At 34.4% G+C, this 72089-nt stretch overlaps 2 protein-coding genes across 5 annotated transcripts; one reads left to right on the top strand and one right to left on the bottom strand.

Moving 5' to 3' along the window:
• Positions 1–6427: 6427 nt before the first annotated feature.
• LOC131065576 (oxoglutarate-dependent flavonoid 7-O-demethylase 1) lies at positions 6428–13283 on the bottom strand. 2 transcript variants are annotated; one of them, XM_058000136.2, is made up of 4 exons: positions 12655–13281; positions 12101–12342; positions 10994–11318; positions 6428–7163 (listed from the first exon to the last, which is right to left on the bottom strand). In XM_058000136.2, the coding sequence occupies exons 1-4, from the start codon at positions 12910–12912 to the stop codon at positions 7158–7160; spliced, it is 831 nt and encodes a 276-aa protein (XP_057856119.2). In that variant the 5' UTR covers positions 12913–13281; the 3' UTR covers positions 6428–7157. The 2 variants fall into 2 exon arrangements, with proteins under 2 accessions (XP_057856119.2, XP_057856118.2); XM_058000135.2 differs by lacking the exon at positions 6428–7163 and adding an exon at positions 8144–8440 and having other exon boundaries at positions 12655–13283.
• An 11100-nt stretch (positions 13284–24383) lies between these two features.
• LOC131065574 (uncharacterized) lies at positions 24384–53928 on the top strand. Of its 3 annotated transcripts, none has more exons than XM_058000134.2 (11): positions 24384–24580; positions 24686–24776; positions 37750–37983; positions 38472–38580; positions 38790–38871; positions 42307–42392; positions 42578–42681; positions 42860–42990; positions 43143–43236; positions 53342–53397; positions 53542–53928. In XM_058000134.2, exons 3-11 carry the CDS (start codon positions 37939–37941, stop codon positions 53657–53659), a joined length of 825 nt encoding a protein of 274 aa, XP_057856117.2. In that variant the 5' UTR covers positions 24384–24580; positions 24686–24776; positions 37750–37938; the 3' UTR covers positions 53660–53928. The 3 variants fall into 3 exon arrangements, with proteins under 3 accessions (XP_057856117.2, XP_057856116.2, XP_057856115.2); XM_058000133.2 differs by having other exon boundaries at positions 24686–24796; XM_058000132.2 differs by lacking the exon at positions 24686–24776.
• Positions 53929–72089: the final 18161 nt, after the last annotated feature.

Genomic DNA, 72089 nt, shown 5'->3' with positions numbered 1-72089 from the left:
TGAAATAAGATATAGAATACATTGAATGTTTTATGTAAAACTTGAAACCTGAAGCTACTGAGGAAGAGCTAGATGGAATTTTTGCTAAGGCAAAGTCATCTTTTAGGTCGAAGAAAAGGTTAACAATAATGTTAATTGGTGAGACCCAATCAGTCCATGAGGAGACTGAACAAATTTTGAAGAAGGTACTGGGTCTGAATCTGAATGAAGAGGAAGAAGTTAAGGAAGATGAAGTGGAAATGTTTGAGGCTAACGATCTTCCTGAAGGAGTCAAGATAACTGATTTTGAGCCTGGTGAAATAGTGATGGGAGATCAATCGATGAACACACAAATTGAACCTGTGATTATCCCTGATGATGATGATACCGGTAACAATGATGATGTTGATTCTATTGACAATGTAGATGTATAGGATGTTGATGTTCAAATGTCTGAGAAACATGAACAGGAATAGGGACATGAAGAAATGAAAGATGAAGTAGAAAAGAAGGATGAGGAGCCACTGGTAGTAACTCAAACTATTGATACATAGCCCCCACCGGTACAGGAAACTGAAAAGGATAAGGAAAGTGAAAAGAAAGAGGAAGTAATAGAAGATAGGCTTGGAGATGCAGAGAAGAAAACATAAGAAAAAGAAAAGGAAAAGGAAGAGGAGAAAACTAAAGACAAAGAGGAAACAAAGTAGAAGAAGTTGGAGAAGACTGAACCTAAAGTGACACCTTTGTCACTTGATTCTAAAAATAAAATTGTTGATGAAGATGATGATGATGCTATAATAATCAAAGGACCCCTAGACATGGACAATTTGATCTCAAATGAGTTGAAGGAGATTGGAACGACCATGCAGTCCTGGACCAAGAAGAAGAGGATGAAAGAACAACAAAAGGAGGCATAAACAATAAAGAATGTTGTGGAGATTTTGTCTAGTCTCCTACCAGAGACTGATACTGATAATTTTGTTACTCCTATTGACAAGCTTGGTCAACTTGTTAATGATGCTGGAGAACAAATGAAATCTTTTAAGGATGCAACTTATATTAGTGTTGAGAAGGATTACAAGAAGAAGAGAACATAACACTTAATGATTGAAATTGATAAAGGGAGCGTTGCTCTTACTCTCAATAAGGACTATTTGAAAGGACTTGAAATCCAAGGTAAAATCCTCTCAACTGTTTTCAAATTTTCATTGTTTTGTGTTGATTTGAAGAAGAAGAAGGAGGAAGCTAAGAAAGAACTTGAAGTTCTTAGTGAGTCATTCAAGCCCCTCAATGACTCTTCTATCAAATTTGGAAAATGGGTTGTTGAACTTCATCATAAGCTGAAAGCTTATGAAAATGAATAGGTTAAGAGGATTAGATCACTGCAAGAATTACAGATACATCTGATATCGAGGGTGGAAATTTTGCAGAGAGCTTATAAAGAAACTGAAGCCATCCTTGCAACACCAAAGATGAGTACCATAGATGCCATGGAGGAATTTGTTAGGCAAATAAAGACACATGTGGAGATAAGCGACACTATTTTGGAGACCTAGCATAATGATCTGACATAGTTGAAATCACATTTTAGTGATGCTTTTTCTAAAATTGCATTGTAAAAATATTTTGAACTCCTACATCTATATATATGCTATGCAATTTTGATGTAATATGTATTTATCTTTCATGTTTTTACTTCTTTATTTGGCATTGTTGTCAAAGGGGGAGTAATAGTTGAAGAGTCAGTCAAAATTTTGTATGTAAAAGTAAAGGGAGAATTAGTAGAGAGTCAAATTTTTGTAATAGAATGCAATTGCTAAGGGGGAGTATATGTCATGAAGTCAATTTTTGTTTTGCACACTTAGTTGACAATTTTTTTTTCTAAGTGTTGCCATCAATGCCAAAGGGGGAGAATGTTGGCATTTGACTGAACCAATAAAGGATTGATTGGTGAATATGATGAAGAGATTGAGATTCATGTTTGATGACTAAGTCTTGGGTTGTCATTGACGGTAATAATGTTTTTGTAGTCATCTAAGTCTTGGAAGCTAACTGATAAGGTATAACCGGTACACAAGGCAGTTTACCAGTGAACCGGCAAATAGGTTCTTAACCGGTAAACAAAGACAGAGTTGCATTCATGCAACTCGTACAGGCGATTGGTGAAGAGTTGAATGATGTGGTTTTACAGGAGTGATGGAGATAGGTATTTGGATCTATGTTCATGACCGCATTGGCAGATTCAACCAAACAAGTAAGATTTAATGTACAGAGCAAACATTTTGATAAACACTTAATTGGTAGTGATAAAGTCACTTAAATCAGTAAACCGACATAGGTTTTGTTTTATTTTTAGTTTTTTATGTCAGTGGCCAACATAAGTTCGGCGTGCAATGTTAGTTTGTCTAGATTCATTGAACCTAGGAAATTTTCCAAGGTTGTTAGCTAACTAAGTTGATGTCTATAAAAATATGATGAGTTATGAGATATATATGTGTATGTTGATGAGATCAAAGATGAATATTGAGATTCTGATTGTACGGTGATTAGTGAAGCTCTGTATTGATGTGTTGTTGAATTTTTGAGGATATGAAGAGGATCTTATCAGACACAGAGGTGTTATATGAAGATCATTTGAACTGTTGTTATCCTAACAGTTACAGTAGCAAAATCCCTTAACTGGGTAGGTCCTAACAGACCTTACATTGTAAATCACTTAACCGGGTAGCTCCATATCAGAGTCATAAATCCTCTTGCGAGGTTGATCCTAACAGGGCTCATCATTTAAATCCCTTAACCGGGTGACTCCTAACCGGGTTTGCTCCTAACAGAGCATATTTGTAAGACCTTAACCAGTCAAGATTTCTATTCTGCAAATAGTGAATCTTGTGGGTGTTAACTCCCACCGTGGTTTTTCCCTTTTGGGTTTCCACATATATATCTCTTATGTTATTTGGAAATTGTTTTATTGGGTATTAGCTTATGTGGTGATATTCCTCTTATGCTTGTTAAGTTTTAAGTTGTTTAAGTTGGTGATCAAATTCATATTGTTTTTGTTTGCATTGATTCACCCACCCCCCCCCCCCCCTCTCAGTGCCTTATAAGTTTATCAGTGTTATGCCAAGTGATCAAAGATTAGTAGCACCAACCTCGCTATGAAGGAAAGTCGATACCAAAAGATAAGTAGAACCAATCTTTCTATGAAGGAAAGCCACTATTGATAGAGATGAGTAGAACCAACCTTGCTACAAAGGAAAGCCACTACTAATGGAGATAAAAAGATTCTATATATGACCAACCTTGATATGGAGGGAGATCACTATAGATAAGATCAATTTTGATAAGAGCCACAAAGGGAAAAGATAGATACTCGCCACATTGGGTGACGAAAAGATAGTCACCGTAGTGGGCGAGAGATAGACATGCACCTCTGTTGGTGAAAAAGATATATGATAAGAATGCGTAAATAAATGGAATGTGTAAGAGAATAGGATAGAGGTAAACCTCGCTATCACTTTTTGTGCAAAGAAGAAAAAGGTGCATCAATAGATGGAGAATCGATGTCACCCGATTGATGAAGTTGTTGTATCTTGTCCATCAAGGCCTTACATCCACTTGTGGAATGGCCAAGAACTTGATGGTATGCACATAAAGAATATTTTATTTTATTAGCCTTATGAAACTTCTTATGTGTAGGAGGAGGAAGAGTAATCAAGCGGGCTTTAAGAAGCCACAACAAAATAAGCTCTTGGTCAGATAGGGGATGAGGAGTAGGAAGCAACCCTTTCTCTTGGGGAGGAGAAGCAGGAAACAATGAATAGAAGATAATAAATAGAAATAGAAATGAATATAGATGAAGTAAATAAAACACAAGAAAATCATCGTGTGCTCGAATTCTTTTAATAAATATGCACACATGAAGAAGAGGAAAAATATTGGGGGTTGTGTTTAGAGGCCTGCCTCAGTGTTTCCACCTCCACGAACAACCTAGATAGATAGATATATCAAAAGATAAATAGCAAGAATGATAAAATGGTCAAATAGGTAGGGTATGCGATAAATCCCAAGATGCTCAAAGATGAGATAGATAAAATGATAGAAAGATATTACCAAAGAGGCTTGAGAAAGTCAAGAGAGTTGCAAAAGATTATTGTGAGAGCTTAGGAGTGTTGTAGCAGAGTCTGTTGTAGCAAGTGAGAGAGAGAAAGAGAAAGTTGTGAGAGCCAAGAGGACTAGAGAGATTATATCCAGAGTCTAGAGAGGTTGAATGAATAGAAAGAGATGGATTTAAAATGAGAGAAAAGGAGGGAAAGAAGAGGATTGTCGAGCCATTTCCACTGACCAAGATAGGTGACAAGTGTTGAAATGCACATAATTGACATTTGAACATTAAGATGTCATGGGATGAATGCGCAACGTGTGAATGTTCGCGTGTTGCGCTAGTGTCTAGACAAATCATGCTCGAAGATGAAAAGTGGAAAGAGAAACATGCGGCTAACATGAAACAGAAGGTGAAGGATAGTTGCTGAAAGGCATCTTGAGAATCCTAAGAGGGAAAAGGCTAATGCAAGGGTTGAAATGAGCCTACCCAAATACTAGGGAAATGGACACTAAAGTGGTTGCAAAAGTGTAGGTGGAATTACAAAGAGGTATGCAATTTTCAACTCTACACTAATAAATTTAATTCTAAAATAAGCACTAATTGTAAATCATGAGTCATAGTCACATCATCTACAAATAATCAATGAACAAATATACTCATAACAAATATCCATCTAATCATGTTAACATAAATATGCAATCTAACCATAAATATATTAATAAACATTATTTTTGTGGGAAACTAAATTTGTTTATTGTGGGTCAACAAAATAGGTATTGGAATCATGTAAGCCTTTTCGTTTTAAAATAATAAAAAAAAGATTATGAACTTTTATAGATATAGAACCCCTTTTTTTTCAACTATTATGGGATATGACTACAATTATCTAACTAGAGTCTTATAAAATTGGGAGTCACACACTAATTTTCATTGAAGATAAATAATTTGAGCATTAATCTTGTAAGTCTTCCCTGTTTTAAAATTTATTAAAAAAAAATTATTATTTAGTTTTATAAAAAAATCATAAATTAAATTATGCTGAGGAGGTCTCTCATCTAGATATTATAAATCTACTTTTCTCTTTATATATATTCCCCTTTAGATTTAATTTTATACACATATGTAAGTATATACATAGATATACATACATATGTAAGTACACACACATATACACACATGCATTCATATGCACATATGCATGTGTATATATAGATATGTATATATGCATATGTCTAGGAATATTTTTGTATACAAACATCCATTTATATGCACAATCTCTTAGACTTTTGAATTTTCCAAATCTTTCCTATGAAAATTAATTAATTGAAGCAATTTATCCTCAATAAGAAAATATCATTTGTAGATACATATACATATATACATATCATACATATATATAAATATGCATATCATGTGCACATATCCATATAGATATATATCTACATACCTAAATTATATGTGTATGTGCATGTGCGTGGACACCTAATTATCCTTTAGATTATTGAGTTATCATATTTATGCTAAGATAATTTGATCCTTTATATTACTAAGATCTATGCCAAGATATGTAATTGAAGTGATTTATCCTCAATAAAAAAGTGTGCACATACATATAACCTAAAAGAATATATTCCTTAACTTGAAATTTAAATTCAATTGTCCATAAAATAAATACCATTCAGTCAAAGAAGTTTTCACAATTTTTTGAAATTTGGAAGAGCCATTTCTAGATCAGATAGCTGGTAGCTTTTGCATCAATGTTTCAGATCACACTCCATAATCTTGATGATGGATCACAAAGTGTGATCCCAAATGTTGATGCAAAAACTACCACACAATCTGATTTGGAAACAACTCTTCCAAACCATTCAATCAATTTTTTATTTTAAAATTTTTGCCATATTTATTTAGTTGGTCAAATATAAAATACCCAATTCTTCTATTAATTTAATAATTAGATTGGTTGAATGTGGATATTTGATGCAATGCTTATCTTTGTTGGTACACAAAGGAGCTTTCTTGGACATAGAGATTGGCTTCTTTCCTATTTGTCATATGACAAGGAAATCAATGATACATTTAGAAAATTATTTGCATGCATTTAGAGGAAATACACATGGACCATGGTTAAAATGATAGAAATTTAATACGATTTGTGATAGCACAATAAATTTCCTACTATACCTAATTCCTTTTAGACTGCAGGTTTCAAACAACCCCTTATAAACTATAGTGCATCGAGTAAATTATTTAATGTGACCATATGATGCAGTCAACATCGAGGGGTCTTATCAAACTACTCATTCTTGCAACCTTTACATATCATCCCACCAACAATAACACAAATGAAATAAAGTTTGAAACATATATTCATTATAAAATTCTTTGAAATCAATTACATATGTGGAGGATCTCAACAAGGAACATAGTTCAAAACATTTACAAGAATTCTAGGTAGTTCATGCCTTCAAATCTTCAAACCCTCTTGTCTTGAACTTTCTTGGCTACAATCCTCTTTGGAAATATCATTTTTCCCTTCATGTTATAGCTATCACAATTATCTTGAACACCTCCAACACACCTAAAAATTCCTCTTTCTCTTTTTTTATTTGTCTCCTCTTGGCAAGCTAATTGCCTATACACTCTTCTTTATACAATTTTCTAGAGCAACCTAGAATTTCTTTCTCCAACCTTGATGCTTTTGATTGCTACCTCTTAACATGATTAAATGCTGCATTTTATAGTGGTTTTAACCTTTGCGAGGAACCCAAAAGAAGAATCCAAATCCGCTTTGTCGTTTCCTTCAACTTGACTTTTCAAATTCCTTCAAAAACATTAAATAAAGTGGACTTTTTTCTTCCAAAATGTGACATTAATGTTGTTGCACCAAACTGAATTAAATCATGAATCAAGTCGTGCTCCATTGGAATTTGAAGAGTCATTAAATATTTTTTCAAAAATCACTAGCTTTTCCTTCCATTTAGGCACCTAGTCACCTTTTATTTTTGAAATGGAATCCAAGTCTTGATAAATGGAGGATTTATCATTGCAACACTTGAAAAGATACTCTTGAGGCTCAAACCTACACAAAATAATGCAAAACATGAACACAAAAAAGAATATATATTTTTTGGCAATGTAGGATTGCCCGTAGAATTGGATGCTCCTACATCACTTTTAGAAAACATTAGAAAAGCACAAATGTTACTTTAGATGACCCAAATAGAATAATAAAAATGAAAAATAAATAAGAATAATTTAACTAATTTCAAAAGTACTTGATGGAAATTGTTTGGAAGGTATGATGCATACATAGGGTGCTTATAATTATCCATTATGAACATTGGTTTAGTTACGACCACAATTTTTTTCTAAGTATTGGTCTATTTAGATCGATGATAAACATTGAAAAGATTGGGCTTTTAAAAAAAAGTCAAAATGAGAATCAACAAAACAAGTGGTGAAAGATTTTAAAATTTCCTATTGATCATGCACCAACCAAAGGTGGGTATGAATAACAAAAATCTAACATGAAGAAGAATAAAGGTTTAAGTCGACGAGATAATATAAAGAACTTTGTATTTTTTTCTATTTTGGCTTGTAACCAAGATAATATGTAGTTTATATGTGTGTGTGACCTCAATGTTTTGAGATAACTATCCACATACATTATTTTTTATTATCAATATAATTTGGGCACAATCTTTGTGACTACACCTTACCTATCAAAAACTATTTAATTCAATTGTATGACATAATAAACTCAATTGCATAGTATAATTAATATACTCATTCTAATGCAAAATCTACTATGAAACACACTAAAATCATTTTCACTTGATTAATTCAAATAATAACAATATAGGTGAAGAAAACTACATTGTATTTCCATTACAAATAAGAGATGAATTTACAAATGATCTACCTCTAAGATTCTTATAAAAAGTTCATATAAATTTCTTTGCATTATACACATAATTTAATAAACATGTTATTCATGTTCAATTATTTATATGTTCATTTTGTGTTTTTCAATACAACTTTATTGTAAAATAACTTAGCAAACACAAAGAAAGGTTTTTAGTTGGATAAATTGGAACCTGATCATGTTTAGGATTGGATTTTACAAAATTGTAGAGCTGACTTGTGCTCTAATTTGTTTTGAAAAAAATTATCATCAAAATCACCACGTTTAAATGTTGTGTACAAAGGAGGATGTGTATCATCCAATAGGTCCGGATGGGGACCTACTTGTACTTCTTTGGTGGGAAATTCAAATACAGCAATTGATATTCGATCTGTCTTATTGTTTGGCAAGGCAAGATGTTCAATGCTCTTGTATCGTCCATTGCTCATTACCTATCCACAAATTATAATAAAGAATTTCATTGCACATTATTCATTAAATATATCACGTGACTTAAAAGAGATAAATAGATGAAGCACATTTATTTCTAAACTGCTAGTTATATAATGATGACATGAGGGTTAATAAAATCTTAAATCAAGACAACTAAAGAAAACTATGATATTATATTATAAATTTGTAACATTCCTGAAAATAAAAGTCTACACAATTTAAACATATTATATTGATTAATGAATACCTATAGATAATATGATGTCAATAATTCATTATACATATATACATGCACAAAGAAAGTTTCTCTCTCTCTTCCAATTTATTACCATTTTATACATACAAAGTTACTATTTTATAATATAATGTATTACTTCTTTTCCAAAAAAAATTCGTTTGGAGTCTAAAGACCAAAAAAAAAAGAGTATATAGAGAAGGATGACATTAGAAATCTAGGTTTAAATCTTAAGGCAGGGAAAGAGCTTACATACTTTATTTTCTATAAACCAATTTTGTCTAGAGGAAATTAGAATTAGGGATCAGAATTAGCAAGATAGGTTCTCAATATGTTTTGAATAACATTATAAATTAATATTAGAAAAAGAAATCAGAGGGAATGCAAAAATTGCTAGTTTTAAGAGTGTAACTCAATGTTTCATTCACCGCTGATAATTGAATCCATAATCTAATAATGTATTGAAGACATTTAAATCGAATTATTAGGATAATGTTCCCATGTTTGAGTTTGGATATTCATTTTATAACTTATAAAACTAGTATTCCAATTATTGGGATAAGGTAATGGGTAGGTTGTCTAATTAGTGTCTATGTATCTTGAGTGAATTGCCATGTACTAGAATGATAAACTTAAAAAGAGTGTCATTTGATCTTATTGTTTTAACAATATCTTCCATCTATTACTTTAATGATATCACTTCCTAGACTACTTGCATTAAGGAAATGTTCTAAATTGGCCCATTAAATACTCAAAGAGTTGGATGTAAGAAATATCATCTTTTGAAAAATAGAATTAAACATTTTAATTCATGATATATTCAAACAAAGAAATAATTTACCTCAAATTATTAAAAATAAATGATATACCTTTGTTCTAATCTCATTTGATATATAGAACATTGAGAAAAATAGAATACTTCACAATCTTATTCTATCATGATTAACATTAATTTAGTAAGCTATAGAATCAAACCCTCAATTTCCTTAAGCAAACAATCCCCCCTCTTAAACCCGGGAGGGAGTTGAACCTGAGACCTATGGGGAGCAAACCCACAACCCAAGCCAACTCACCTACCCATGTGGGACAAACAAACATGGACCTTATTTATATAACTATATGATTACAAAATCACGATTTCAATCCTTATGGTTGATTATTGTTCTCTAAGCTTTACTTGGGTTTGAGGCAAGTATGCATGTTTGAGGAGAATTTTCAAATATTAAAGTACACATGGAAAAAATAATCAAGAGATCTAGGATGCAAAGTGGAAGGTGTGTTAACCTCTGGGATCTATTGGAGTTTAGTGCAAGAATTCAAGTTTGATGGAAATTTTTAAATATTAAAGGAAATGTGACAAAAATATATAGGATGTACATAGGAAAATGTATATATCCCTAAGATCTACTAGGAATTGATCTATGTTTGGAAGTTTGAGACCATTTAAAAAAAATTAAAGGAGATATGACAAAAAAATCAACTAAGAGATTTTTTTTTTTATGCAAAGAGACGATGTGGGGTTTCATTTTCTAGAGACCCTTCTTATCATTAAATCATCACAATGGGGAAACAACTATGACAAACAAAATAGTGGAATTCATTAGATAATTTGAAAAACATAAACAACAATAAGAGAAGAGTACCAAGCATGCACTAAAGTGGTGAAGGTATTCCTAGTTCTTGAATTGGATCATGAAAAAATAGGATACAACATGATGATGCTTGAAAATAAGAGACTTGTGTAGATTTTAAAGAGTGCAAATGTATTTTGAAGAAATTTATAAATGGGCACAAGAAAAGTGGAAAAATCACAAAAGGGATGTAATCGATCAAGCCTGCTATCTCATTGTGATTTTTTCAAATGAAATTATCTTCCAAAGAGGTATAAGGTTATTTCAAGGTATGAGTCTATTCTTAAAATATTGGTACTTGAGTTTTAAACCAATAAAGAAGTTGCAATACAGAATTACAATTTGAAACTAATTATATGCATTAATTTATAAATTATAGATAGATAAAAAAAGCATGTCTTATATTCTTGAATCAAATTGTTACATATATTACTTACCATTTTTCATAATATTTAATTTAACACTATAAAAAAAATGATTATAAATAAATTCACATCATAGTTAAATCTAATCAAGCTAAAAAAAAAAAAAACTTTTAACAAAATTGACAACTATTTCAGATATTTCTAATGAATCTGTAAAAACACATAGTTCCAAGCATTCATACTTTTTACATTTTATCCTAAGTTTAGTTTGAATAGATTTCAATTTGAAGTCAAGATTGAGATTAAGATGGAGATAAATACCTCTACCATATCTCCAATATTGACGACAAGAGCTCCAGAGATGGGTTCAACAGGAATCCATTCACCATCTTTTCGTATGTGCAATCCTACTTGCTCATCATCCTGTAGCAATATGGTGATGTTTGATGGGTCTGAGTGAGGACCTATTCCAAATACAAGATCTGGCCTTGAACACCTCGGATAGTAGTTCATTCGAGCTCCTTGTATCCACTTTCCCTCTGGATTAATAAAACTGTTAATCTTGAGACCCAGGGTCTCTGCTATCAGACTCAAGAGCTTATTTGAGAGTTTCTGAATTTCCATGCCAAAGTCATTCATGGTTTCTCTGGACCAAAAAAAAAAAACAATTTAGATTTGAGGATTTTGCAGTTAATTAAATATGTTTCATTGATTTTTTGGTTAGTTGACTTAATTTAATCAGTACCCCCTTCAATAAACTATTGTGAGTCTATAAACTTTTTAACATGACCAATAAAATTGTAACATATTTTCTGATACTTCATAAATTAAAAGAAAACTGAACCACTAGACCTCATAACCTTATGCTTTATCATAAAAAACTCTTACCTATCATACCAGACCCCAACCCTGACCTAACTTATTTAAATTCATTTCACAGTGTGTTTTATGACCAATTACAATCTCAATATGATTTCGTTTGGATTAAGTGACAGAAGTTTGAGTCAATCTACAGTGACCCATTACTCACTTAATCCAAAATTAATTGATGTCGGTCAAATAAGTACTTGACTGTGAAAAGGGGCTCTAAACCAAAGCATTGTTTCAATTGCAGTTACAGCCCAAAAACAGAGGACTATTATCAGCCAGTAGATCACAGCTCGCACACTGAAAGGTATTGTCAAGGAGGAAGCTAGAGCCAAAACATTATCTAGTATAATTCTAAACAGCTTTTTTGCGTGTTTGTGGATTTGTTTCTTGGTAATGTTATATGAGGATGAGGTCTTAGTTTGTGATCTTATTGATTCATAGCGTTATGGCCACGTTAAAAAGTTTATCTGATAAAAAATGATTTTCATTTTACAATTGAATCTATCTTTAAGAAGAAAAAAATGAACTTGCCTATGGCCAAGGAAAGTTCAGACATACCTGAAATTTGTTGGCCTTCTTGGCCAGAAATTCATGTTTCTAACATCTTCAGGGAGAGTGACCAAATATAACATGTCTGACCAGTCTAATTTCTGTTCATCTGAAATTACAAAGGCCTGGCCATAGCCTTCACGCTCTTGAATTCCACACTTGAGCTTTTCCTCCAGTGGAAGTTGGAAGAAATCCCTCACAACTTGTTTCATTTGGTCCAGCACTGAGACAGGAACCCCATGATTCACCACCTGCCAAAACAACAAGTTTGAAGTCTGCCCTTAATATGAAATAAAAAAGATGCCATGGTTAAAGAAGATACAGATGTCAGTTATTGTTATAAAGATAGCTCCTTTAGATGTAGCTAACCTAAATATTGCATAGAGAGTTTACCATGGCACAAAAGACTTTTCTGCTAATAGCAGTCATAAACAAATAAACCCTAAGAAGCTGTTGAAAATACCCTCTACAACCAAAAATAAATAAAAATCTAATTAAAGTGGTTCATCTAAGAATCCTCTGGTCCATTTGGTATGGGTTTATACTTGCAACTATATAATCACCTGAAAGAAACCCCATTCTTGGCAGGCAAGTGAAAGCTTCTCCATCACCTGTTGTCTGGACTCTTTGTGCTCAGACAGAAGTGACAAATCAATTATGGGAATAGAACTGCTCAAGTTATCACTAACAGTAATGGAATGGAGCCTCTCTTCCTCCCTTCTATACCTTTGAGGCACTGAATCAGGATCCCTGGCTGCTAATTCTTGGACTACTGGAATTGAAATGGTTTTGCTGTTGGGTAGCTTCATAGAATTATACATTTTGGGAAAAATACTGGCCAGTTAGGATTGTAAAAAAAGGTGCAGTTGTGCTGACAATATGATGTATCAGTCTAAATCTTTTTTCTAGGTTGGGTAGGGGTTCATCTTGTGGGGATGATCACACTGGTGAGATCATGTTTGTTTGTTGTTGCTTCTGTATTTGATTGTGTGAGTGTTTTTTGTATCAATATTTCTGATCACATTCTATGATGCATTATCAAGATGATAATGATAAGCATAAAGAACCTATTCATCCTATAAAAATCTTATCTTCCCAATAAAAATCTTCCAATTTACTGCTGAAAAAGGAAAGGAAAATAGCCATAGTGATCAAATCCTCCAAATAAAAAAAATAAAAAAAAAGCCAATGCAGTTGCTATTGAATCATTGAATGGGTTTGATGGAGAAAACCATTGAAATTCTGCTATAGTAATCAAAGCCATCCTACAGTCGACTAGGATGGTGAAATCTTGTCGGTTCTCAGCATGATTGGTGTTAACTTATTTCAATGGACGAAAGGTATCACGATTCTAAAATATAGAATCTGGCAAATAGACTGGTTGAAAATTAAAAAAGAAAAACTATGATAGCCGAGCCTGTCTTACATGAGATTTGACTTACTATTTTATGTTATTGACAGTGAAATTATAGCATATAGTTTTGAGTGGGGTACCTAAATGGATAAGATCAAGTTAAATGAAGTTGACATGCAATTTTTAAGCCTGACATGTTCTAATAAAGAAACCATTCATGTGAAGCTATTATATTAAACTATTAGTATCATATTCTGATAAAAAATAGAAGGCATCTTTTATAAATTTTCAATTTGAACTATCTTTTAGTTGAGATTTATATATTTATGTTAACTTTTATTTAGGTTTATTTTTTCATTATACTTTTCTCATCATATTCATATCTCGCATAATGTTTTACATTTTTGCTCTCTCATCAACCATTTCTCTCACTTGTGTCATTCTTACTAAGCTACTAATCCGTCTTGTGCTAGATGAATATTTCTATTTCCACATCTCCATCCATGTACATGTACATCCTTCATTATGTCTTCCCCTCTATGACTCATTCCTAATCCAATACCTAAATTCTTCATTCTATTCACACTTATGTTTGCACCCATCTTATTGGACTTTAACCTTCTCTTCTCACTCTTCCCTCCTCTACTCTAGATGCATTAATGCATAAGATAGATAAAGTAGAGAAAATAGTGGATGTAAGCCCTGATGAACGCGATTGTGATTAATTAACATTATAATCTAAGATTGTAATACATCCTTTGTCCATGGATTTTTCAACAATAAGATGTGCATTTGAGATGTTAAGGGATTTATTAAGCCAATCCCCAATTTTTTTTTTAAATAGCTTTACATATTTCATGGATCTATGTGCACATGTGAAAATAGCTTAGAAATGCAAGCTATTAGAAATAAATATTTTCATGTATGGATCATCAATCTATATTAACCCCCAAACTATAACCTCAAAATTCGTCACACTTCAACAAGATCAAGTAATCATGTGGAGAATAGTAAGTATAATGAAAAATCATAATACATTCCACTAGAATTTAATTACAAGTATAATGATTACATGCATAGATAATTTACAATAAGTAACAAGTATCAATGATCAATATAGGCTTAGTAAAAAGAAACCATCAATACATACACTAAATAATATTCAACTATATAGGAAACATACATAAGTTCCTCACATATACAATATTGGTCCAATGATCAAAATCCAAATATACAATTAATCAATAACCATTGAACTCAAACTTCATCCAATGCTCTAGTCTACAAGTTGGAGGTGATGTAAACCCACACATTGAAAGAAACCTATCCTTCGTAATTAGATTGGCTTAAAGTGGATAAAAAATAACCCATAAGTCATGAAATAAGGGTAACATATATAACTTATAAAAAAGTAGTTCATTGTTTGATTTAAGTTTGAAGTTCAACAATACGTTGCTTCAAATCTCTCTGTCTTATGCTTTTTCACCCTTACCACAACTGCAAGTATAAAGGACAATGTTTCTACTATCTCATAGTCTATGATAAATTGTCCTAAATTGGTAATTATAATTTGATAATCTTTTGGCTCTAACACTTTAACATCCTTTTCCACCATAGGAATGACTAATTTAGCAAATTTTTTTTGATTGAATACAATGTTTTAGCATTTAGACCTTGAGGCATCTCTTTTGATTGAATACAATATTTTAGCATTCTCCATTGCCTTAGGCACATCAGCTTTACTTAACACATCTTGTAAATCAATCGTGGAAGTTCTTACTATAGATTTCTTCTTTCAAATATTAACATGAAACCATTGTAGTATTAGAGATGATGAATCAATTATTCTCTATTCACTTTGTGTTTGCTAAAAGTCAATATTTTCTTGAAGAACTTGCTACATCACTAGTTGTTGTGTTATCTATGATTAGTAGTAGATAGTGCTTTATCAATATCTTGTAGCTAATCATTTGTGGGAGCTACTTGCAATTGTACTTGGTTAATTGTATCCATTGTTGCTTAGTTAGTTGCTTCTTGTAATAATGACTTCTCAATTAGTTTATCAACTTGTACACTTTATCACCATTTCTATTTCCTTTCTCTAAATATTTAATTCTAGTGCAATTATTACTATGGATGGAGGATTTTGTTGGACTTCTTATACCATATTATCTTCCTTTTGTGGTTCTTTATGAATATCCATTTTTGGCATATCTTCATGTGCTTGTTCACTTGGCTCATTTATATCCACTTATGTAGGAGTTTCTTCATCTCTCAAGGTCTAAAAGTTAGAGAAATTTTTCATAGACACATTTATTTGGATCTTCTCTAATAATTAATCTAACTCCTTATTGACTTGTTTCTTAATATTATAACAAGACAAAATAATTGTATCATCTTTATTTAGTTCATCAATCATTGTTTGTGCATTAAACAATGGCATGAAAACATTAATTAAAGTATCATTATCTTGATCCTTTTGTTCAATATTCAATACCTCTAGTTTATTTTTATTGATTAGAGGTTGGATACTTACCTCTCCCTAAAATGCTCTTTGTGCCTTCATTTACTTCATCATATGATGTGCTATATACTGAAGGTGGTAGAATGACCAGGGCATGTTTTATTAGTGAACAAACAAGAGTAACTATGTCTCCTTGGGCTTGTCCCCATACTTCTTGAATAGTTGTTGGGGGCTGATGGAAAAAATGAAGCTCATTATACCTATACAAAATGAATAGAAATAGATGGAGATGAACAAGTGGGTGCCATTCATAAATCCAATAGCCCACTTTGGGATAACCTGCTCCTAGAGCTTCTTTTTCATATTAAGGGGTGCCACCTCTTTTTCAACTCTTTCATGTGTTGTAATTATTTATGTCATTTTTCTTTTGTAAAGTATTTCTTTAGATTCAACATCTTTCTCCATTTTATTTTTCTTTGGAGTTTGCAATGGTTCTTGTCTTTTATTGGAGCACCTACCTTTGATGGAATTGAAGCTCCCTCACTAGTATTTTTTCCCTTTGCCTTCCTTTTAGAAATCTCTTTACTGTATGTAAGAGTAACACCTTGGGATTTTAATTGCTCTATTTTTAGACTTTATCCATGTCATGATAACATTGAGTGTATTTTTGTACATGTCTTCAAAAGATTAGACCTCAATTTCTCTCAAATTTGGTAGGGGAATCAGATCACTGAATATATTTTTATTATTGTAAGCTTCACTTAATGATACACTATAATTAGATGCATAATTTGGTACTAAATGGATGCCAAATTTTATCATCTAATATGTCATTAATCTACAATAGTTCATTTTTCTTACCTCACAATCATTACAATGCATCTAAAAATATTCTAAATGAGGTATGTTCTTTAGTTATGATCAAACTAACATCTCTATTTGACAATTAGGATTAAAAAAATTCCTTACTAAAAAAGGATACATATGTTGTGTAATTGAAGTTCTATGTCAAATTCTCTAGCACGTGGTAAAGAGGAACATGTATAAAATATGACTATTATAGGGAACTAAACACTAGCTTCATGTTTTGACTCCAAACACCTTCGGGGTTCACACCATTTTTTGGTTAACTCTAGCAATACAGACTTCGGCTAATTGCTAAGATTAAAAAATATCTCATGGACACTGACCCATCAGAGTATATCATGCCTTCTATGCTGGACTTCGCCAAGACACTGAATAGGGGAAAGGACCCAGTAGTTGAGCATGTTCCAGTTGTTGTGAGGGTTGTTGATACCTTTTGTTCCAAAAATTGAACAAATAAAACCTATTGTTTGAAACAAAAAATATCAATTTTTGTTAGGAAATGTACCAACAGTTGTTAGGAAATGTACCAATAGTTGTTAAGAAATGTACTAATATTGTAAAAAGTAACCAATCAGGTGATGCCACATCGGCTGCACAACTATTGGGGCCTCTTTTGCACGCCTATTGGTCTCACTTTTTTTTGGGGCTGTTTTGGACACCTTGGCAAAAAGCATGTTGATGTGGCATCATATTTGATGATGTGGCCCTGAAACCTTAGTTATAAGCAGGGGACTTGCCAAGTAAGCTGCTGTAAAAAAATCGGAGTGATTCGAAATTTCCAAGTAGAATTTTGAGAAGCGTGAAGTTAGGGTGCACGACTACTGGGTCCTTTCCCCTAGTTTTATCGAAAATGATCTCTATAGAAACCAAATGCCATCCACGTAGTCATGCTCGCAGGATTGGTCAATGCATGCAGAGCACGCATATCCTCTCCCAAGCTCAACAAACCAACTACCAAGCATGTGCATACACAACACATACAAACCTAAAACTGGAACTCCAAAAACTCCATGACATATCACATTGATTCAACATGTTTCTGACATCACAATGCCATTACCAAAAACTCCATGACATATCACACTGATTCAACATGTTTTTGACATCACAATGCCCTTAAGCCAATAGTTTCGTGTATTCGAGCAGTAGTCGGGGGTTTGTAGATTTGGGAGTGTTTTGGTGATGATAGGGGTTTTCTTGTCTTCCCTCCCACTGTAGGATTGGCTTTTTTTTGTTCATGCTAGCCAGTAATTTGGATTGCTTCTTTCTGGATGTTGGGGTGATAGGTGTAATCGGATGTATGGGATTTTAGAAATCTCTGTTTTGTATGGGCAGATTTGTAAAAATCATGATATAGCAATGCACTGATATATTTAATATTAATAAAAACTATCTCTATTACCGACCAAAAGAAAAGAACACTAATATGAGCTCAGTGGAGTGATAGCAACTCTCCAAGAGGCAACAATTGTAGGTGATCATTCGGCACCCCATAGCTCTGCACTCACCTTTTCATTTTTCTTCTTAGTATTGTAATATTGTATTCCAACATTGATTATAGTTAAAACTTAAACATCTGTGAAATAACGACAAATATAATAATTAATCTTTGATTTCATTCATAGACCTCACATTGTATCTTCATTTATGAATGGGCATCAACATTATGAATCAAACGCTACTCAAAATAGGGGTTAGAACTTGTATGTTTCTTAATTGTTGTTTTTGTTTGTATAATCAGGTTATTATTCTAAAATTTCATTGTGCACGATAATTGTTTAATGAATGTGACTTTTGTCCAACCCTTCAACAAGTATTTTCCCAATTCGAAACTCTTAAATCAAAGGTATGCAAACTATTTGACCAAACAATAATGGAAAAGAAATACAAGAATTTGAGTGTAAACTGATTGGGTTATTACATTTTTTTATAAATTTTGATCAAAGACAAACAAGAAAACATGAAGGGAATGCCCTAGATGATGATGAAATCTAAATAATGTGATTTAATATAAATTCTATAATTTAATGCTTGGATAATTTACATTATGAGTTTCCCTTAAATTCTAAAACTTAAATATAGAGGTGGATAAGAATGAATCAAGGTTGCCCTTTTAAATGCAACTCCAAGAGTAGAGGGGGAAGGATGGATCAATGGAGACATGGAGAGTTAGAGAGATAGAGAGGGTGTGAGTAGGTAGAAAAAGAGAGAGGTAAGGTTAATCTTAGACTTGTAAGAGTAGTCTTTTAAGTCCGTGGATTGAATTTAGAGGGAAATGTGTTATCTCGGGAATTAACTTTGTGAAATCAATGACCTAACAAATTAATGACTAGGATCAAAAGATATTTTTAGTTTTAATCTTGAAGCTAATTTTTAACCAATTTCCTTCTATATAAAAAAACACAAGACTTAATTAGGTACTCCAGCTAACTATGTTATGATCTCATCCATTCAAATATATTTTTAGCAAGAAAGATAAGGTCATGATCTGTTGAGGAGTAATCCCAAATTACCAAGCTAATTTTGGGATTCTTTTGTTTCCTTGCCTAGATTATGGATTATGGACAAGGAAATCAAATGTTTCTCACATTAAGTTAAGCAAAAATATGAATCTTATATAGCAAGGTCTTTGTCTATGATGATAATAATTTATGCAATGAAGGAATCTCTAACTTATCCAATCATAACACTTAGTATGTGAAGCTAGTTTCTAGGACTAATCCATAATCAATGCAATTTTGGGTAAAATCATGATACCTTCTTCATTATAACATAGACGTGTCAACCTCAAAATAAGCATCAAATTTAGGGTATTCTTAAGTATATGAATAAACAAAACTCATCTCTATAAGGTAAAAGTAGAAAGGAACTTAGTCAAACAAATTCATTATAAGATCTATAAATAAGACATTAGAATCTAATACAATCATCCATCGAAATGTAGACACCTAAAAGTTGCATAATCAATTAAGTGAATTTTATTCATTTAATTACTCTTAAAATTCTTCTAATTAATTAAATTAAGATTTAATTAATATACCCTTCTTCTATCTAAGCCATTTAATTAAAATTCCCCTTCTAGCCCATTTAATTAAATAGTGTTCCCCCCAAATTGAATAAATCTAATTTATTCAATTTCCTATTTTACAACCAAATTGAATAAATCTAATTTATTCAATTTCCTATTTTACAACCAAATTGAAATAAATTAACATTATTTTAATTAAATCCTATTATTCCTCGCCCACTTGCATTTTCCTACATCTCCCACTTTCATCCTAATCCCTTTCCTAAATTCTTCTAGATTATTCTAAACCTAATCAATCAGCCTAAACCCATCCATCATTCATTTTCCCTAAATTTGAGGATGTCACTTCTCAAATTTGGAAGAAAGTCTTCCAAATGCATTAAAACCTTTATCCATTAACTTGTTGAATGCCCCCAAATTTGGAAGGACTCTTACAAATTTGTCCCCAAAGTCTTCAAACCATTAATCGTTAACTAACCCTTAGTGGCATGATTAGAGACTTTTTGCCTAACTTAACCTCCATCTAACCCAAGGGTCTCATCAAGCATTTATTGCTTTGACCATGGTTATCCCTTTAACCTTTGCACAAGAGTTTATCCTTTGGGTAAAAGCTTTATCCAATGGATAACCTTAACCTAACCTTAACCTAACCTTAACCCTTACCCCCTAAGGTAACCATGAGGTCTTCTCAAGCATTTAATGCTTCTTACATCTCCTCTCAACCAACCTCATGTTGCCAATTGTCACCATTTCATTGGTGAAAATTGTGAACATGGATTGAGCAACTTTCAAACTCAACCCTTGATTAACTATTTCAATCTTGACCATCCATTGCCATATTTTTGCTATAAATAGAGCTCTCATTCCTCCATTTTCATATATGCAAGCTCTTAGTATTACACTTATGCTCAATTTTTAGCACATCTAGTCTCTCTTTGCAATAAGAATTAATCTAATAATCATTTTAGACTACTTCTTTCATCAATAGCTCAATCATATAACTAGCATATCATGTTAAGATAGTATCACTACTAATCTTGTCATCTTATAATCTAGTTCATTACATTTGTAGGATCATACATAGGTAGGTTGCATTCTCATGTTAAAATCAATCAAAAGCATCCCTCGTTCTTGCATTTGTCATCCCTAAACCACTTTGCTCAGTGATCTGAGAGCAGAGGCATTGGTTCAAGGGACCTTGTGAGATAGATTCTACCACGGAACTAACCTTGGGAAGCTGAGTCATCCTTCATGACTCCATAGCTTGCACCAAGAAGTCCTATGGGTGTGTGGACAAGTCTCTTTGGGCTTCACTTTTCGCATTTTAAGTTCTATTGACCCGGTTTTCCTGCATACAATCTATAAATAAGACATTAGAATCTAATACAATCATCCATCGAAATTGATTGAATTAATACACAAGGTTAGTAAGCTTTCTAGAAGTTTATTTTTTATTTATTGACTATACTCAATATGTTATAGTTTGCTTTAGAATTTATTAATTCTTATTTAGATGTGTATTTGATAATACAAGAGTAAAAATACAAGGTGAAATCAATGAACCATCTCTCTAAAATTTAGAAACTACTTTTTTCTTTAAAGGCCAACAAAAATTACATCACGGGTTATTTTATGAAAGAATGTAAATATATTCCATTCTTTTATATAAAACATTTTAGTCTACCTGCATGATTCAATTGTCTTACTTGACATGCATTCTTACTAAAAAAAATCAATCAAAATATTTCCTAGATAGTTAATCTAATATGTTGCAACTCAAATTTCTTACGCTCACAATCACTATGTAGTATTAGATTTATATATGCATACAAAATAATAATTATAACTAACATCAAGCCTTAGATGTCACCATGTTTTTATCAAAATGTGAATAACTCTACTTAAGGCCCAACAAAGTATTATGTTTCCTTTTTCTCACCTAGCAACCTTCAAAATAAGATATATAGCGTCATAGTGATGATGAGATTTGTGATCCTTGGGGTCCTTGTCATTTAGGATTTTTACAACTCTAGTTGACTAAAGCATTCTATGCCAACCTTGTTCTCATTATCTTACTCTTTTTTTTTTTAACACAAAATCAACTCATAACTAATAAATTTTTTGTGTTCCCTATTGAACTCACTTGTCACACAAGCATACACATTCCTATGACATTTGATTTTAAATACTAAATCTATATTTAGTTCTATCCACATTCCTATGACATTCGATTTTAAATACTAAATCTATATTTAGTTCTATCGAGGAGGATTGCATTTAGTACATTATGCTTCATGTCAAGTGATCAAGGGAACAACTTTTTAAACACGAACACTATCCAATTACAAAGGAATAACAATAATTCTATGTATATAGAAATGAGTATCAAATACCCACTAGATTTCTATTAGAGCAATCTTAATCTACAATGAGGGTGACCAATGAGCTCCACTTTCCAAATTGTTTAGTGTCTATATAGCTCATGGTTGATTGAAAGCAATTCCCACCTATGTCACCTCTTGCCTTATCCTACCGATGTAGGACCCTAGCTTTGTGTGCCTTATTTTGCAACTTGATTGAGATGCGTTACTAATATTATACCTTTTGATGATGTTTTGTATTGAAACATATCTCTCAAAATTTCTTAGTCTATGGTAGAGAGTGAGTGTGAGAGAGGATTAGATATGTAGAGATAGAGAGGTAAGATTGCTTTAAATGGATCTTTGTAATACTAGTATATTTAAGTCCATTTTAATACAAATTCTCACTTGTTGAAGAACAAGATTGTAATCTATAATGCCAACATGAGATCTTTCCTTGTCAAGAAGGGCCATCATTAAATTTTTTGTAGGGTTTTTTAGTTTTTATAGATTTTAGGATGTAAAGTTTATAAGGTAGATATTTGGCGTGGTTATTGATCATTGATTTCAACTAGAAATTCAACTTTGCATTCATTGCTCTATATTGTTATCATGTGTGGTATATTTTAATATAATAAAATTTTCAATTTATGTTAAAACCTACATTTAAATTAAATCCAAAATGCCAAATTCATACATTAAATCCTAATTGCATGTTGAACACTAAATTTGTATCAAACCCAAAATTTTATTAATAAACCATCAACCTACGTAAAAATAGTTTCATTTACATGAAAAATTTAGTAAAAATGGTTTCATTTACCCTAAACCCTAAAAATAGAAAAAATACACTAAAATTTTGAAAAACATTCTTGGAGGTTTTTAGGAATTGATTGTTTGGTGAGAGGGTGTAATAGGTGGAAATTGGTGATGATAATAGGTCAACAATTGGGTACCCATTCTTTTTTATCATTGGAGTATAACTCTTACTATCTTGTTGGGAAAAAATGAGTTTATGAACCTTTTTTTATTTAAGACAATACTTTTGTGAAATGAGTACCTATTTCTAAATGAGTACATGTTCATAATGGGTCCTTGTTTAGGTAGGAAGATTGAGCAATAATGGGCACCCATTATGATCAAATGCGTGTTCAAGCTTGGACCCCCTTCCCTAAATGAGTATCCATTCTTGTTGGAATTAGTTTTTTCTCGTTGCTTCCCCTATATGTGGACCCAGCTTCTTGTGACTACCCTTCTTCTTGTTTGAGTTTTAGATTTCTCCATCCTATCATACCTTCCATTTCTCACTTGCCCATCATTATATTTGTTAGAAGTATTCATTCTATCATGCTCATTGCTTGAGCCTCGATCATGCCTTGTCCTTTAGTAGATTCTTGTACTATGGTCAGCTTCTAATCCTTAATATTTTTGCCTATGATTTTGTTTCTCTTTTAATTGTCCAACACATGTCAAATTGTTTTCCAGTAATCTATTTTATTATGCTATTATTTATGGAATCTTTCATACACATGACCATCTTTCAAATTTGAAGTTGTGAGTGTACATGGTGGTCTTCTTGTCTATTTGTGAAGGATATAAAAAAAAATGTTTTCTTCCAAGATCACCATCTACATTTAATTTCTTTGAAAATCTATTTTGAGCACATATGTTCAAGCATGATAGTCCTAGGATGAAAACTCTAGTGATTTTAGACAATGATCTCATATAGGGGTCAAATTTGAGATTCATTGGACACATACTTTAACCACATTTAATTGATTGGATTTAGCATTGTTATTGGTATAAATTCACTATTGTAGTTACTAATATTAGAGAGCTATTTGAATGTTTAATACAATCGCCAATATAATAAGAGAAAGATGATTATTTCATTTGTTAATTGATGTTCATTATAATAAGAAGGTCAAGAGTTATTTATGTCATTTGCTATTGAAGATCAAGGCAGACGAGAAAAAAATCAATTATTTGTAAGTTATTTTTTTGACGTCAACAACATTCTAATAACTATCTAACAAATAGACTTTTTTTGACAACCACAAATATATCGAACCATCCATACTATTGAAATTTATGATACCTGAAAATGAAGACGAAATCTATCCAACCATATATTTAACACATCATAAACTAATTTCACATGAGACTCTTTTAAATGTAATTTGCCACTTTAAATGTTGCATGGAAAATTACATAGTTGGGGGACTACCATTAATAATCAAAATACGGGACCAAACAGCAGCAGACCCACATCTCCCTTTGGAGTCTAAAATTCCGAATTTGAAGTCTAAAATTCTATTTTGGCAAACACTGTTTAACGAGGGTTTTATCCACGTCCGAGGGTTTTTCTACCTGTAATATTTTCACCCGGATTCTCTCGATTCCGCAATAAACCATGGTACGGAACTATCGATACCCTATCAATTTATGAGTATACTGCATTGCAGAGTATTATTTTGCAAGTAATTTCAGCACAGAGGCTTATTAGGGCTTTTAATGTTAGGTCAAATGTGGAAGCACGATTGGAAGCCGTTGGCAGAAGATTGTTAAGCGCATAGAGGGATCTATTTATACTTATTAATCCAAATTCTTATGTTAAGTTTTTGTTATTGACGTGAGTGTATTTGGCTGAGGGCAATTTTGTCTGAAATTTGATTGAATTGGTGCGGAGTTTAATGTCTTATTCATTTATTATTAGGGTTAGACGACTCTCAGGCTGCTTTGGATGGCAATTATACTTTTCTCTGTTTACGAGGGTTTAAATTAGGGAATCGGTTTGTTTAGGATTTGGAACAGGGCTCACGTAAATGGTTTCTGAGGTGCACAAAGGAACTTAGACTTAAATTCTTGATAAATCTTGGCCGAAGTTTGCAAGGCAAAATGTATCCTACCATCGTTACTCCGGAATCTCGCCATATGTTAACCCATATTTGTCTGAGGGAACCTGAAACTTGGTCAGCTTTTTGCGAGAGCATCTTATTGCCATTTCACGACAATTCCTTGGACCACGAAAGATTCGATATTAATTTAGTCCACAATTAGGGTTTATTAGCTCCAAAAAATGAAACCCAAGTAAAACATAATGTGTAGCCTATTCTTCATTTTGAACTAAGACTTGCAGGTGTGAAGAACGATGGTGTTTACCTTGACGGACGAATTGAAGGGTCAGTTACGGAGAAATTATCCAGCACGGGATACACAATTTCGATTGATCTTGATCAATTGAAGATTGTATCTAATTATAGGGGAGATCGCTGCAGCCCGCAAAGATGTTTTACCAGCCTCATCTTTGCATTCCAGGGTAGAGAAAAGGAATTACCATATAACTTTATAAACGTTTGTCAGCAATGTGCGAATTTAGCTTGTCATCCAGTCAACATAATTTCTTGTGTGAAAAATAAGGAATCTGTGCCGTGTGTGTTGCTCAAGGGAAATATGTGGATGATAGTTCGTCTTTGGGTTCTTGAAAAGAAAAATAAAAAAAACCTGGCTATTAGTAAAATTACAAATCTCATCCTTTGGAGCCAGTTTCATTAAACAATAGTGTTCTACAACACAAGGACTGATTGTTTTTTAACTTAACGAGTCAAAGGAATTATCTGACAGATCAATATGATTTAATGGATCTTAGTATTTGCAATTTTGCCATAATTTGGGTGGATTTCCACAATAAGGCAGCTACTATGTATCATCTACATGCCAGTTGAGTCAATCTAGTTCATCAATTCTGTTGTTATGAAATTGACATTACTGGATTTTATCAACACACTTGCAAAGCTTGAATCAATGAAGGGCCAATGCCTCTGTGGTAAAAGTGGCCAGCAATGCCAACCATATGTCCAATTGTAGAGTATTAGCTAATTCCCGTCTTGAAACAGAATTGTCATGTAATTGCATTTAGTTTGTACATATACATCTAAGTTTTAACTGTAGGTTCATTTTTGGAATCTTTGTTGTTTGATTTAAAGTACCTGATACTGGAAAATAGTCACAGGGTAGGTTGATTCAGCCAATTTACAGATGTTTTTGATAGGTAAATATTGGGAAGTCTATAGAGATCACTGAACCAAGAAAACTGCAAATTAAAAATGTTTACTCAACCATGTTAGATAGGCATTGATTACAACAAAACCATGGGCACAGAGATCAGTATGGCTGCCCAATACCATTATAGTCAAACATGGATGATAGTGGTCTGCTATAAGTAGCAAACATGAACCGGTACTTTAGATTTTTCAGTTGGACCCACCAAAACCATATAATACCCGTGGGAGTGTCAAGCTCTCCCTAAGTGCCCGGCCCTCCTCTGTTGTCATGTCTTTCTCATTGTAAGATATGATATCCTTTACTGCTACCATCGTTCTGTACTTCCTTCCAATGCTTCCTGAATTTTCGTTCTTTACTTGGATCTCAAAAGTGTATTAGTAACCAAGGATGCAATCAATTCCCAGGCCGATAATTCATAACAATTTTTTTTATTTGTATTCTTTTGATATATCTTTTATCTAGGCTGACATTTCTGAGCAGTTAATGTGACATTACACCTGCATATGATTGAGTATTATATCCCCTCTGAATTTATGTGGAGAAAGTGAGTCAAACATTATAACTTTTGTGATAGTGGGCAGTATCTGTATACCTCCTTGCCTTGAAAATTTGATTGCATAATCAGACCATCCTGTAACAAGTCTTTTAAGCCAACCTCTTTGTTTGCCAGAGATTTGTTAGCCTATTGTTGATGCTACGTACATGGGATATAGAGACCCCAAGTTGGTCCATAATGGTTCTACCTGTAAGGACCTCCATACTATTAAAATAACATAATCCAAAAATACACATAATTAATCATTAATTAAAACAACTTGCTCAAATATACAAAAGCATAGAGACATGTTACATTTCGATATATAGTTTGAGTACACAAACCCAATGACAAGGCAAAAGATAAGGAAATATATTCCTTTACATTGGAGCACATGGTCAAATACAATGAATACATAATGTACATAGCTAATGACAATCCTAATAGGAACTCCTGTCATCTCTCTCTCTTGAGTACACCACGAGTGAGAACATTGTCAGAATGCTTATCCACCCAACCACAAAGTAACTACACTTTCTCAAAATTCTTCTTGACATGAAGAATAACCAACCCAGCATGAGGATGCCTAACAATTCAAAACAAGTGGGAGTAATGGAACAATGATCAAAATTAGCAAAATAGTTAAATTAAAAATTGATCAAACAAAGTTCTGGCCAAAGCATCTTCTAAGCCGTTTGCTAGCAGATAGATATAGGGCGATAATCTATCTTTCTGTGTTACTCCACATTTGGCACCGTCCATAAACAAATAAAATACACACTTTGCAGGCACAAGAATGCTCAATGCATTTATATGTGAATTCAAAGAATATTCATTCACTCAATGCATCATGAACTATTACGCATTCATTAATATGTATGACAAAGGATAAGGATTGTAACATTTTCTTGTAGCAATATAAGCATAATTCTTTCATATCTAACTGATCTTTTCATAAATGTAGATCTAGATACAACTCAATCACTAAAAATACAAAGTTATGATATTCGTATTGACAATGTCAAGAAGTAGTAGATTTTATTTGTAAGTGAAGCTAAAGAGTAGTCACATATTTCAGATACATTAAGAACTAAAGCCATGATTTCATGTAATGTCCCCTTTTGGTAGGACACTAAATCTTGCCCAATATACTTGTAGAATTATTGCAGGTTATCTATTTTCAGTCTGCTGTGGTAATTTGGACAGATTTAATTCGATGTTGTTTCCCTATTTAAATGCACATGCCTGCTGTTTATATCAGTCCGATCTATTGCCTATACTCAGATATATGTGTGTGTGTGAGAATCCTTTCTATTCCATCAGGTCTGATTCTCTGGTTATTGATTTAATATTTCCTCTTTTTTTCCTTCAATGCTTGCTTTATTATTGTTCGCAGATTTGTATTTGTGTTCTGATCTCTTTGATAAATGTTCATATCATTCTTCCAGATTTTCTTATAATTCTGATTTAGGTCTGCTCCTAAATCTGCTTCCAATGCTTCAGATGTTTTGTTCTATTCCATGGATCCTTCCTTCTCAAATGAAAATTTCTCCATTTTATATCGTCCATTGTGAGGGAGAGGTCACACCTCTTCGTCATGTATGCCCCCTTCAGCAAGAGACACACCCTTTCCACCATTAGCACCCTTTGAAAGAGTGCAACTCTTCATTATTTCTTCCTTTTGAAAGGAACACAACCTTAAACATTGAGATCTGCACTTCTGATTCCCCCAAATTATCCTCTCAAATGAGGTTCTCTTCTCCCTTTTATATCTCATGTTTGAGGGAGTCACAACTTTTCATTTCATGTCTTTGACCATTCATTAACTTAATAAAAATTTAATTATATTTAACTGTATTTTTTTATATTTTAATTTTAATTTTATTATTATCATTTATCATTAATTTGTATTTCAAAGTGGGGACATTACATTTCAATAAGCTGATAACGTTCAAGGTAAACCTTTATCTGTTACTTAATGGTAATAAGAGTATAAATCTTGAACTCCACATTTTAATTTGTCAAAGACCCACTTAAAAGTAACAATCATTAAAAAACGTCAACTATGATCAGGAATATCATCCATCTATTAGTGCATAAGAAGAAAATAATTTAATGGCTTCTAAGGTTTATATTCTAAGATGCAAGGCAAGTTTCATCCTTAACTAAAGGATAAATAACCACTCTATTATCAATCAAGATACTCAAGTAAATTCTAGTTGACAAATTTAATATGAACTAGTGAAACAACTTATACCATATTACTCCTGTTTTGAAGATAACTTAACACATATATGCATATCAATATGTTTTAATACTTCTAAGTCTTGCAGATATTTGGGTTAGAATTATAGACTTAAGGAGATCTTTAATCTCTAAGGTAAATAATCTAATTCTCGAATGACTACTAAGAAAGTCTATGAGTCTAGTAAACAACCATAATTCATTTCTAAAAGCACGTTTCCTTCTACTTTATAGTTTATACTTATATCAAAGGCATGACCATGAAGAATCTCCCTTAAGGGAGATTCTTCATGGTTACGCCTTTGATATAAGTTTAAACTATAAGGAAACATAATTAGAGGTGTTTAGACTTAAGTTGCTATGAGGGGTGAGAGAAAAGAACAACTATGTTGACAGTTGCATGCACAAAGAGTGGCAAGCAATAATTAATTCAAGGCATGCAATTGGGCTTGAGCATTTAAGTTTCATGGAAAGCATGGTAAGAACAGTTCGATGTATATTCTTAAGAGATGAGATTATAAAATAAAAACATGGTTTTTGAAATTCTCAACAGTTTATAGATGGCATGGCTTAAGTAATAAGTCTTTTTATTTGCATGAAGGTCAAAGTTACGTAAATAGCAACCGCAAACAGTTTGCAATTCAAGACCAAAAAAATAGTCGCCATTTATAGAAATAATATGATTCTCTGAACATGAAAGAGGTGTAAGAGTCTGTCAGATTAAGGTAACTAAAACTGCATGGCTTGTTGTATATTCATGATAGGGATGATTAAGGAAGAGACCTAGGATTTGTTTACTGTATAGAATCTTCACAAGGGTCGGCTCCATCCTAGCTGATACACAAAGCTAATTATTATGGGCTCAATACTTGTACAGGCAATACAAAGCAATAGTTTTTATTTCAATTGCTTGGCATCTATTAGTTGTCTAGGAAAAGCTAAATGCCTATGAATGTAAAAGGAGAAACTAGATTAAAAGATTTTGTGCCTGTACTTAGTTTGAAACAAAACAAGTATTCCCCAAAATAGGAGAGATTTTTCTATTTGCAAATCGTGAAGCAGAAATAAGAGTTACAGATCTTATCTTTTCCTACATTAGAATTGGCTTTAAAAGCTTTGCATGCCTCAAATCTGTTGTCTACAAGAATTGTGCGAAAAGGTCTCTGCTAAGAAGGATAGGAGAACATGCAAATACGATAGCACTCTAAGGGATTCGTATTCTATCTACAAATACAATACTCACTTACCTGATTTTGTGATTTATCTTGTAAGGTATGCCTCTTGTTTGGCTACTTCCTCCTCTTTACCTCTTCAAAATTGCTCCTTAAATTGATGGTGCTCCTGAAGCCTCGTTTTTATAGTTTGCCAGCCATAACAACATTGACACCATAGCTAAGTAGAGTCTGATCTTTGAATACTCCATGAAGCCTTTTTCTTCTCATACAATGGTTGTTTGTCTTTATCTTTCTCATTATCTCTGCGTGATGCTTTCTTTCTCATTGTTGTTTATGTATTCTCCCCCTTCCTCCTCACAGATGGACATGTGTGAAAGATTTTGAGATTGCGGTGTAAAACCCACCCTCCATCCTCTCTCTCTCTCTCTCTCTCTCTCTGCCTTGCGTAGGAAATCTCATCTTGTCATGTTTAGCTAAGCACCTCATGGATATATCTCCTGTCTTAAAGAAATCACCAGCAAATATAACCGATAATCTTAATGTCAGATGTTCTTGAGAACAGAGAGAGTTCTGTCCTCATGCATAGCCTCTATGACTAACTAAAACATGTTGTCTTTATGCATGAAAACATATGTTTTCTTCTACTCCACTTAGCCCCCACTTCGTGTGGCTAAAAATAATTTCTTTCTTTAATGAGGTTAAAAGGCACCAAGAGAAATGGCGGCTAAAAATGCTCCCTATAACTGAAAGCTTTTAAAAAAGATTCTCCTTCCATTTATAAAATGTAACCAAAAAGCATTGAAGAAGGCTTTTCATATTTTGAATTTTGAAAGTAATGAATTTAGTAGGTCATAATTATTGGGGCAAAAATAAAGTTAATAATACCTTTTAAGATGTCAAAAATATATTACATTTAAAACAATAAAAAATTCAAAATAAATTAGTATAAGGATGAGGGTTGTTACACTACCTTACTCTATGATTTCTTCCAGTTCACAATTTGGAGTAATGTCTTTTATGATATCAGCAATAACATTTGAATCACCCTCAATGGTCAGATTTGTTCAGTTCTCTTCATGGCTAAGTTAAACCATGTTATTGGATGATATCCTGATATTGTATGCATATGCTAGAATTCTCTCTCCTATTCTATCTCAGAAAACTATACCACTGTCAGCCCTGGCTGGGTTACCCTTTGAGATCCCATTGGAATTAATATTATTTGGTTTATTGAGGGACAACCCCATTTGACCAAGGAATTAGGGCATGTTCCCATGCGGCTCCTTAGCTTATTTTGGCTAGCACCTGCTGCTCAATATTTTTAGGAATTATTTGTGGAGCAGCTGGCCCTATGAATATTTATCTTTGCTGCTTATTTGTAAACAAAACATCTTAAATTTGTATTAATAATATTAATACTAATTTGTACACTTAAAATTTGAAAAAAAAAATAGAAATAAAATTAAAAAAAAAGGGAAAGTAAATTGTGGAGCCACGTGGCATTTTTGTTAATAAGCAGTCACTGCTTATTTCCAGCTCCACCTTTTCTTCCACAGCTTATTTGTAATTCCTAAACAATATTTGCTCCACCAAAATAGGGAAAGATTCTAAATTATTCTTTTTTTCACAATTTTAAAGTTGCATGGGAACACTTAACTGCTTAAATTTAAGCAGAAAATAGAGTTAATCAGCCGCATGGGAACGTGAGGTTAGTGTTCCCCAGAGATGATGAATTTTTCCAAAGTAGCTGGATACACCCGTGCCCCACTCCAAGTGCATGTACCACCGTATCTGATTCGAATATGGCTTGGATACACATTGGATACCGTATCCACATGTGCCCAAGAAACACTAATTTTCCAGCCATGTTGGATACTATGTGATTTGATTTTTAAAAAGCTTGACATGAACCTTAGTTAACTTAATTTACAAAATATTTATGCAATTTTTATTTAATTTTTATATTTAGATTCAAAGAAACGGGTCTCGGACTCGGGTCGGACTTGGCAAGGCCGACCTGGACTCGGACTTCATGCACCCTTTATTGAATACACCTTAAAGACACAATAACATCATCAAACTCGGCTCATTTGATTACATACACAAGTATACATCAATCACATAAGCATAAACGCAAATTGTAGCTGAAGGAAATAACAAACATAGATACATAAATATTGTCAAATGTATACAATATTACAAAACTCATGGAATAAAAAATCAATGTCATCATATGATCATCATCAAATGTTCCATACAAATACCAAAGGTAAATACAACTACAAGCCTATGGCTCAGAGGAGCTTGCACCCTCCGGCCCTGACCCCCTGCGAAGGCGTCTAAGGTAGGTCCTAGATGATTCAACAGACATAGCCGCTCCTCGTGACACCATGCCATGCTCACCAACATCAGGAACATCTGTGTCACTATCTGCCTCTGAATCTCCTTTCTTTGCTTGTGCTCTCTGCTCCTCTGCCATAGCTACAGTCTCAGCCTCTATATCTACTTGGTCGATCCAATCAGTGTTATCATCACTCAAGACAGCCACAGGATCTGTCTCAATGGCCCACTCTGTTGTTATATGGAGCCTAATCAGACTCGAAGGTTAAATTTTCCCTACTTCTATCGACGCAGTTTTCCCCCCATATTTTTCGACGGGGGTTTGGGGGCAATGCCCCCAAGGTGGGGTCAAGGGGCATTGCCCCTTGCACGCTCCGTGTCGCAATACAGGGCGGGGTTGAGGGGCAGCACCCCGCTAGGCCAAATAGATTTTTGTTATTTATTAAAGGTGTCGGGTGTTATTTTTCTATTGGCTGACATGTTGTAACTCTAATTTTTCTCATTCTCAGGCGGAGGTTGTAGTGAACAAAAATGAGATCATTCATTTAAAAAAAACTTTTTAAAATGTTTTTTTTTGGTCATTTTATTTAACCCAGCCAGCGGCCGAGTTTCAGGCATTGGACTCGCCGAGTTTGGCGATTTTAGGCAAACTCGCCAACTCGGCAAGTCTAGCGATTTTGCCTCCTGTACTTGGCCAAGTCCGAGTCCGAGTCCGAGCTTTGCAGACTCAGGAGGCATGAGTCGGACCTAGACTTGCTGAGTTTGGGCGATTCTCGTTTTTTAAATTAGATTATTATTGTTTATCTAGTTCTTTATATTTAAATTTTTAATTTTTAATTTTTAATATATTTAGATATTTTTCCTTTTTAATTAATATTTAAATTTTACTTTATTTAATCTTAATTTAGATTTAAATGACATTATTGTTAATTTTAGGTCCTGGTTTGTACATTTTTTTGTATATTGTAAATTGTTAAATCAACTTATAATTATTTATGTAGCAATTATCTGTCCATGTTGCTTTTAAAGTAAAATGAAAATCTCCTCTAATAACTTAGAGAATTGTGTTAAATATATGTGTATGAGTGTTTTATGAATCTCATATCCAACCCTATCTATATAAGGGGTCTTAAAAAATGGCTGTATCTGTATTTGTATCGGTGTCCATGTCCATGCAACTTTGGTTTTTTCCCTAATACCCCAAAACATAGATGTGCCAGGGGCAGTGGGACACAGATGAAACAGCCTCCAGCTGTCTCACTGGTTTGAACCTGCATAGGAGCCCATCTCTGGACAGCCTTGCACATGCATGGATGCCCCTCAGGATGTTTTCCTATGGGGGAGGCATCTGACCATTCCTGGGGCAGCTAGGGGACATTGAGATGTGTCTTGACTATCCTGAGGACAGCAGGATGCACATTGACATCCAAAAGAAAAAGACCCTTTGAGTTAAAACAAGTAAAACATTTGCAAATGCCCTAGTCCATTCTATATTGCAATTATTAAAAGAGGAAGAGGAACTGCCTTGAAAAATGTAGTAAAACAGTCATTTAACATAAAAATAAAATATAAAAAAAGGTGTTCCGTAAAGGTCTCTGTGGCTTTGAAGGCTTTATTTACAATCTTATATAAATTTCACATTCTTTTACTCAACATTGTTTATATAAATGATAAATTACACCTTTTTATATTAATTTTTGTATATGCTGTATCCTTACCATCCCCAAAATCTGTAAAGAAAATTGCCATCGTTGAATGTGCACTCTGTCCTGGAAGCTTGCAGAAACACTGCTGTTTATCTAGTTTTGCTCAAGCTCCTAATCAGAGGGCTAATCCTTAGTTTATGCCTATTTTCAGTAAATGCTTTTTTAAATTCTCACTGAATATAATTATAGCTTACCATTTATGACTCTATTGGAATTAATTTTAATTTGACTTGTCAAGGTTGGCACCCAACAGACCAATGCTCTATTTATCTTATTTCGGTCAAGCTCCTTATTGGATAGCCAAGGCATTTAGTTTATGTGGGTTTTCAACAATTGCTTTTTCAATTGTTTTCATCATTTGTCTAGATTCTGAATTCTTTTTCACTAGCAATCGAATCATTACTACTTAAGATGCAGTGCAATTTTTCCTAGAAAGAAAAGCTTCAAGTATTCAGATTAATTTTGGTAGAGCAAAAGTTATCAATGTGAGTGACAATATTACTATCTCATATGCTCTAGTTTTTGCATAACCTTTGTTATGTTGAGTCACATTTGTTGTTAAAAACACATAAAAGTGGAAATAATAACGAGTCCCTTAGATAAGATCTTGTTTTGGCAAGAGTAAAGATATTTATAGGTAGCTTGCTGTTTCTCTTCAATTTTCAATTACCTTTTACAAAATCCTACTACATACTTCAAAAAGACATACTCATGGATGGTTTAAATTTTGAATGCTAGCGTTTGTGTAATCTTAATCAAATTCTACGGAAATGCAATTGGAAGTGCCATGTTTATCATCAAATATGCTATAAAAGTTAAATACCAATAGTCAAGGGCACTTGATCATCATTGATGCTTTGCTGTGAATGAGACTTGATAAATACATTATGTCTTAAACCAACTTTTTTATTTTATAGCCTTTTTATGTGAGGAGCTGTTAAAGAGAAAATTCTAAGCAGATTTATTTTTGTTGGCATTGATGCCTAAATAAAAATTATAAACAAAACTTCAAATCCATGTTTACAATCAATTAGACAAATACATCCATCTTCTTCTGGTGCCTCAATGTTTGTCTAAAATTTACTTTTTGATTTCATTGCCTTTTACATGAGGATCTGCTAAAAGAAAATTGAAAAATGCTTAGCAGATTAATTTTTTTGCACGGTTCCAAAATGAGATCTGTTAAAGAGCAAAAACTAATTAAATGTATGCAAAAAAAATTAAGAGGACTCCTTGTTTAAATATGGCACTGAATAAACAGGTTTGTAATGGAAAAATATTAGCAATCAACAAGCAGGAATATGCTAATATTTTCTTTTGTCTCAGAGCCTTTATAATGATACTCAATCCTATTCCTATATGGAACTTGACAAAAAAAGAAAGATATTCTGTTGGTTTAGATGCAATCAAATCCGGTGTTTGATGCCATCAATTAAGGGGTCACTTGGGAATCCATATTTTGAGACTGCTTTCACACATTTTTGTATTGAGGGTAATTAGGAGATCACTGGGCCCTGATTGGTTCTACAAGGAACAGGTCCCATCGCCGATGTATTATTACACTTGCCCTCAAAGTTATGGGCTACCTTAGTTTGCTGAGTTGATTTGAACTCTGGGTCACTCTCTTTATGATTGAACCTTTTTACCATATCTCAACACCTAGAACTGCTGTTGATGGGTACATACATACATAGCGCATAGCAATTATTGCATCTTTGTTCCCAAATTAGACCTTTTTATTTTTATCAAAGAACTTCCCTTTTTTTTAGTAAGATGTTCAAATTTGGGCAGATCGTTGTTCCTGTTTTTATACAAGCTGCTCGTGGAAGGGTTGTTTTTTAGTTGCCAAAGATTACTCGATTTTATTTGCTTTTTGCAAATTGTATTCAAATCCATTATCATTCTTTTAGTTGGATGATTGGCATATGCAATATGTTGTACGTTGCACCCTTACTGAAATGACCCTGTTCACCCTTGTCACAATTTTGGCTGTTTAGGATGCAGTTGGTATATATGTCATGATCTGTATGTGTTTAAAACTGAAAAATGCTGTGAAATCTCTTCATTATCATTAAAATGCAGGTACAAATCAAGAACAAAAGAAAATAGAGAATATTTTGCCCTGAAAACAGAAGTGTACGGAAATGCCAAAATATCCTCTAGGCAGTGCCAAACAGCCAAAAAACTGAATTGTCTGATTTTGATGGAAATATACAGGTTAAATGGGTTTTTTTATCTTTAGTTTGTTAGTGTCATCAGATTTTAGAAAAAAGTCATCTGGGTTTAAACTGTCAGAAATGCTCTGCTTGTGCACCAGGTCAATTGAAAAAATCAAAATGATGCTAAAAAGATAACAAAGAAGAAGAATCATTTTGAGGGAAAAGCTCATGATATGACACTTTTTGTCTGAAGTGCCAACATGCGACTGGTGTGCATTTGGCCGCTTAAGTGAAAAATGTAAGCAGTACCTTAGGTGCATGCTGACATGCTAGTGGCAACTTAAGTGAAAAGCAAAAATTGCCATAAGGTATGCCACATGCTCTAAAATGCCAAAATACCCAAAGTGTCACTAATAAAATGGCCATAGCTTTTGCATATCGACTTCATTTTTCATCCTGTTTGAAGCACTGGAAAGCACTTTTTGATGGCTACAAGATGAAACAATGCTGATTTTGTTCCAGGATACAAAGGATAGATGAAATTTATTTAGAAGAATAGGTGTGTTGTTTCATGGTGTGCAGTGTATACAGGTACACTGAAAGAGGTCATGTGTTACAAAGGAAACTAAGGTCAATTCAACTTTTAGAGGAAGTCAAAGTTGTAGTGGAGATATTCATAGGGTTCAACTTGAATAAAGGAAGTGACAGCAGATGACTAGTTTGAAATCAAAGCAGCTGGCATGACCCGCAAAATGATTGCACTTCTTGGAAACTATGCAGACTGTATCAATTTTATTTAAAGCAATTTTTATTTTTTTATTTTAGCTGAATTTATTTTTAGAGAATAAGTTTTATTCTAGTGGATGAGCTTTAATAAAAACTGCTTTTAATTCTCATGCAACTTTTATGTTAAAGCAATTTTATTTTTAGAAGACATGCAATTGCATAATGCACTTTCAAACTTTTTTTTTTTTTGAGAGAGATATGTAGATGTGGCAGATTAGAAGACGTGCAATTTTATTTTTAGAAGACATGCAATTGCGTAACGCACTTTCAAACTTTTTTTAAATGTGTGTGTGTGAGAGAGAGAGAGAGAGGTGGCAGATTAGTTTATTTTCTTTGAATGTTGGAACTTCCAAAGCAAACTATTTACGTGTGAAAATAGCAAGTTTGTCCATAAAATAATCTTCAAGGGTTTTAGTTAAGTCTTTTATTTTACAAGGGAGCTTGCCTTCTAATTTGATAAAAGGTTTTACCTTGCATGCTACTCTGTTTTTTGCTGTCCTGAAAATAATAAATGAAAACCTTAACATTGTAAATATCCTTGAGTTGCCAACTATATAATTACTTTTGCATTGCAGATTCATTCCGGTTTTTCAAGGGATCTTATTGGTGAATATGAGTTGTCTGAGGTTTTTTAGTATATTGCTGGGAGGATTTGTGTGGTGTGCAGCTTATGTTGCAGTGGCCTTTCTTTGTCCAATTCCATTGCTCCATAACGGTTTTCCTTTCGTTCTCTTTCACTGAGGCAAATTCATGAAATATTAAGAATGGGCTATGCACAACTTGTCATTGGGCCTGCAGGCAGTGGAAAGGTAAGGTTCTTCCAATTCGTTGCTACTTTCTCTTAAGGCAAGGTTATTTACTTCTATTGATGCATTAACACGAAGAAGACTTAGAAACATTAGGTTTCTACAGTCTATTACAATTGTGTTTGAAGCTTTTGGATTTATTTGCTTATTGCTTTTTAACATTAATGTTTCAGATCACACTGATCCATCATCAGCATTCATTTTCCCTTATCATCCCATTGGTGGATCACAGAGTGTGATCCAAAATGTGAATATAAAAAAGCACTATAGAGTTTTATCCAAAAGCTTCAAACCCACATTGTTGTAATTTTACCAGTTACCGGAGTTGTTTAGGCATTATGCTCCGATGATACACATTTATTATCAATTGTTTGTAGGCATATCTATGAATTTGCAGTTTTAATTTATATTGAGCTTTAAATACATGTTTCTCTGAGTTTGATTTATTGGTAATGTGCTTGGTTTAATTTACTAAGATTTTATTTCTGCAGTCAACATATTGCAACAACCTACATCAGCATTGTGAAAGTATTGGTCGAACAGTGAACATTGTGAACCTTGATCCGGCTGCAGAAAATTTTGATTATCCAGTTTCTATAGGTGGGAGCTTATATTTTGTAACATTAAGTAATATATGTGAATGGTTTGAAATAACAAGGGATGGCTGTCGTATTTGAGTGCTTGCTTAAGTGATGGGCATGCCTGGAGGGTTTACTATTGATGCTTGAGATACTTTAGTTTTTGTCAAAAATTGTAGCAAAGTTTTTGATTGTTTGCTGAAATTGTGGATTCATTTTTTTATTTGGCAGATATTAGGGATCTGATTTCTTTGGAAGATGTCATGGAGGAGCTGAATCTAGGTCCAAATGGAGGCCTTGTCTATTGTATGGAGTATCCCAAAAAATTGTTTAATGCATAGCTACTTTGAAATGGATACTTTATAATCTCATCTCTGTTACCCATGCTTTAGATTTAAGGTTTAGAATCTATACATGAATAGATGAGGACAAATGAGGAATGGGATAAATAGAGAAAAGAAGGGAAAAATTTAGGATTTATCCATTTAACCATTTTAGGTACTTGAATCTCTGTTAAAGATAAGGAATCCATTCTTATATTCTATCATCTCCTCCTATGCACACAATCACGACAAACCAAATATCTCATGAAAAGAAGGAACCTATTTTAATTTTCTCTCATTTCTTCCTATGCACAATCACTAAAAATCAACTCCTTTAAGTAAAAATGGAAATTGGAATGAGAGTGAATAAGTGTTATTGAGGGTGAAAAATGAAATGGGAAGGTGAAGAGTATAAAAGGTTATTTGAGTGTTTTGAGGCCTAGGTAGCCTTTTATTATTTAGTATATGTTTTTATGATTTTTAAAAAGTTTGCTGATTTTTTTTTTCCCCTCTATCTCTCTCTCTCTCACACACAGACACACACAGAGAATTTGGTTATAGCCAATATTCTCCAGTCTCGATCTTGGACTTGACATACCTGTGATTCAATGCCTCAGTCTTGTTGACCCACCGAAGTATCCAATTTGTAGTTTCACTTGGAATTGGGAAGCTGCAATGCACTAACCTTAACTTTGTTCATGCCAACAGCATTTACGGTAATCTCCTTTTAATCTCTATAAAAATAGAGTGCAGGTAATTTCTATCCGTTTGCTTCCCACAAAATGGATGATTAAGTTCATGGATGATTTGAAAGAGTTCATCAAAGTGTGGCAGTGAACTTAAGCATTGTGTTTACTATTGGAAATGCAAATCTAACTGGGTTAAAATTCCTTGGTCTACCATGTGTCCTTGACCCCTGGGAAAACCTTGAAAATCATATTTGAAATGCATTTTCAGCAACCTTTTTGGCTATTTGTTCATCAATTTACAATCTATCTACTAGGAGGCACCCCTCAAACATTAATCAACTACCATCTTTCGCTAAACTCATTGTACAACATAGGAATCAGAATATTTGTATGTCTCTCTATATTTTAGTGACCTAATTATTTCATTATTCTTCATCGTAGCAGCCATAGGGACTGATGCTTGAAAATATTGTAATGGGTTAATTTTTGGCATCTAGGATGCAACTAATATTATTATCTTTGAACAATGAATTGTTGTCAATATAAATTAGCATAACCACAATTCTTGACCTTTTTTCTTACTTTTTACTTGTTGCTACTTAAAAGTTTTATATGCCTTAATTATAAGTTTGTAAACAAAGGGAATGGTTTTAATCTGTTGTTGAATTTAAGATTGACAATTTTCTGAATTCTGTTAATTCCTCATGACCAGTTTGAGCCAAATCTTGTTTTTTTGTCTGAAATGTCTATCAAGTGGATCTATGTAATGTCCCTTTTCTGAAATAGGATTTAATAATAAATAATAATAATTAAAGTAAAATATAAATAAATAACTAAATAATAAAATATAACATACTATAATTACAAGTTAATTAAGTTTAATGAAAAGTCAAGAGGCATGCTATGAAGAGTTGTGACTCCCTCAAACATGAGATATAAAAGGGATAAAAGTTCATTTGAAAGAGGCCAAGGAGGAAAAGAAAAGAAAAGAATGGAACATAGGAATTAAGGAAAGGTAAATGGAAGAAGAAGGAATGGGAAGGAAATAAGGAAGTGGTTCTCTCAAAAGGGCAGAAACAATGAAGGGTTGTGACTCTTTCATAAGGTGATAATTTTGATGTTTGTAACTTGTGACCATTGCAAAGGGCAGACATGATGAAGAGGTGTGACTCCTCCTCACTTGAAGATATAAGCGGGAGGACAAATTCAATTAGAGAGGGGGGGAAAAGAGGAAGAGAATAAGAGGAAGCAGCATTTAATCTATAATCTGAAGTGCAGATCTGATTTGAATGTCAAGGCAAGCAATGAGGAGATATGAACCTTAAAATGGGTGTCTCTTTTCAAAGGGATGTGTCTCCTCAATATAGTATGAAAGTGTAAGAGGAATTAGGCATTCAAAGAAGAGCAGAATTACTATACACCAAACACAATCAAGGAAGAAACAATCAGTTTCAGAATTAATAAGAATAGTCAGCAGGCTTATATATTTTCAAGTGATGGGGTCTAAATCAAGATTTAAAGATTGGCAATTTGCATTTCCTAAATATATTTCATACCTTTTTGGGAATTCTAGGGCAAAATATAGGAAATCCCAAAAGGGGACATTACACTCTATACTTGTGCTCATTTGTGGAATCATGTTCCTAAGCTCAAATAGTGCCAGTTTATTTTCATGGACTGATGCCAATAGCAGTTGATCTCCCTCCAATCCGATCAAGTGTTTCCTTCTCTATCCAAAAAGATTGAAAGACTGTACAAAGCAGGTTTATTTATATTTGTTTTAATGAGAAATGTATTCTAGCCACTCCCAAGTACATAGAAAGACACATTAGGATCAAATCACACTCCTATCGTTGGTTCTCAAACTTCACTGGGATTCTCTTGAATAATGTTGCATGCCAACTTCATTTAGGCTTTAAGAATAGCACATCATGAGAAACTGAAAGAAGTGTCATCCTCAACATTTGTGCACAATTTTAAAGGACATCGCAACATATATCTAAGTAGCCAGATATTGACCAGTGTTTTCCATGGAGTGTTCCTACAATTGCTTTTACCATCCATTTTACCTTGAAAGAATGACCTCCTGTCATTAGTATCATTTAGGTGTACAGCTGCCACTTTTCTCACAGGAACATTCTGAGAATCAATTTCAGTTTGTTATATTCTGCCTTAGGATGAAGAATACACTAAGGGTATTATTTACTTTATGGTTGTTTATTCATATTGGATGTCTACTACGAAATGGCTGTTTTTGCAGCATACATAATTATACGTAATGTAGTTAGATTTAGAGATTTGGGATTTTCGCAGGTAAACATAATATCAGTTATCTAGCTGTGGAAAGCTTTTTGATTCCAACATTTTGTGTCTTGTTTGAGACCCCCTCTTCAAGAAATTATAAAATCAAAGATATCAGTGTTTTTTAAATCTATGGCTGAACTGAGTGGATCAATCCGACAGGAAGTTACTGCAATGTTTTCCATTCAAGCTGGCAAAATCTCATGTCTGTGATCACTTGAGGACATGTTATTTCCATGACTTATTTTTGGTATCATATATGCAGTTAGTTTGACTTTAGATAACATACAAAAATGGGTGTAATAGTGTTTATATAAGCTGATAGATGGTTATATAAGAAATATGATATTCTAGTTAATATTTAGGACCATTTCAAATTAGTTAGGTGTATTGTCGTGCTCTTCTGGTTAACTATTGTTGTCTTGACTCTGAAAGACACCTTGAGGAGAATCTAGATGATTGGCTCGCAGAGCAATTGGAAGGTTATTTAGATGACGATTATCTTGTTTTTGACTGTCCGGGTGAGTGCAAAACGGTTTTTGTTTCAGAAGATATTTATTATTTTTTCCTTTATCATGATAGGCTCTCTATATAGAACATGCTAAATGGCACTTATGTCCTTAAATTCTGTGAACCTCAGTTTTACTTCAAATCAGTTTTTCTGTTTCTAATTTGAGTTTCAAAATTTTTCTTTTCTTTTATCCAGGTCAAATAGAGCTTTATTCACATGTTCCTGTATTTCGAACTTTTGTTGATCAACTCAAGCGTTGGAACTACAATGTTTGTGCTGTATATTTGCTTGATTCACAGGTTTGCTGTATATCATATTGATTGACTCTTTGTTTTTGTCTTCTATAATTGTCTTTTGGTTTTACCATTTTAATATATATTAGTTTACTAAATCAGCCTGTTTTGTTTTTTGTTGTAATAATTAATATTGTTCGCTCCCTATCTTGTGAATAGAAAACTGATAAACATCATTCTGTAGTTCGTTTCAGACATAACGAAGTACCTAAGCGGTTGTATGGCATCCCTTTCAGCAATGATTCAACTTGAACTGCCTCATGTTAATGTCCTGACAAAAATGGATCTTGTTAAGAACAAGAAAGAGATTGAAAAGTATGTATATTTGGATTTTTTGATGGTTGCTATGGTTTTCTATAATCCTTAGAGGATAGCTATTTACAGTATACATAGATGCATATTAATTATTCTTTCCTGTAAGTTTCCTTGAATCTTAATAATTTACTCCATTTTTTTTCATTAATTAGGTTTCTTGACCCAGATACAAGGTTATTGTTGTCAGAACTCAATCAACACATGGCTCCGCGCTTTGCAAAATTAAATAGGTCACTGGCAGAACTGGTGAGTTAACATAATTGTATTGAATTTCATGAAAGAAATTAGGTGAGGTAAGTCAAGTAAAGGTTATCAGATTTTCCCTTAGTATGATATATAAGTTCGTCTCATCTAATTCAACCATTAGATAAGCCATCAGATTTTCCAAGTATGATATGTAGGTTTCTCTCATCTAATTCAACTGTTAGATAAGCCATTTCAGAGTGGCCTGAAGAGCAAATTGGCTGTGTTGGTGGCCAGGTGTGCTTGTACATATGTCTGTTTTTGTGTGCATGCGCTGATATTTTTTACAAATATTGCTTAATTCATGTTACCATTCTCAGTCAGTCCATCATAAAAAAGATAACACACTTATCAGATATCAAAAGCTTACCGAGATTCAACTTTTTGATAGGTGAAGGCTTAATTATAAACAGATTTAAAGTTTTTAATTTATGGTGCAAGAGCAAGGTGGAAGTGGCAATATACTGAAGTATGTTATTATATATGTCTGATGAAATAGGTTTGTAGGTATAGAAATATATATCCAACAAGAGTACATATTCATAAATTTGGTTCCACGTGAATGGTAGGGTCTTTTATACCACATAATCACACCACTGTAGTCATATCCTTCATGCTGTAAGAGTACGTTTGTCTAAAATAATCAGTCGCTATTGAACTTTATTGTTTTTTACTATGGTCAATATCTGCCCCTGGTCATTATATAAACTTGGGTTGGAAAAAATAAGTATCATAATGTTCTTAAGGCAACCAAATGTTTGCTTGCATGATCTAAAGATTCACCTATCCATTGTTGATCTAATATGCTACCACTGTGTTCCACTCCACATTCCCTAAAAATTGGATATTAAGCATTTCTGTTGTCATAAGCCTTGGAAAAGTCATGTATTGCCCTCCCTAGTCAATTTATATATGTTTGGATTGGAACAAATAAGTACCCTCATGGCCTTCAGAGTTAATATAAAGTCAAGTTGAGGATGTAACTAAATGTTTGCTTGCATGATTTGAAGTTGCATCTCATTGTTGTTGACCTAATACACCTCCACCACCTTTACTCTCCATGTTCCCTAAGAATCACATATTAAGCATTTAAAGTTCTGAATTTTATGTCAACTGCTGTTTCAAAAACTTAGATTTGCTTTGTAATGCTTAAATAGAGAATATGAATTGCAAGCAAAAGAACAATTACAATCTTCACAAGCTATGACACCCTCCGACTTACTCGGTAAACATTCTATTCCTGAAAAAGAGATGAATAATTTCTGACCTCATAAACTTGCAGCATCATGATAGAAATGTATTGCACTTTTGTTTTGATAGGTAGAAAAGTTTTACTCTTTTAGTGAACACCTCCATACAAGGATTGCAACTGTAATTTTGAATCAGATTATAAGACAGGCTGAAAACATTTATAGCAACATCATTGATGGCTTACAAATATGGAGTAATTTAATTCTATCTCCAACCTGAAGTCACATCCAAGGAAACAGCAACCAACCATTGTATTTGAATTCACCAGAAGGAAATGAGCTGCACCAAAGGAAAGGAGCTGTGCCACAAAGAGAACCTTCAAAATCAGTAGTTCACACAGTAACAGTTCTCAGTAACAAGATTAGAAGCTGCTGCCAAAGTATCATTCTCAGACTGAATAAACCTGTGCCAAAGAACCAGTTTGTAGCAATGAGAGTATAACCTCTGTAAGTGAAGAAGGTCAATGAAACCGTTATCACAAAATCTTGCACCCTTGCTGAGCTATCAACTCAGCAACCTTGCGAAACATGGAAACAACCCTGAAGTGTGGGACCTTGTGCAAGGGGGTTGAATCTCTAGAGAAGGTCGGCTTCCTTCTCAATCCAGGTGCAGGTGTTGAACCAACTCTAACACTTCAAAACTAACTCCTAGGCCTATCCTAACAAATTGCAGAGGTAAAGGGAAGAGACAAATGCTTGAAATAAAAGGAGGTGATGTACCAAGAAGAGTTTGTTCCTCTCCCTACCCGAAGTGACACAAAAAATCAACTGAAACGCCCAGGAGATGCACAAACTTCAGTTGTATGAGTGACCCCAATGCATGTATGGAGGTTAGAATTTGTGAAGTGTCAAGAGGGGAGAAGGATTCCCACAAGTCACACTAAAAAAAACAAGAAGTTAACACAGTATATATGGAGAGAAGAGCCACAAAACATACACTTATGATGTAAAGAAACATACACAACATAAGTTGAAGGAAGGCAAGAATGTAATTTCAATTCAAACAAAGGCCAAAGGCCAAGCTTACAGTTGCAGAAATGCAAAAATAATTACAAGTCTTCAAGAGAAGAGAAAGAACATAGGAAAGCTTAAGGCAGCAGGGAGAGAACCCTTTACAATGAGGCTTAATAGCCTTTATATAGAAAAAATGGTTACAAGGGTGATCATGACCCCTGCATGTCAATCTGGAAGTGCAGGGAAGTGTATGCACTTGACTTGTACATGCAAGCAACCTGGTCATACCCACAAAGGGCAATCCTGAGAAGGTGGATTGACTAACCTTCCAAAGTTAGACATGACATAAGTCACCAAGCATGGCCCTGTACCTCCCTTGATAGAAATCCTGCCAAAAACATTTAATGCACCCTTATGGCTCCACAAAAGAAAGTGCACAAGTCACCAAAACCATCGGAGCATTAAAAGCCTCGAGTGCTGATCATGCCATCCAGAAGTGTCACCAGTCGTAAGGAAGTTTGGAGACTTTAGAAGCTTGGACTCCCGAAGTGAGGAAGACAAGGGAAAGAGCAAGGAACTTTGGAACCTCGGGGTTTCGGAGAACTTCAAAAGGCTAAGGAAAGAACTTTGGAACCTCAGGGTTTCGGAGTTCCGGGGGAAATAGAGAGAGAAGGCAAAGGGGAAAGGAACCTCGGAACCTCGGGATTTCGGAGTTTCGGGAGAGAAGAAAAGAAAGGGAGAGAAGGAGAGGAACTTCAGAACCTTGGGGTTCCGGAGTTCCAGGAAAAGAAAGGAGAGGCAGCAAAGGGAAGGAACTTCGGAACCTCGGGGTTCTGGAGTTCCGGGGAAGAAGAATAGGCCAAGGGAGGAACTTCCTCCGGACAAGGCAACACTTCACACTTCACAATTTCTTCTCTCCTTGATCGATTGAGGCGGCGCTGGTCCATAGAACATATCTCTAATCGGTTCTCATTGATGGACCAAGGGTGTCATAAAATGACAACATTTTTGGCAACCTCTGCGGGATGCTTGCTTGCTAAGCATATAGATCAATAGCCTGTGTAATCCATTGGGCACAGAGTCATAACTTCAAGATAAGAGAAAACTCTCTCCTCTGTAACCTGCAAAGGATCAAGATCAGCCATTCTAAAGGGGAACAACCTGTGCTCGTGCACTTCTTGGAAAACAAGAAACCTAACTAATATTTACATTGTTACAATAAGAGGCAACTGATGCTTTTGCCTCTATCAAAGAGGAACCTTTTGAAGGAGCTGATCCCCCTCATACCATTGTTACATTCACCATCTAGCTGCATTAGATCACACATACTACTCATGTGGTGAAAGAACACTTCGCCATTCACCTTGCCACCATAGGGAAGCCATAGAAAATAGCCACCTGAGACATCCGGGGATGCATGAAGCATGCACATAGTAGCAAGGGGGGAGTTTTTAAGGAGTTGGCTAGCATCAAAAGAACTACTCCTTGCAAAAGAGAAGGCATCTCTATTATACAAGGGGGCATCTTTTTTTTCACAATAGCCGGCCTCCTCTTGGCGTGAGTCTAAACCAAAGGAAAAGGCCTCAAACTCAAATGGTGATGAAAAGTATACCATATCTCTGTCTTGGCCTGCACAAGGGGGCTCTTCACCCAAATCAAATTGGAAACTTTGAAGCTCGGGTATACTGTTAAGTTGAGCAACCAAAAGATTGTTGGGATGACTAGCATGTTGTTGCTCAACGTCATCATACTTGGTATGTTGGTCCCAAGTGAAACATTCAAGCTTAGGCACATCATCCCTAATGCCAAAAGAAACATCTTCACCTTGAATGAAGACCTCATATTCAACATCATCACTTTCAAGGACAGGGGAGAACCAACATACATCATAATGAGATGTGCTGATATCAACACAAATCTCAGGTTTATGAGACACCTCAAAAGAAGAACTAAAATCTTTAGATTGTCTCTTTGTTTTTGTTTCCTCCTCCAGGCAACAAAATGCAACAACCGCAGGTTCATGGCACGATCCATTCGCCATGCAATCTGCAGCAAAACCATTGCCCCTTGTGCCCTCCTCAAGACTAGCTTGTTGTTCCAAAGCTACCACCGGGGGAGATGTAGACATATCCTTCTCCTCATGATCAATAAAGAAAGAAAGATTGTCAAATGAGAGGACATCGTCCTCTTCCTTTCCTTCACACTCTTGTTCAATGACCTGCTGCTGCAACTGATTGTTCTCAAAATCCTCCTGCAGCTTTGTCAATTCCTCCTCCTTTAGAGCATATGAAGACTCACCAATGGCTGATTGAATCCCTTCGTCATGATGAGGGTAGGAACCATCCATCCTCCATACAACAGGTCCGCCCTTAAAAAGGGAGATAGCATCAGGAAAGGCCCTAGGTGGTGGGGTGTTTTGCAAAAGGCACTGAGGAGAAGGCTCTTGTATAACAACCGCTGGAGCTTCCCTTGAATCTTGGAATTTTTAAACTAGGGGGGGTAGTTGAAGGTTTGGGAGGTCTCCCCTGCCAGAAGCTTGGGATTTCAAACTTAGGAACCCTAGGAGCAGAAACCTCCTCCTGTATGAGCTGCATCTCTATGGTTGCTAGTTGCTTAATTTCTTCCTTCCTAGCAGAGGCAAGCTGCCTTGCAAGGAAGTCCTTATGTTGTCTTTGGGCTCCCATCTGTTGTTGTTGAAGCTGAGCCTGATAAGCAAGCTGATCCTGTTGTAAATCCCACTCCTGTTGTCTCTTCAACTCCTCCTACTGCTTGGTAAAATCAAGCAACACACTTTTGATTTTTGCAATTTGCCTTTTTTCGTCCTCTTGGGGCTGGTTGGGCTGCCAAGAAGGTTGAGCAGGGGTGGGTGAGTGGCAAGCATTAGGAAAGTACCCACCTGCTGTTGAAGTGAAGTTATTTGGCATGAAACTAGGAGTAGTCCTAGTTCGGCCCTATTGGTAAGGAGGGGAAAAATGGTTGGCATTCTCATAGAATGGGGGTGAATAGAAGTTACACCCATGATATGAACTCATTTTAAAGCATTTGAAAGAGATGGAGCTTTTTTAACAAAATGCTTAAAAGAGCAAACAGACCCTCTCAACCAGAGACTGATAACATACCATAGATCCACCAAATGATTGCAGAGTCACCAAGTGCTTGAAAGATGTTGCCTCCAAAGGCTTGATGAATTGAAGAACACATCGAACCTTCACTTGGCTTGGGCTTAGGACTGCATGACTTTGGAGCCTCGAGGTTCCGGAGTTGAGGACTTAGGCACTTCGGAACCTGGGGGTTCCGGACTTGCGAACTTCGGAACCTGGGGGTTCCAGAGTTCTAGAGTTGGTGACTTGGGAACCTGGGGTTCCGGGGTCCAAGAGTTAGGAACTTCGTATGAACAAGAACTGGACTTTGAGCAGAGTCGCCAAGTGCTTGAAAGGTGATTGCCTCTAAAGACTGAAACACTAAGAATTAACACTGAATCCTTAGCATGTATGTCGAACTAAGTCCCATCGGGCCTGCCAAAAACTGTTATCACAAAATCTTGCACCCTTGCTGAGCTATCAACTCAACAACCTTGAAGTTTGGGACCTTGTGCAAGGGGGTTGAATCTCTGGAGAAGGCCAACTTCCTTCTCAATCCAGGTGCAGGTGTTTAACCAACTCAACCCTTCAAAACTAACTCCTAGGCCTATCCTAACAAATTGCAGAGGTAAAGGGAAGACATAAATGCTTGAAATAAAAAGGAGGTGATGCACCAAGAAGAGATTGTTCCTCTCCCTACCCGAAATGACACAAAAAATCAACTGAAACACCCAGGAGATGCACAAACTTCAGTTGTATGAGTGACCCCAATGCATGTATGGAGGTTAGAATTTGTGAAGTGTCAAGAGGGGAGAAGGATTCCCACAAGTCACACTAAAAAAAACAAGAAGTTAACACAGTATATATGGAGAGAAGAGCCACAAAACATACACTTATGATGTAAAGAAACATACACAACATAAGTTGAAGGAAGGCAAGATTGTAATTTCAATTCAAACAAAGGCCAAAGGCCAAGCTTACAGTTGCAGAAATGCAAAAATAATTACAGGTCTTCAAGAGAAGAGAAAGAGCATAGGAAAGCTCAAGGCAGCAGGGAGAGAACCCTTTACAATGAGGCTTAACAACGTTTATATAGAAAAAATGGTTACAAGGGTGATCATGACCCTTGCATGTCAGTCTGGAAGTGTAGGGAAGTGCATGCACTTGACTTGTACATGCAAGCAACCTAGCCATACCCGCAAAGGGCAATCCTGAGAAGGTGGATTGACTAACCTTCCAAAGTCAGACATGACCTAAGTCACCAAGCATGGCCCCGTACCTCCCTTGATGGAAATCTTGCCAAAAACGTTTAGTGCACCCTTATGGCTCCACAAAAGAAAGTGCACAAATCACCAAAACTGTTGGAGCATTAAAAGCCTTGAGTGTCGATCACGCCATCCGAAAGTGTCGCCAGTCGGAAGGAAGTCTGAAGACTTCAGAAGCTCGGACTCCGGAAGTGAGGAAGACAAGGGAAGGAGCAAGGAACTTCGGAACCTTGGGGTTCTGGAGTTCGTGTGAACTTCAAAAGGCTAAGGAAAGAACTTTGGAAACTCGGGCTTCCGGAGTTCGGGGGAACTAGAGAGAGAAGGCAAAGGGGAAAGGAACTTTGGAACCTTGTGGTTCCGGAGTTCCGGAGAGAAGAAGGGAAAGCGAGGAAGAGAACTTCGGACCTTCGGGGTTCCGAAGTTCCAAAGAAAAGAAGGAAGTAGGGCTAGGAGGGAACTTCGGAACCTCGGGATTCCAGAGTTCCGGGAAATTGCGCAGAGGAACTTCGGAACCTCGAGGTTCTGGAGTTCCGGGGAAGGGAAAAGAAAGGAACCTCAGAACCTCGGGGTTCCGGAGTTCTGGGAGAGAAGAAAAGAAAGGGAGAGGAGAGGAACTTCGGAACCTCGAGGTTCTGGAGTTTCGGGAAAAGAAAGAAGAGGCAGCAAAGGGAAAGAACTTCGGAACCTCAGGGTTCCGGAGTTCCGGGGAAGAAGAAGAGGCCAAGGGAGGAACTTCCTTTGGACAAGGCAACACTTCACACTTCATGATTTCTTCTCTCCTTGATCAACTGAGGCAGCGCTGGTCCATATAACATATCTCTGATCGGTTCTCATTGATGGACCAAGGGTGTCATAAAATGACAACAAAAACCATCAGCATTCTGTCTATATTCTAGAGCTCACGATTTGGGCAGTATTATTCATGCCAAAGAGAGCTAGCCTTGCCGAAATGAATCCCACTACTAAGGAAGAGGCTTTTGCAGGAGCCATAAGCTATGCCATAACTCACAGCACTATGGGCGAATGAATGTTGTGCAGAAATATTAGATCCGCCTGAAGGAGGACCTCACGCAAATAGCAGAAGTTGCGTCCAATAGAAGATTGGAATATATTAATGAATCGAGCCCTTAAGAGGTCCTGTGCTAAACTTTGAATGCCCGTGCCAAAAATTGTTTCTCCTGCAAAATATATATGAAGCTGTCCTTGTAAAGTCTCCATGTCCCTATTATTCATTTAATTAAAATGTTGCCTAGCATAAGGAGTCTTATGCCAAAGGTAAAGAAGAAGTCCACGAACTGCCAATATAATAATCTTCACCCAAACAAAAATAGAATATAATCCCAAGCTCTCAAAAAGATATGCCCAAGCAGCCCAACCATATTAAACTGAGTTATCCCCTTAAACCTGGCATCAATCAAAGATTATAATAACGAGACTTATGCCAAAATACCACTTAATGATATATATATATATATATATATATATATATATATATATATATATATTATCAATAATATCTTGCCAGAGAGATTTGCAATAAATCCAGTAACTCTACAAATTTGTCTCAGAATGAGACTTTAGAAATTTGAAAAACTTAGCTGTGAGATCTTAGATTGAAACCTCGAACACATTGATCAATACTGTGCAATTATGAATCCTGAGATGAATCCATCCCCAAAGATGAATTGGGTTATTCCAAGGGTTTCTGTCCACAGATTTCTTGAACCGAAAGCCAGAAGCTCTCAAGCTCTCTAAGAGAAAATAATAAAACCAAGCATACACAAATGAGTCCTAATATGCCTTTTTATAATCCTCTCAAGAAGCTTCTGAAAAACTTTTCAAATATCCCTTTCTTTTCAATTTTAAACTTTGGCAAAAGGGAAATAATAAAGTTTTATTAATATTTATATCCATTGTCCAACATCAATGTAATTTAATACAAATAATCTGGAAAGCTTAGGAATTAAAACTAGTTGTCACAACATTTACTTTATTTTCCGACAACTTAATTTTAACTACTCCTTTGTATCCAAGGTCAAATAGAAGGGGACATTACAAATAACTCCATTCACACCAACATGTCAGACTAAATTTTTCTAGCTGAGTTATGGTTACAAAAATGTTGTTCTAGGGCTTCTAAAAGATTCCCTTGAAAATTTATCCAAGTACTGGTTACTATGAAGTGTGTGATTGGAGATGATTCAAGAAGGCCATTAAGATCAATCTTCTCATGTCAACAAGGCCAGTCTTGTTCTCCAGAATCAAGACCAGCTGTGTTCCCCACACATATGCCATCATATATTAACTGGTTGCTTTTGTCTTGACTCATCATTGTGGATGTCTACAAGACATTTGTGGAGGTGCTAAAAATGATTAGGGTCTCTCACACATTTAACTTCAAATTGTGTATTTAACTTGAATTTTTTAATTCTTCTTGAAGAGAAACTAGTGACTCCACAGCCTAACCATGTAAATGTAGGCAGCTCACAAGGATTTCACTAGCTAACAAACTTCGTGCATGTAAAAGAGTGAGAGACTAACTTGTGAAAGGTAATGTGTTTTCTGGAGTGGTAAAGGTTTTCTTTGCTGCAGTCAAGAAATACCATTCATCCTTGAAGGGACCCATATTTTATCACTCCCGTGTTACTCCATATTGCAATTAAAATTCAAGAAGCCATATGGAGATGTTTGTTTAGAGATTTTCACTTACCTTGTTTTTTTAGCTTCTGAATGGATATATGGAAATTTCCACTTTCCTGTCATTGATTTAGTTTTCATACACATACAGTCATTGCTAACTATAAATATTGCTCACACATGGGCTATGAGTACCTGAAAAGATCTCTTACTAACAAACGCAATGCTAGCCCAAAATGACTATCATGGATTGTCCATTACACCCTTTTAGAATCCCTAAAAATATGCAATTATAATGAACAAAATCTGAGGTTCACTCAATACCCTCCGAAGCAGCAGAAACTACCAAGCAGTCAAAAACAAACCAAGAGCATGGAAAACTTATGTTGCTTTGCATTCTTCCTGGTATCTGAGAACACCGCCATCCCTGCAGTTTCAGATTGCCTTTTTAAGCTCCCTTGAAATTGAATTTCTATCTAGCAACCAAGAGTGGGCCTGACCTAGATGAGCTTTTGTATGTTCTTATTGACATCATTCCTTTGGGGGATGAATGGTTAAATGTTATGTTCAATATTGTTATTGTTGATATTATAGTTGGGATATGCATGAACATACAAGCACACCTATGGAATCGATACACATTTTTGTACCAGTACTTGCGCTTGAGTCCTTACTGCATTAGAAACCATGCATAAAATATGGTGTTCGAACATTTTTCTTCCTTCCAAGGATTCCACATCTTTAGTGTAGCAACTATCAGGAAGCATTTACAGTAGGGGCAGTAACTGAAGGTAGTTCTTTGAAGTATTGGAACTAAAGCTTCTTACTGTATGAATTTGATTTTTGAATTTGAGAATTGAGTAGGTGTCTTGCGGCTGGGTTTTGTTTTTGAGTGTCACCTGAGAGTGGAATTGTTTTTCAGATTGATGACTACAGTATGGTGAACTTCTTACCTCTTGATATAACAAAAGAGAACAGGTACGTTCCTGTTACGATTGTTAACCATGTTATTGCAAATTATGTAGGTTATTTTGAATACCGACGATCCCTTCCAAGCTTTCTGTGAATATTCTACTTCCTATTTATGTGATATTTTCTTACAAAATATATGCAATTTTGCAGCATACAATACATCTTGTCCCATATTGACAATGCCATTCAGTTTGGAGAAGACGCTGATGTTAAGGTTAAGGATTTTGATCCCGATTTTAATGATGCAGATAATGGAGAGGATGGTTGAGTGAGAGATATCTGGTGATGATATATATTTCTCTTTAATTTTCTTTGGGATTTTTTAACACTTGAACTTTGAAAATAGCTATTATGGCTTGTAAATACGTATTTATGACCCAATCCAAACACATTGCAAGGTTGTGCTAAATTTTCTAAATCCTTTTTGATATTAGTTCATGATTTCTTTTAAAATGAATTAACACTGAACTGAAAACACCAGTTTCGTCATGTCATTTTTGAAAAAAAACATTAAATAGAAGCCTTGTATATCTGATATCTACAATTGTTTTAACTTTTCTATATAAATTCTGTTTATTAGACCAAGCTTACTAATCCATATTGAGCTATGATCCTATAGATCTTTCAGGACCTTCCATGTTATTTTCTGAAAAAGATGTTCAATGTAAGCCTTGTATGTTTGATATCTACAATTGCTTTAATTTTTGTATATAAACTCTGTTATTTCACCCGTCTCACTATCTGTATTGAGTAACAAGCCAACATTTTTCTCATCTTTTTTGGCTATTGAAAGAACAAATTATGTTATATGATTATGCCATGGCAGGGGGAAAACATGATATACCTGCGGTTTGTTGAATTTTAACACTTTCAGATTAATGTAAACTCAGAAAATCAGAATTTAATTACTAACTAAATTGATTAAATGAATAGTTTATAGTTTTCCAAATTTAAGCACAACCAAGAAAAGAACAAATAAGAACAAGACACGTTTACCCTGGGAAAACCTCCTAGGAGGAAAAACCCAGCCAGAAAAGATCCTCAGATCTGATTATGAATGATCTGATTATGGATTATATTCATATGAAGATTACAACACTTATCTCAAGTACTTGAAGGTGATTGCACTTAGGGCTGATGACGTCTTTCACAAAACTGCACTTTCACAACCAACAAGTTGTCAAATCTGCTCCCTTTAACACTTCCAACAGCAGTCAGATCCAAACCCTAGGTCTGAATTATATTGCATATGAAACCTGCACTTTGCTGGTCTGCAGCCTTTAGCACTTCAGTTCACTCTCCTTATGGATGAATTTCACACTTTAATGGCAGATATAACTCCCTGGTATAGCAAACATATTTCGCTGTAATATCTCTCCTTTAATTCACATAAGGCAGATATGAGTATTTTGCATGAACATGAATCAGTGAATGGTGATGAAGTTTATGTTTATTTATATGTGGCGCAATACTCCTAAACATGTCGGCGTGCCTTATAAATTAAAGACCTTTTAATTTATTTAATCCGAAATGTATTGGGATAGGGTTGGCCCTATCATGTTGGCGTGTTGGCTTGAATGTAGCGTGGAGTCTTTATTTGATGCCGTGAGGTATAGGGCCCAGCCCTACACGTTGGGGAAGGGGCTGGCCCTCTTGGGCGGATTCCAATGTTGCCCAAGGCAATTGGAATCCGCTTCATCAGTTTGAAGAGAGGTATCCTAAACCAAATTGGATCTTGCAAGTATAGCAGCATAAAAAATAAATCATAAACCAAGGCATATAAATTCTTCTTAAAACTTTTAGCTGCCCTGCGACATTATAGAATTGGACTTGAACATGATGAATGCGTATTTATAGATGATTTCCTATAAATCAAGGATATATATATAATCTTTTTAGTACGATGATATAAATCAAGATTATTAAGGAACATTTGTAGATTGGTAAAATTTATAGCTTAACATTAAGGTGGAAGGTAATATAATACCAATTTGTTGTAAGTTTCACGTTGTTCACAACTTTCTTTATTTGTCACTAAGCTAGTTTTCCTTTATTCAGTGCTGCAGTCATCTTCGGTTGACTTTAATCTGTTGCTGTCATTTGCAATATGGATGCGCCTAAATTTTGCCATTGCCTCTGCTTGGTTATTAGTGTCAGTTCCCATGTTCATGATATAGATCAGTAGAGGCTGCTCAAGTTCATATTGTATAACACCTCAGAGCTGGGACTGCAAGGTACTAGGATCGCAAGTTTTTACAAGTTTAATGTTTTCAATTACATTTTAATTGTCACGAAGCTACTGTTCCTTTATTCAATGCTGCAGTATTCTTCAATGATTACCTTATTTCACTTTATCGTTTGCAATCTGGATGTGCCTCAACTTTGTGATTGCCTCTGCTTGGTTGGTGTTAGTTACTATGCCCATGATGTAGATCACTAGAGACTGCTCAGTTCCATATTGTAAACACCTCTCAGATGGAACTGGATTGCCTTTCACAGATCATCAAAATTGAGTTCAATAAATCCCAAGGGCTTGGGTATCCACACGACATTTTTTTTCTTTTTCTAACAATTGACAATGTGGAGTTAATAAGTATAATCTGAAAAGAAATGGAGATCCTATCCCGTGTCTTTGATGAGACAATCAATTTTTTCAAGAAAAGGCATTTTGAATTACACATAACAACGGTGCTACATCAACCAAGAAATGGAGATATTAGGACTAAATCTCATCCTGTAAAAGACAAATGTTGAATATTTTTCGTCTTACAAATAAAATTCGAACTTATTCATATGTTTTGCCCCTCTAGTTCTTGCAAAGAACTTACCAAACTTGGTTATTGGATTTTTCCACAATCACATTTTGTACCTGGGCCAAAATAATTCTTGTATCAATTGTGTTTCTTGGTTCTTTGTGATGGAAAATGTTTTTGTTGTTTTTTGGGGAACGGTTTGGGGTGGCTATTTGTTTTTTTGATTTGTAAGTAATGGACATAGGATCCACTCCCATATAAAATAATGTTAAAATAAGAAAAGCTTCAGCTCTCTAATAGGGCCCAGGGGCGCAACAAATGGAAATCGATATGGTTACTGTTGCCACAAATAGTAACATAACCTTTGCTAAGCTAAAGGCAAGTAGAAAATGCTTGTTGCCACCATAGAACAAATCTACCAACTAGCCCATATAGCTGTGTTAGGGAATTTACATTTTTGAATTCTTTCCCTTCTTGGCCGATCCTAGTGTCACCTCTGTAGGTGGTTTTGAGTATTGATCTTTCACGTTTCCAACTGCTTCTAGGTAAACAAAGTCATCGCGTGGAACTGGAATAGGGTCTTTTTCTTGTTATTCAACTTGATCCGTATCTTGATTTGCGCCTATAGGATCTAGAACTAGCACTCCGATTGGATATGCACCTCAATTCGGAGAAACGAATCGTAACTCAACTTTTATCCAATCTTGGTCAGAAAGAGGCAGTGTCTTGGAGATTTGTTTTGCTGTCCCATTTGCATTGGTTGCAAAATCTCTTGTAAGAGCATTCACAATAAGAGTTTGGGGCATTTAAGTGTCTGTAATATTATCTTTCATACTGGAGTTGTAAGACTGCTAAGGAGACCTTGAAGCAGCTGAAATTTGCAATGGGACAACATTAGAAATTGATTTCATATTTGCCCCCATTCTACACCTTTCTCCTGCAAGGGAAAGAGCAGCCCAAGGAGATTTAGATTCTTTCCCAAGATGTTTTGAAGGAGCATTTACAAAATAATGTTGTGGAAGAGCATCCATTTGCCAAGATTGGTGCTCAACATTGTTTTTGGGTCTGGAGCAATTATTAGCCATGTGTCCAGTATTGAATCATCTACAATGGAAGGGCAAACCTTCGTAGTCTAGAGGTTGGGACCAGTTATTATCAATCTTGAAAGAAATCTTCGTAGGGAGATCTCTTGAGATATCCAAGTCTACAAGGATGCAAGGAAATGTTATGTGGGTGAAAATGGGGGTGTCAGTATTTACAACCAAAAAGTCAACCAAAGAATCACCAATAGCTTCAAAGTAGTCCTTAAACCGGAACTATAACGAAAGATTTGAATGGTGAACCCAAACCTATTTCACCAAAAATGATTTAGAGGGCTGGATTTTGGGGATATCAGGGTTTAAGGAGTAGATTGTGCTCTCAACACCATCGTTCTTGAAGGTTGGTGTTTCGATCCTGTTTGCAATCAAACATAACAATAAAAAATCTCTGTGTGCAAGGGTAAACTTCCACATTACCTTTGAGCATATATTTTGCTAGACTAATGTGATCCAATTGTGTAGATTTGAAACTTTTGGTCATAATTGATTGAATTGGCCAATCAAACTATTGACAATGTAAAACTTCTCTGCTTCAAAAACACCCTTCATTAAATTCTCATAAAAAGCTAAAACCGGGGGAGATGTAGCTCACTTGAGAGGGATGTTTGAGCAATACTTGGAGGATACTTGCAAATTAGTGGTTAGCCCACTCCTCTTTGGTTGTACATCCCAAGTAGCAGGCCCCAAACTAAAGCCCAAAACCTCGCGTCTGACGATTTTCTAGAAAGAGGAGCCCTGTGTGGGAAGAGGTGCCCACCCCACAAAAACCATCGGTTAACCCTAGATGGCGAAGGGAAATGGTTTTACAGCCCAAGGCAGTCCCGAGAAGAGAGATCTTAGCTTGCTTAGGGAGAAAAGAGGTGGGGCATTATAACAATGAGCTAGGGTACACAAGGGGCTGGTGTGATGTGCCATAGCTAGAACATGCACAACCATAAGGAAAAACTCCAAAATTCGGGCAAGGCAAACTAGAAGAGGCGAAAGCATGAGTAATTGACAATAGAGTGAGCAATCGAAAATGCGGAGGTCACATGGATGAGATTTCTGCAGCATAGAGGAGCTCGACGCTACAATAGTCCTTAAAACTTCTGTATTATGGTGTGGGGTGGCTATTCAAATAATCGATACAAATTAATATATGAAAATTTGAAATCGCAGATGAGTTAATTTGAAATTAAAATTTACAAAATACAATATCAATTTTTTTATTCCCTAAAATTGAGATATAATTACGTATGTAACAAATGCATTGATTCATCCAATATAATGGCTTCCGTAAGATCTAACGGCTCTCCCATCCATTCCTCTTTGAATGTTGCTCCCTTCGTGTTTGGCACTGCTCCTCCTGGGGCCATGCCCTCTGGGGGTGGTTTGAGACTTGCCGCTGCCCCTGCTAGGGCCTTGGCCTCTGTATGGTTCGGGTCCCCCCTCCCATCGCATGGGTGTGGCTGTTGTTGTTGGGGGTGCATCTGCTCCAGGTGGTTTGGATGCTCTGATCAATGGTGCTGCCCCTCTAACTGGGGTTGCTGCCTTTGTACGTTGATGTGGGTGATCCCACCCAAACCTCCTCTTTTTGGTAAACACAACTTTGCTTGTGTGGCTAGATTTGTTGCTCATCACTCCAAGGAGGTTCGTCCTCTCCCTTGTGCCAAGTCTTTCTCTATGGTGGTTTATAGATAGAATGTTGTGGATAATATTGGTTTCTACCAATGTTGTGCATTAGTGTGCAGATTCATTGGATTTTGGCCTTCTCTCCTGGACCTCCATCGTTGGGTGAGTGATTCTTGGAAGCCTTTAGTTGCTCATAACATTGAACTTTTTCCTTGTGCTAAAGGTTTTTCATTGCCTCCTTTACTTATTCTTTTGATCATGACTTGGTTTTGAGCAAGTTATGGGTTTGGGGAGATCACTCTCTCTGTTAAGTCTTAGACAACCTCTTTCAACCCTCTTATTGAACCACTTAATGTGCGTCCAGTATGGGTTCGCCTCCCTAATTTCCCCTTTCATTTCTGGGAGGATTCTTACCACGAGGCCATTGGTAACTCTATTGTCCGTTTCTTGAAGATTGATGATGCCACATCTTACATGGGCCACTCCACCTTTGCCCTCATCTTAATTGACATTGACATCTCCTCACCTCTCCCTAAAGATGTGGTTCTAATGGTTGGAGATAGGCTTTGGACTCAATCGATAGATTTTGAGGGCCTCCCCTTTGGTTGTCGAAAATTCTTCTGTGTCACAAACGTGTTGCTACTTGGTGGAAGGATGCTACAAATAATCATTTGATTGTTTTTGCTGCTGATTTTGATTCTGTTGGCTCCTCTTAGGAGAATGAGGTCTCCTTCTGGGATGATGATGTGCCTCCTACTGTTGCTATCAACTCTCTTGCTGCTCCTATTGTGGTTGCTTCCGTCCCTGAGGATCTATCTCTTGTTGCCCTTGTTCTGCAACTTTGATCTACTCTTGTTGAATATGCTCTTGACATTGTTCTACTTTAGCCACAACAACTTGCTGGTGTTGTTGAGTGCAACCTTGCGAGGTCCTTTCTGTTTGATCTTTCCTTGGATGGTCAGAATGATAGTATTGCCTGGACCGTGGTTTGTTGTAGGTGAAAGGGGAAGTCTTCTCCCTCCCCCAAACCCCTCCTTGTCAAGGCTTGGGTGTTTCCTGCCTTCCTTGATTTAGGTTTGGGTTGTTGATTTTGAAATAAAATACAAGAGCAAGGAAAGAAAAACAAAATCCAAGTAAATTTATTGATGAAGTAAATGTTACCACGAGAAATGCAAAAACCTTGGAGCAATCACCCAAATGTGAAGGAGGCACAAGAACTTTTGAAAGGGGAAAAGTAAAGAAAAACCCCTTGTGTTATTATGAATGAGGCAATGCCTAAAATGAGAGAGAGAGAGAGGGAGCAAGAAGCTCTTTACAATATTGTTATTAAGAAGAAATGAGAGAGGAGACATCTCTTAAATAGAGATGAGGAGAGGAGTTACAAAGTAACTCCCAAATCTATGAATGCCACCATTCATAAAATGTGTGTGCCATGTGTCCACATCCTTTTATGGAGGAAATCTAATATTCCTTAATAAAGGAAAATAAAAGAAATGACTTGTCCTCACACATGTACTAGAGGACAAATTACATGCAGGAATTCTTAAGGAATATCCTAAACTAAATACAAATAATCCTAAGCCAAGTAAAGATTAAATATTCTAACACCCCCCTTAAGCTTTACTTGGGGAGTTTACATCAAACCCTTCAATGAGGTGCAATCCAAGATTTTTACAATGAAATTGGAACTTTTCTTTACGAAGTGGTTTGGTCAAAATATCTGCAATTTGGTCTTCTCCCTTGCAATAGAGGAGTGAAACTTGTTTGTCTTCAATTTGTTCTCTAATAAATTGGTGTTGGAGAGAAATGTGTTTTGTCCTTGCATGGAAAACTGGATTTTTAGCCAAGGCAATGGCACTTTGGTTGTCACAATACAATTGAGTTGGTTCGCGTTGAGGTAGACCCAAATCTTCAAGTAGTCTTTTAAGCCACAAGACTTCTTTGGAAACATTAGTGCATCCTTTGTATTTAGCTTCAGTGGATCCAAGATAGGTAGATTGTTGCTTTTTACTATTCCAAGAAATTGCTCTTGAACCAACAAAAAAACAATAACCACAAGTAGATTTCCCATCATTGGGATCTCCACCTAGATCGGAATCAGTAAAACCATTTAAAGTAAAATCAGAATTTGCATCATAAAACAAACCTACATTAATAGTTCATTTAATATATCTTAAAATTCTTTTAGCAACTTTAAAGTGTGTTTGTTGAGGTTTAGACATGAATCTTGAAACCAAACCAACACTATAAGCAATATCTGGCCTAGTAAGAGTTAAATAATTCAAACTTCAGGTTTAGACATGAATCTTGAAACCAAACCAACACTATAAGCAATATTTGGCCTAGTAAGAGTTAAATAATTCAAACTTCCAACTAATTGTCTGTACAAAGTAGGATCAACAAGAGGAGTTTGCATATTAAGCATTAACTTAGTGCCTAATTCAATAGGAATTGAAACATGGTGAGCATCATTCATTTTAAACTTATCTATGAGATCTTGAGCATATTTACTTTGAGATAAGAAAATTCTTTTAGAGGTTTGCCAAATTTGCATTCCTAAGAAGTAATGTAAAAGACCTAAATTAGTCATTTGAAATTTTTGATTAAGTTGAAACTTAATATCAGAAATCTAAGTATTGGAATTTGAAGTAAGAATCAAATCATCTACATACAAGATAATAATGATAATATTATCTTCACTATGTTTAATATACAAGTTAGGATAATTTTTACTTCTAATAAAGCCTTGAGAAAGAAAGAATGCATTAATCTTTGAATACCACTCCCTAGGAGATTGCTTTAATCCATAAATTGATTTCTTTAATTTACAAACTAAGTGTGCATTACCTTCTTTAATAAAACCAGGAGGTTGAGACATATAAATTTCCTCATATAAATCACCATTAAGAAAAACATTTTTAACATCCATTTGGTGAATAGGCCAATTCATTCTAGAAGTTAAAGCAAACACAAGTTTAATTGTAGGCATTTTAGCAACATGAACAAAAGTTTCAGTATAATCTAAGCCTTCAATTTGAGAAAAACCTCTAGCAACTAATCTAGCTTTAAATTTACTAACTTGATTATTAGCATTCAATTAAGTTTTATAAAGCCACTTGCAAGAAACAAGATTTTTACCATAAGGCAGGGGAACTGAATCCCAAGTTTGGTTAGACATTAAAGTATCATATTCTTCCTTCATTGCTTTTTGCCAATGTGGTTGATTTTTAGCTTGATAAAATGTTTTAGGATCATTAGAACCCATAATAGTAGTCATTAAAGTATAATTACAATAATGAACTCTTCTAGTTTGAAGTCTATCCATTCTAACTAATTCATCACTATCTTGAATTAAAGATTTAAACCATGTAGGTCTTCTTTTAGAAGTAATGGATTCATCACTAGAAGAAGAGTCATGAGTAGTAGAGTTATTATTATCATCATCACTATCATTAGAAGGAATAAAAAGAGATGCATTAGGAGTAAGGTTAAGAGAAGGAGGTTGGTCTTCCACAAGCACAACTTTGCTTTGAGCAAGTTCATCATCCTCCACTTTAGAACAATCATGAATGCCTTTTTGTGCAATACAAACATCTCTTGCAACTTTTACCTTGTTAGTAATAGGATTGTAAACTCTATAACCTTTAGTATTTTCATCATAACCAACAAAAATAAAAGGAGAAGATTTAGCATCTAATTTTTTTTCTTTTCTCCTTAGGTTTGTGAACATAAACTATGGAACCAAAAAATTTTAAAATTTTGCAAATTGGGCTTTCTCCCAGACCAAGCTTTTTCAAGAGTTTTATCCTTTAAGACTTTGGTAGGTGTTCTATTAATTAAATAAGTTTCACAAGCCATAGCTTCAACCCAAAATTTGTAATCCATATTTTTTGCATGCAATAAACATCTAGCCATTTCCACAATGGTCCTATGCTTCCGCTTCGCCACACCATTTGTTGTGGTGTATAAGGAATGGTAAGCTCATGTTTAATTCCAAAAGATTTCAAATAAGCATTAAATGCATTATTGACACATTCTCTTCCATTGCGAGTACGAAGAATCTTAATTTTAGAACCAGATTGTCTTTCTACAAACATATGAAATTCAGTAAACACATCAAACACTTGATCCTTACTATGAAGGAAATATATCCATGTTCTCCTTGAAAAATCATCAACAAAGGTAAGAGCATAGCTTGAACCTTGGAGGGAGGATTCTTTATGGGACCCAAGAGATCACTATGAACTAGATGCAATTTAGTATATGCCCTCCAATATTGACCACGCGGAAAGGGTTCCCTATGCATCTTACCACTCATGCAACCATTGCAAACAATTTGAGAAGGAACAATACTAGGCAATCCATCAACCATATTTTCTTTTTGCATCAATGAAATATGATTAGAATTGAGATGGCAAAGTCTTTCATGCCGTATAGTAAAATCAATAGTCGAAGCAAGGAATACTTTGTAAGAGCAAATTCATAGAACTTGAATAAGTTATCACTATCCATTTTAGTAGTAGCAATAACATTATCAGTTTTTGGATCAATGATATAACACAAAATTCATAGAATTTGAATAAGTTATCACTATCCATTTTAGCAGTAGCAATAACATTATCAGTTTTTGGATCAATGATATAACACATGCCCCTATAAAAGTTAATCTTATAATCTTGACAAAGTTTAGGAACTGAAATCAAATTTGATTTTAATTCAGGAACATAAAGAAGATCATGTAATTTCCCATTAGGAACATTTACATCACCAATAGCTTCAACTTTGCAACTATGATTATTAGCTAATTGAATAGGAATATTAGAAGTATCAGGATGCAAAGATTCAAAAGATTCTTTATAAGAAGTAACATGCTGAGATGCACCAGAATCAATAATCCACTCAAGTGGTTGAGAAACATTATAAGTACATGTAAATGCATGATGAGATGAATTACCATTTTTATAATGAGGTTTATGTTGTTGATTATTTTGGTTCATAAGCTTTTTACCATTTTGCTTCGTAAAACAATTATTAGTAATATATCAATCTTTCCCACAATATGTGCAATGAGGTTTTGTTTGAAAATTATTCCTTTAATTATTGTATGTATTATTATGATTATTATTATGAGAATTGTTATGATAAGATTTAGACTGAGATTGACAATTAAAAGATTTGTGATTATTATTATGATTATGATTATTATTATTATTGGATCTAAAATTATTATTATGATTTTGGTTTTTAGACATAAAATCATGTTCACTACTTTTAAGAGTACCAAATTGAATTAATTTAGCTTCCTCACATAATAAATTACAAAAAAATATCATAAGTTAATTGAGTAGCTAAAGTAGGAATAGCAAGTTGAGCATGAATATTCGTAATAAATTGTTGAAATTGACGAGGAAGACATTTTTTAAGAATAAGATGAATTAAATGTAAATCAACTAGTGTAACTCCTAAAACAATTAATTGATTATTAATAGAATCAAACTTTAATAAGAATTCATCCATGGTTTTAAAATCCGTATAACTTAGATCTTCAAGTTAATCTTGAAGCTGAATTTTTCGGGATTCATTTAAGCGATCATAAGTTGTTTTTAAAATTTCCCAAGCTTCATATGCTTTTGTACAATTTCCAATACATACAAATCAAGAACCATTGAAATACTAATTAAACCAAGTGCTTCCTCATTTTGAGCCTTCCATCTATTTTGGTCGGCTTGAGGAGCAGTTGAAGCGGGCTCAAAGGTTTTATCAGTAGCAACATCCAATAGGTGTTTGAAACGAAAAATAAAAGAGATGCGTTTTTTCCATGAATGATAATTACTACTATTTAACTTAATTTAAGGAATTAAAGTAGACATGATAGCAGAACAAATTATGATTAGTATTGAAAAAATACCCCCTAAATTAAAAACGAAAAAAAACTAACCTCCTTGATTAAAAATAATCAAATTTTAATAATATTTTTTGAGATATATATATAGAAATGAAATTTTCTAAATTTTACTCACAAATTTAAATTTTTTTAAAAAGTTAAATTTTAAATAAGTAATTTTATATTTAAACTTTAAATCTTTATTAATAAAGAAAGCAATTAAAAAACTTTATTAAAAAATTCATAGATATAAAAAAACTTAAAAAAAAAAAAAAAAACTTTTGAAATTTTTTATATATAAAAAACTTTATAAAACTTTGAAATTTTTAATAGAAGCCTTTTAATCTCTTCTATATAAAAAACTTTATAGACTTTTTTTTTTTAAAGAAACCTTTTACTTTATACATGAGAAAACTTAGAACTATTAAGGCTTCTAAAATTTTAAAGTAAAACTCATCTCATGAAAAAGTTCGAATGAATTAAAATTAACAAGTTGAATATTAGAGTTGAAAGAGGATACGTATCTTGGAGACAAGAAACATTATATTAATGTTTTTAAAGAATGAATGAAAGGAGACAAAATCTTTCCCGCAGAGAAAGTAGGTAAGCTCAAAGGAAAAAGAAACAACAAATGACAAAGACGTTGCGTGTCTTTTAAAAAATAGATATAGTTCTCTCTAAAGGTAGGCGAACAATATGAGTAGAAACAAAAAAGAGAGGGAGGACAATACGATATGTGCAATACGTTGTAGATAGTTCAATGCAAATCGACAAATGTGAAAATGAAGCAAATAAGTATGTAGATTGTGAAAACAAAATGCACAGAAATGGAGAAATTAGAATACACAGATAAGATATCAGTATTGATTAAATTTGTTCTAATAAGAACAATTATTTAATATTCAATCTCTCTTGCAAAAGACACAAATTATGAGATCTAAGCAAAACAATAAAAACTTGGAACACACAAAACTGGAGAAAATAATATGAAAATCAGAGATAGTTATTATATAGAGATCAATATGATTTAATTTCTTTTAACAAAATCCTATAGACATGATAAATGTTAGAACCTGCAAACAAATTAGAGATGCAACTCAATAATAAAACCGTTTTGGCGGCAAGCCTTCCAAAACAAAACTTAAACTAGAAAGAAAAAAACTTTGGTGGCAAGCCTTCCAAAGCGAGTTAAACAGGTTAGAAATGGAGTTTTGGTGGCAAGCCTTCCAAAACTCAAACTCAAACTTGAAAACTAGAATCAAAAGAAGATTAAATTTGCATGCAAACTTGTTAACAAGTTTGAAAAAAAAATTAAAATCTGAAATAAAAACCTTGCACAGTAGAAAATATTAGAGAAAAAACTTCTTCTCTTCTCAAGAATGCCTCGAAGAAGGTGAACTCCACAGAATGGTAACCTTTATCAATCTCAACTTGAAACAAGAATTAGAACCCGCTTTGATACCATGAAGAGAAATACAAGAGCAAGGAAAGAAAAACAAAATCCAAATAAGTTTATTGATGAAGTAAATGTTACCACGAGAAGTGCAAAAACCTTGGAGCAATCACCCAAATGTGAATGAGGCACAAAAACTTTTGAAAGGGGAAAAACAAAGAAAAATCCCTTGTGTTATTATGAATGAGGCAATGCCCAAAATGAGAGAGAGAGGGAGCAAGAAGCTCTTTACAATATTGTCATTAAGAAATGAGAGAGGAGACATCTCTTAAATAGAGACGAGGAGAGGAGTTACAAAGTAACTCCCAAATCTATGAATGCCACCATTCATAAAATTTGTGTGCCATGTGTCCACATCCTCTTATGGAGGAAATCTAATATTCCTTAATAAAGGAAAATGAAAGAAATTACTTGTCCTCACACATGTACTAGAGGACAAATTACATGTAGGAATTCCAAAGGAATATCCTAAACTAAATACAAAAAAACCTAAGCCAAGTAAAGATTAAATATTCTAACAGGTTTGACAGGTTTTTCTCTTGGCCTATTTGACATTGTTTTATTTGGGGATTGTACCCTATTCTTTGTCTCTCTTGCCGCCTACGAGCTATTGTATTAAGGACCACCACCATTGTTTTTGCTACTTTCTTAATAAAAAATAGATGTATTGAGCAACATTCTTAGTATTTTGAGATTATTTGATGGATATAACGAATATTGCACATCATCAATATGGATTTGTTGGTCTCAACTATCTTTTGCAATGGGACTTAAAGTAATTTCATGTGCAAGCTACCATCAATTTGCCTTGGCTTCTTGTGCTTTACATTCTACATGTTGGGCTTTGCTATTAAGCTGTATTGTGATATCTCAAGCACTATGCACAACAATATGCTTCTCAAATCTTCCAGAGGGCAATTGTTTTTCGTAATAGTTATTTTGGAAATAAGTTATTGCAAAATTAAATCTCATTTTTATTACATATTTTAATGTGATATAATTATATAATATTATATTCGAAGAATATATATATTTATGTAATTATATTATATATAATTTTTAATTTGGAATAATTTAATTGGGTCTTTTTGTTAATAAACCATGAACATATATTTAGGGAGTTAATTTTTATGTGATTCTATTTAACCTTAGTGGACAAATGACAACATTGATTTCCTTTTATTAGTATGGTTGTATTTTCTTATTTTCTGAAAAATCTTTAATTGCAAGTTATTTATGCTTTTGGCTGTTTAAAGAAAAGATTGCTTGTATTAGGATCTTGTGTAAATGGTATTTGCGGTCAAGCTTATTTTCGTTGCAATTCTGGTTGAGTTGTCATTATGTCATATGTTGTTATACCCCCTTGGTCAAGTGTTGTTGTATAACCCTGTTGATGTGAGCCATTGTGTGTTTTGTTCCAAATGGTCAATCCTGGGTTAGTGATTGTGTATCCTTCACCCGTGGTTTGTTAGGATTAGTAATGGCTGTCAGTTTCGCCATAGAGTTCTCATAGAGAGACCTTTCCTATTAGTGTCCTATGAGAGAGAGTGGCTTTCGAGCGGGGGCCGTGCTCGAAGTGGATGGCAGGATAACTCGTCGAAAGTCAGTTAAAAAGTGATAACCTAATAATTGATTAGGGGGTGGGTAGTTTATAATATTAATTAAGATAATGTGCCTCACACATGGTTGAGTGCTTGTATATGCTCGGGATGTGGTGAGAAGGCCTGGAACTACAAACTTACCACCTTGTCTTCATGAAAGGATTGGTAGGGTCTGCATGAGACTTAGATGGAGATGGAGGTTCGGGATAGGTTACTAGGATAACCCAGGATGGGGGTCGGGACCTATGGAGGCCTACCAGTGTAACCACCGTAAGCTATGTGATGACACTCTCTCCTTAGAGTCACTAGTGTTTGTGAGTTGAGTCACATGGATGTTTGTGGAGTTATGTAGTTCTTTCGTACTTGTCTTATCTTGCTTGCTTGAGGGTTTTCTACTATCTCCTAGCACGGTGGGGTGGTTCCATTTCAGGATCACATGGTCGGGTGGTAGTGCCACTTCCCATCGGATGTTCTGGATTGTATCTTCAGGCGAGGAAAGGCTTCGTTGGTGTTTCTTGGTTCGTGGTTCATGTACCAACTCTTGTTTGTGATCATTGTTCAGTTGAGACCTTTTGGTCATTGTATCAGACTTTTATGTAACCTTGATATTGTAACTTTTGGATTCCGTGGTATTTTGGGAGGCCATGTAATTATGGATATTGTAATATTATGTCAGTGGAATGTATGTTAATTCAGTTGCTTTGATCTTATGTATAAATGAAATATGGATAAATAAATGCATTGGAATACTTTGATTCTTTCATTATAGAATTTAGATGTATGTGTAGGTTTAATCTTAAGAATTTAATTTATCTAATTAAATGGACAATTGGATTAACCATGGTGTTAATATAATCTGCGAATTAATCTTCGTTGGTAACCCTTAGGAAATCATGTGTTAGACTTCTGCTGTGTTGTTAAATGTGCAATTGTTATAATTAATGCACTTAATCTTTTTTAAAAAATATTTCACCCTTTAGTTGCCTAGTTGTGTTGTTTTCCTTTAGGGTTCTTGGCGGGGCATTACAAATTGCAAGTGCAAGCTACCATCAATTTGCCTTGGCTTCTTGTGCTTTACATTCTACATGTTGGGCTCTACTATTAAGGTGTATTTTGATATCCCAAGCACTATGCACAACAGTATGCTTCTCAAATCTTCCAAAGGGCAATTGTTTTTCTTAATAGAGTGGACAAAGCTACATGTTGACTAATTTCTCTTAGTAATAAAAGGAACTAGTAATTTATGAGAGGAGGTGAATTCAAGTGGATTCAACATTTTTTCAACATTTTTGGAGAATAATATATTTTCTACCAATTTTCTAGTCTTTCCTAGGCTAAAGTGGCCTTGTCTATCCATGTATATCTACTTCATTTTATTTTTTGATGCTTGATTAGGACTACCCATTTTCTTGGGAAATTCCATTGAAGCCCAAATAATTGTTTTATGGTATGTTGTGCATGCCCTCCAAGCTCTTTGGAATGCATGATTATTTAATGAACACCTTTTTTTTTGGAGCTATTTGCCTTGCTAACCATTTTTGATGACAATGATGACTAAAGAGGTGTTTACTTGCTTCCACCTTTGTTGAATTTTGTGTCAAACATGCTCATGGTAGAACTTTAGAGTGCGATCTCTTTCATGAATGACAATCATTTGGCCAAGCATGTTATTAATGCAATCATAGATCTGTTATTTGTTGTGCTTGCTCAACCACCTTGGAGAAATATGTATGGCATCACATTTGGAACCTTGGTATAAGAATCTCGAGTGATGGTGCAAGATAGACAATGAGATTCAGAGAAGGGTCATACAATGGATGTCAATCGAGGATATGATATATACTTTGGATGGTTCCTAGCCAGAGGTAGAGAAACTTATATGTGATGTTTTCTCCCATATGAACATTAGCCTACAAACCTTTGTGATTGTTTGCTAAGAAAGGGTGAAGTTAATTCCCAAAGACTCTTAAAAGATATCTATATAATCTTTGAAATATTTTTAATGTTCTTTTAATGGGTAATCCCACAATAATGGTTTCCAAATTTGGGACATCTTGATTTTTGCTTAAAATTATATTTTTTAAGAAAATATAATGATTTAAGCCTTGTGAGGTTCCATTTAAAAGATTTAATTAAAGAGGGTTAGATCAAACCCTTGTAGAGGAAACTCCCATGGATAGAAACCCACTAATTTTAAATCAGATTGTAATGGAGTCTCCTTTGCACCTATCAAAATGTTGACAAAAAACCACTTTTATTTGAAGGATAAAATGAATTCATTTAAAAGTTATGTTTTGTATGTAGCCTTAATTAAGCTTTCCAAAAAGTAAAAATTTGAATTTATTTAATATCATTATTATATTTTCTTTTATTTCTTGCGAATGTAGGTTTTTCATTGAAATTAAGGTCTTTGTTTCACACATGGAAAAATAGGAGAATAGAAAAAAAAATTGTAAAAAAATTATTTTTCCTAGGTATCGATATCCTCATTTTAACAAAAATGAAGTTAATTCAAATGCATATATAAAAAAGTTATGTATCACGACATACACCTCTGTCCAAAAAATTAGAATTACTACTTAGTTAAAAAAAAAAAATATATATACAATAAAAAATACGAAAAATTATCCATGTACTAGATATTGGTGATAAATCTATATTTAAAAAATTAGAATTTTATCATTTCCATAAAAATGTTATGCATGATGATATAAAAGTCATTTAAAAAAAATGACGATTAGTTTAAAAAATAAGTTATTAAAAGTTACATAAAAAGATTTACACTTTATTTTTAATTTAAAAAGAAAAGTATTTAGAATCTACACAAAAAATTTCAAAAATTAGTAGTTGGCTTCATCTTTGAATTCTTAATGGTTTAGTTGTTACAAATGTTAAAAAGTGAAGATCCTACGCAAAATATTGATTTCACTATCATGATTTGGCCAAAAAGTGAGATTCATTATTGTGGGTTGACCTTATCAATGGAAGTTTCAATTGCTTTATTTTTATTTTAGATTATAATTTTCAATGGTTGTTTTTATTCATTCTATTATTAATATCAAAATCTTTTCTTTTGATAAATTTATTAATATTAAAATTAGTATACTCTCAAAAGTAAAATTTATTTTGGATAGTGACATTTTCTAGATTTGTTAATATGGAAATCGTTCATAGAAAAGTTGTAATGTATCTTACATCTCATTAGAATACATTACTATCCATAAGCTCTTTCATCTATTTTCCTTGCTTTGTCTTAGATTTCTCCACTTGGTCTACTCATGTCTCATGATCATAAGTTGCAAGAGTCATGCATCTCAAGCATCCTTCATAGTAAAATACAGTATGAAACTAATTGGGTCTCAAATCAAATATGAAAATTGAGGGATAGGAAATATGATACACAAGAACTTGCATCTAATTAGCATATATTGCTAGCTACTCTTTCACCCTATGTCTTTAGCATTGCCTTGGACTTTCCCACCTAGTCTACTTGTGTCATAATCCTAAGTTGCAAGTGTGTTTGCATCTTCGGTATCCCTTATAGTAAAATAAATCATGAAGCAAATTGGGTATCAAATAATTTGAAGAAATTCTCTAAAATTGATGGAAATAATGCCAAATGAGGTGTGATATTTGGAAATGAATATATATTAGAACCTTAATGGTCCACTCAAATTTGTGGACGTCCTTTAATGCATTGTTCTAAGCATGTATACAATGGGTTATATAAGATTTTTTAGGTGGACTCAACCAATTTTCTAGCTATTTTGCACACTTATGTTGCATTAGTAACCATTTAAACCTCCAAAGCTAATTCCTTTTGAGCAAATTCCTCACTTCATTAAGAGGATAATTTCTCTCCTATTTGGAACCATTTCAAAAATCTCTTTCTTGCTCTCTGTTTTAGTTGTTGGGGTGCATGTGGTGGATGTTTCTATGCAGTTGTGGCTATTTTTTCCCCTTGTACTACTACGTGGGGTGGTTCGGGGGGTGTTGGATCTTCTAATGTGTATCTTTATCTCATGTTGTCTTGTTTTCTTGCATACTTGCTGACCAAGGTTACTTTGGTCATGTTGACATCAATTGCCCTTTTCCTAACCCTCCCATTGTAAACATTGTTAAATTTTCTATTTTTCTCCTTTCTTGCACTATTTGTGATGACAATGTTGCTTCTAGGGCTAGTTATATCACAAAAAAATTATAGGGCCTTGTTTCAACGTCTGTTGATTTGTTTGGTCCCCATATTGCTAGTGTGAAGATTGCTTATATAGGTTTAGTTCTTTAGTAGTCCTATGC

Source organism: Cryptomeria japonica, chromosome 4, assembly GCF_030272615.1.
Source record: "Cryptomeria japonica chromosome 4, Sugi_1.0, whole genome shotgun sequence".
NCBI classification, from domain to species: domain Eukaryota; kingdom Viridiplantae; phylum Streptophyta; class Pinopsida; order Cupressales; family Cupressaceae; genus Cryptomeria; species Cryptomeria japonica.
Note: the sequence above shows the minus strand (reverse complement) of the source record. Positions and strands in the feature narration are given on the sequence as shown.

Excerpts from the sequence above, each read along its gene's own strand:
- LOC131065574 (XM_058000132.2), top strand. The coding sequence starts at position 37,939 with ATGGGCTATGCACAACTTGTCATTGGGCCTGCAGGCAGTGGAAAG. Across the intron at positions 42,682-42,859 it reads TATATTTGCTTGATTCACAG|TTCGTTTCAGACATAACGAA; the intron begins GTTTGCTGTATA and ends ATCATTCTGTAG. Across the intron at positions 42,991-43,142 it reads AACAAGAAAGAGATTGAAAA|GTTTCTTGACCCAGATACAA; the intron begins GTATGTATATTT and ends TTCATTAATTAG.
- LOC131065576 (XM_058000135.2), bottom strand. The coding sequence starts at position 12,912 with ATGTATAATTCTATGAAGCTACCCAACAGCAAAACCATTTCAATTCCA. Across the intron at positions 12,343-12,654 it reads AAGAATGGGGTTTCTTTCAG|GTGGTGAATCATGGGGTTCC; the intron begins GTGATTATATAG and ends TTGTTTTGGCAG. Across the intron at positions 8,441-10,993 it reads ATATTGGAGATATGGTAGAG|GTAATGAGCAATGGACGATA; the intron begins GTATTTATCTCC and ends ATTTGTGGATAG.